This window comes from Rhinopithecus roxellana, chromosome 17, assembly GCF_007565055.1.
Source record: "Rhinopithecus roxellana isolate Shanxi Qingling chromosome 17, ASM756505v1, whole genome shotgun sequence".
Taxonomy (NCBI): Eukaryota; Metazoa; Chordata; class Mammalia; order Primates; family Cercopithecidae; genus Rhinopithecus; species Rhinopithecus roxellana.
This window is the reverse complement of record NC_044565.1, coordinates 39,101,728-39,162,675: the sequence shown is the minus strand read 5'-3', so window position 1 is coordinate 39,162,675 and position 60,948 is coordinate 39,101,728. Positions and strand designations below refer to the sequence as shown.

At 43.7% G+C, this 60,948-nt stretch overlaps 1 non-coding gene across 1 annotated transcript; it reads left to right on the top strand.

The window, feature by feature from the left end:
• Window positions 1-24,509: 24,509 nt before the first annotated feature.
• On the top strand, window positions 24,510-24,613 carry LOC115894464. The gene has a single exon (XR_004054582.1). It is a non-coding gene; the product is annotated as a small nucleolar RNA U13 (small nucleolar RNA).
• Window positions 24,614-60,948: the final 36,335 nt, after the last annotated feature.

Below are 60,948 nucleotides of genomic sequence, written 5' to 3'. Positions count from 1 at the left end.
AGATCTTCAAAACACATGAAGCAAAAACTGATAGAATGATAAGGAGAAATAAAGAAACTTCCAATTATGGCTGGACATTTCAATACCTCTGTTGCAATTAATGGTAGAGCGTGAAAATAGAAAAATCATTAAGGATATAGAAGATTTCAACATTATCAACCAACATGGCCTAAAATAGGCCACCCAAGAACAGACCAAACGTTTTCAAGTGCGTGCCCATGGAAAGTTTACCAAGATAGATCATATTCTGAGTCATAAACCAAGTTTCAATAAACTTTACAAGATTAGAATCATGTTAAGTATTTTCTCTGGCCACAATGAAATTAAATTGGAAATCAATAATAGACCTCTGGGAAATCCTCAAATGCTTATAAACTAAATAACACACTTCTAAATAAGCCATGGGTCAAGAAGAAATCAAAGGGACATTACAAGGTCTTCTTTGAACTGAATGAAAATGAAAACACAACATATCAGAATGTCGGAGGTATCGTTAAAACAGCCATTTGGGGAGAATTTATAGCATTAAGTGTCCATGTGAGAAAAAAATGGAAGTCTCAAATCAATGGCCTCAGCTTACACCTTATAGAGAAAATGAATGAAACCAAAAGCTGGTTATTTGAGAAGATCAATAAAATTGATAAACTTACTACCAGATTTTTTTTTTAGAAAAAGAGAGAAGACTCAAATTATCAATGAGGAATGAGAGAGGTGACTTCCTTAGACATTCTGCAAATATTAGCAGGAACATAAGGAACATTATTGTGGTGTTATGATGTATATTGGTTTTCATCCACAGTTTCTGGCACATAACTCCCATAGCCCTCGTTACAGTCTTTTGTTGAGTGTATTAGGCCTCAGGGACAGGCCTCTGACCTGCTCTCTTCACCTGCTCCAAGGCAGGACTCTAATGTTCCCCTGCCTCTCTCCTTGTGGGTCTTAAGACCCTCCTATACGAACTCGCACCCTGTACTCTGGGGGAAGGAATGCTTCCATTAAAAACCGAGAGGACAGGGTTCAGGGAGCTTCCAGATAGCTGAACATGCGAAGGTTCCTGCACAGTGGCACCCAGGGAGGGCATGGAAGCTCCACACCCCTTCCCCCATACCTCACCCTATGCGTTTCTTCATCTGTATCCTGTGCCTTATGCTTTATAATAAACTGGTAAACTAAATAAGTGTTTCCCTGAGTTTTGTGGGCCACTCCAGCAAATTAGTCAAACCCAAAGAGGGGGTCACTGGAACCCTGACTTGAAGCCAGTCAGAAGTTCCAGAGGCCTGGATTTATGACTGGTGTCTGAGAGTGTGGGACTCCAGGTAGATGGTGTCAGAACTAGATTACAGGACACCTGGCTGGTGTCTGCTGCTTGGTGTGTGGAGGAAAACCCCCACACATTTGGTCACTGAAGGCTTCTGTGTTGATGACTGTCATGGTGTGAGAGCAAAAGAAAGCACGGATAGAGTTTCCCCTACACAATTGTGAACAACTTTATGCCAATGAGTTTGACAACCCAGACAAAATGGACAAATTCCTTGAAAGACACAAAGTACCAAAGTTCTCTGAAGAAGTAGATTACCTGAATAGTTCTACATCTGCTAAAGAAATTGAATGTGTAGTTAAAAACCTTCCCAGTAAGACAGATCTAGGCCCAGGTGGCTTCACTCATGAATTCTACCAAACATTTATAGAAGAAATAATACCAATTCCACATACATTATTCCATAAAATTGAAGAGAAGGGTACATTTTCCAACTCATTTTATGAAACCAGCATTATTCTAATATTAAAGTCAGATAAAGACATTATAACAAAACTACAGACCAATACTCATAATGACCAACAAATTTAAACAAAATTTTAGCAAAGTGAATTCAGTCATAAATAAAGAGGGGATTTATCCCAGTGTTGCCAGGTTGGTTCAACATTCAAAAATGAATCAATCTTCCAGAAATCTTTCTAGATTAAAAAAAAAGAATGGAACTGGGTGTGGTGGCGTGCACCTCTAGTCCTAGCTACTTGGGAGGCTGAGGTGGAAGGCTGGCTTGAGGCCAGGAGTTTTCTGGCTGCAGTGCACTGTAATCATGCCTTAGAATAGCCACTGCGCTCCGACCTGGGCAACAGAGCAAGGCCTCATGTCTGAAAAAATAAAAATAACTGAATCAATATAGTCATTTTAACAAAACAGAAAACCTAGATGATAACCTCAATCGATACAGAAAACACATTGACAAAAATCCAACATCCACTCTTTCAGCAAAGAATAACTAGAAGGCAACATCCTCAACCTGATAGGTGAAGGATGTGTATGAAAAACCCGCAGCCAAAATTATACCTAATGGTGAGAGACTGATGATTTCCTCCCATGCTTGGGAATAAGACAAGGATGTGAGATCTCACCTCTTCTAGGCAACATTGTATTGAGGTTTCCAGCTAGTGGGGTTAGGCAAGAAAAAGAAACAAAAGATAGGGGGGAGGGGGGAGGGATTGCATTGGGGAGTTATACATGATATAAATGATGAATTGATGGGTGCTGACGAGTTGATGGGTGCAGCACACCAACATGGCACAAATACACATATGTAACAAACCTGCACGTTATGCACATGTACCCTAGAACTTAAAGTATAATAAAAAAAAAATTGTATCTAAAATTAGGAAATTACATAGAACTTTCTCTAATTTGCAAGCACCATTTTTTCTTTAGGTCAAGTAGCTTTATGAATATACTACCTGTTTCAGTGTTTTATCATTAAATTTGTCTTCATGTGAAAAAAAAAAAGAAACAAAAGATAGCCATCTGATAAAAGAAAAAGTAGGCTGGGTGTGGTAGCTTATTCCTGTAATCCCAGCACTTTGGGAGGCCAAGGCGGGAGGATCAATTGAGCCCAGGAGTTTGAGATCAGCCTAGGCAACATGGTGAGAACTTGTCTTTATAAAAAATTAGAAAGTCAGGCTGGTGTTGTGTGCCTGTGGTCCAGGCTACTCAGGAAGCTGAGGCAAGAGGATCACTTGAGCCCAGGAGGTTGAGGCTGCAGTGAGCTGTGTTCACATCACTGCATTTCAGCCAGGGTGACAGAGCAAGACCTTGTCTCAAAAAAAAACAATGAAAGAAAGAAAAAGTAAAACTGTCTATTTGCAGACAATATGAGCATCTATACAGAAAGCTGACAAATCTATTAAAAGCTACTAGAACTGAGCCAGGTGCAGTGGCTCACCCCTGTAATCCCCGCACTTTGGGAGGCCGACGTGGGCAGATCACGAGGTCAGGAGGTCGAGACTAGCCTAACCAATATGGTGAAACCCCTTCTCTATTAAAAATGTAAAAATTAGCCAGGCGTGGTGGCACATACCTGTACTCCCAGCTACTCAGGAGGCTGAGGCAGGAGAATTACTTGAAGCTGGGAGGCGGAGGTTGCAGTGAGCTGAGATCGTGCCACTGTACTCAAGCCTGGGTGACAGAGCGAGACTTCGTCTCAATAAATAAATAAATAAATAAACAAACAAACAAAACAAAACACTACTAGAACTAATGAATGAGTTTAGGAACATTACAAGATACAAGACTAATATATTAAAATAAACTGGCTAGGCATGGTGGTTCACGCCTGTAATCCTAGCACTTTGGGAGGCCAAGGCGGATTGCCTGAGCTCAGGAGTTCGAGACCAGCCTGGGCAATGTGGTGAAACCCTGTCTCTACTAAAAAAAAAAAAAAAAAAAAAAAAAATTAACCAGGCATGGCAGCATGTGCCTGTAGTCCCAGCTACTCGGGAGGCTGAGGCAGGAGAATTGCTTGAACCTGGGAGGTGGAGGTTGCAGTAAGCCAAGATGGTGCCACTGCACTCCAGCCTGGCGACAGAGTGAGACTCCTTCTCAATAAAAAACAAAAACAAAAACAAAAATAAATTGCTTTTCTGGGTATGAACAATGAGCCATCGGAAATAAACAAAAATTTAAAAATATGCCACTAATAGCAACATCAAAAAAAAATACTTATGGATATATTTATCAAAAGATATAAGAAGACCTGTACATTGAAAACTACACAACACTGATGAGCAAAGTTTTATTTTATTTTATTTTTTATTTTTATTTTTTGGAGAGAGAGTCTCACTGTCATCCAGGCTGCAGTGCAGTGGCATGATCTTGGCTCACTGCAACCTCTGCCTCCCAGGTTCAAGTGCTTCTCCTGCCTCAGCCTCCTGAGTAGCTGGGATTACAGGCACCTGCCACCACACCTAGCTAATTTTTGTATTTTTGGTAGAGATGTGGTTTTACCATATTGGTCAGGCTGGTCTTAAACTCCCGACCTCAAGTGATCTGCCTGCCTTTGCCTCCCGAAGTGCTGGGATTACAGGAAAGAGCCACCGCGCCTGAACTGATGAGCCAAATTTTTTTTTTTTTTTTTTTTTTTTTTTTTGAGACGGAGTCTCGCTCTGTCGCCCAGGCTGGAGTGCAGTGGTGTGATCTCGACTCACTGCAAGCTCCGCCTCCTGGGTTCACGCCATTCGATGAGCCAAATTTTAAATGACCTAAATTAATGGAAAGATCAAATTGATCCATAGATTCAGTGCAATTATGAATCCCAGGAGGCTTTTTTGCAGACAATTACAAACTGAATCTAAAATTTACATGGAAATTCAAATGACCTAGAATAGTAAGAACCATTTTAGAAGAGAAGAACAAAGTTGAAGGACTAACACTACCCAATTTCAAGACTTATTTTTTAAAAATTTGGTATGTAATAATAAAAAGTAAAAAAAAAAAAAAAGAATGACATGAAAATATATGATCCTTGAAAAGATGAAATAAAAATACTAAATATATATTTTTAAAAATCGATATATAATAGTTGTATGTATTTAGGGGGTACACGTCATTTTGCTACATGCATACAATGTGTAGTGATCAGATGGGGCAATTGAGACATCCATCACCTCAAACATGTATCTTTTCTTTATGTTGAGAATATTCATTATTCTAGCTATCTTGAAATATACATTATTGTTAACTATAATCACCCTAGGGAACTATTGAACACTAGATCTTATTCCTTCTACCTAACTGTATTTTTGTACCCATCAATCAATCTCCCTTCATCCCTCCCTTCCCATCCTCTCAGCCTCTGGTCACCATCAGTCTACTGTCTCCATGAGATCCACTTTTTTAGCTTCCAAATATGAGTGAGAACATTCGATATTTGCCTTACTGTGCTTGGCTTACGTCACTTAACATAATGATCTCCAGTTCCATCCATGTTGCCGCAAATGACAGGATCTCATTCTTTGTTATGGCTGAATACTATTTTCAATTTTGACTTCTTATGCAACTGCAATAATCAAGACAGTGTGATACCGATGTTAAGAAAGAAAATGGATCAATGGAATAGAACAGAGAGACTGGAAATGGATTTTCAATGAAGATACAAAGGCAATTCAGTAGAGAAAGCATCATCTTTTCAACAAATGGTGCTGCAACAATTGGATATTCATAAGGCAGAAAAAATTAACTTCAACCCATACATTGCACCATGTATCAAAATTAACTCAAAATGAATCATAGACGTCAATGTAAAACCCAAGATTATGAATCAACTTCTAGAAGGAAACATAGAAGAAAACCTTTTTGACCTTGAGTTAGACAAAGATTTCTTAGAAACAGTACAAAAAGAACAATCTATAAAAGAGTAAATTGATAAACTGAATTTCATCTGTTGGGGCTCAGAAAACAATACCCCAAAGTGTAGACCTCAGCAGCAGCCTCAAAAGCAAAAGTTTTTCTCTGACCTTCTTCTTCCCTCTTATCTCTCAGTCCCACTCTCTCCCAAGGCTAGCCATAGAAACTAGAAATCTCTTCCCTAAAGCAGGTCGTAGAAACCAGAACCTCTTCTCCCCAAAGCTACTCATAAAACCTAAAAATATACTCTCATTTTCCATCCATGCTTCTGCATAAAAGCTGGTCATAAAGAAACTATCTGGCCTACCTTGTTTGACTATAGCTCATAAGACCCCCCCCCCCCCCGCCCCATCCCAGAGAGGAAGGAATGCATGCTCAGAGAGGCCAAGAAGAATGTAGACAGACAGGCGCTACTGGATTTCCCTAACTCAGCCTATTAGTATTAGATCATATTCTTTTTGTCTAATCATACTTCCTCACAGCTGTCTATACTTTGTTGAACCTAAATATTAAAATGAACATTTTCTCCTGTATCTTTGGGTCTTCATTCTGAAGGCTCCTGTGTATACATGCTAAATAAATTTGTGTGCCTTTTCTCCTATTTATCAATCAGCTTCATGTCAGTAATTTTCAATGAACCTCAGAAAACAACAAAAAGGAAACACTTTGGCTCTTTGACACGCTGTTAAAAGAACAAAGACAAGCTACAGACTGAGACACAATCTTTGCAAACCATATTTCTTTTCTTTCTTTTTTTTTTTTTTTTGAAATGGAATTTCGCTCTTGTTGCCCAGGCTGAAGTGCAATGGTGCAATCTCGGCTCACTGCAGCCTCCATCTCTTGAGCCCAAGAGATGGAGGTTGCAGTGAACTGTGATGGTGCCATTGCACTCCAGTCTGGGAGACAGAGTGAGACCCTGTCCTAAAATAAATAAATAAAAAGCCCAAAAGGAGGTATGTCCTGAGTAGCTGGGATTACAGGCATGTGCCACCACACCTGGCTAATTTTGTATTTTTAGCAGAGATGGGGTTTCTCCATGTTGGTCAGGCTGGTCTCGAACTCCTGACCTCAGGTGTTGCCTAGGCTGATCTCAAACTCCTGGTCTCAATTGATCCTCCCGCCTTGGCCTCCCAAAGTGCTGGGATTACAGGCATGAACCACCATGCCCAGCCTGCAAGCCATATTTCTAATAAAGGACTTGTATCTAGAATATATAATGAACTCTCAAAGCTCAACAACAAGAAAATAAAATACCCAAACTTAAAATGGGAAAAATTTAGCCTGTGCACGGTGGCTTATGCCTGTAATCCCAGCACTTTGGGAGGCCTAGGCGGGTGGATCACCTGAGGTCGGCAGTTCACGACCAGCCTTGCCAACATGGTGAAACCTTGTCTCTACTGAAAATACAAAAATTAGCTGGGTATGGTTGCACGCACCTGTAGTTACAGCTACTCAGGAGGCGGAGGCAGGAGAATCTCTTGAACCTGGGAGGTGGAGGTTGCAGCGAGCCAAGATCACACCACTGCACTCCAGCCTGGGAGACAGAGCGAGACTCCATCTTATAAATAAGCAAATAATGGAAAAATCTGAATAGACCCCTCACCAAACAGGATATATGGATGGCACATAAGTACAAGAAGAGATGCTCAATATTATTTGTCATTTAGCTCACTAATGAGACAACAAGCATTATGAAGAAGTCAGTTCCAAGGAGAAAAACTGAAGTATATATAGTCAGTGAAGGTATATGCATGTTATTTAGGTATGTAGAATAAATACAAACATTTGGGTGGTTGCCTCTGAGAATGGGGTTGGTTGGTAGAGAGTGATAGGGCAGGTCCCGCTGTTTTTTGTTGGAGGTCTTATAGTATTATTACTATACTTAAAAACAAAGCAAAACTATGTATATGTATTACTTCCATAAGAATAAAATTTTAATTAAAAGAGAAAAATATAGCAGGTGAATGTGAAAGTGTAGCAATATTACTATCAGATAAATAATATCAAGGCAAAAACATATAATTAACAAAGAGGGATGTTGTATATTGGTAAAAAATACTATCCATGAAGACGCTAACAAATTTCCATAAACACTTAGGTTTCTAACAACATATCTTCAAGACATATAAAGCAAAATGATAGAAATATATATTCACAAACTTACAATCACACTATGGGGAAATCAACATACAAACAAACAGGCCTGGGGAGGAATCACCGCCTGTAATCCCAGCTCTCTGGGAGGCTGAGGCAGAAGGATTGCTTGAGGTTAGGAGTTTCAGATCAGCCTGGGTAACGAAAAAGAGATCTCTGCCCTGCCCTGCCCTTCTCTACAAAAAATTGAAAAATTAGCCAGTCGTGGTGGCAAGCACCTGTTGTCCCAGCTGTTTGGGAGGCTGAGGCAGAGGGATCGCTTAAGCCCAGGAGTTGGAGCCTGCAGTGAGCTGTGACTGCAGCACTGCACTCTCCTGGGCAGCAGAGCAAGACTAATAGATTTCACAATAACAGTGTACAAAATATTCATTGTTAGGTTTCAGATTCCCCATTGCAAATAACTTTTAAGAAACTACCACTTGCACTTAGAAGTTTAGTATCAAAGAAGAATGTATACAATTATTGGAAAAGGCTTTTCTTGGTTTGCTTTTTAGAGATGAGGAGTCTTGCCAGGCAAGGTGGCTCACGCCTGAAATCCCAGCACTTTGGGAGGCCAAGGCGGGTGGATCATGAGGTCAGGAGATCGAGACCATCCTGACTAACACGGTGAAACCCCGTCTCTACTAAATATACAAAAAATTAGCCGGGCGTGGTGGCGGGCGCCTATAGTCCCAGCTACTCGGGAGGCTGAGGCAGGAGAATGGCGTGAACCCGGGAGGCAGAGCTTGCAGTGAGCCGAGACTGTGCCCTGCACTCCAGCCTGGGCAACAGAGCGAGATTCCGTCTCAAAAAAAAAAAAAAAAAAAAAAAAAAAACAGAAAGAAAGAAAGAAATCTGAATTGCTTGATTGTATCATCAAGCTATCAAGAAAACTGAAACAAATTACAAAAACAAATTACAGGGACTCCATTACACCATGATGCAATAAAGTTAAAAGAGAACAACCAGTAGAATAGCCAAAAAACAAAACAAAACAAAAAACAAAACCCACCCCTACTCTCTTAGAAAACTAAAAACACCCTTTAAATAACTTTTGGGTTAAATAGATAATCAAAACTACAGTTACAAAGTACTTAGAAAATTAATGACAATGAGAATGCTTTTTATCAAAATTGGTGGGAGGCAATTAAAGATCCATTGGAAGACAATTAGTCATTTCAAAAGCTTTTCACAAAAGGGCAAGAATTGGAAACAATTGAACAAAACAACTGAAGATGGAGAAAAAGACGACAAAAAGTCTCTAAAAAGTTATTTTGATCTCACTCCAAAATCAAACAAAAAATTTTGAGGAAAATATGTAGAAAACCCAGTCTTCTACAAAACTAGAAAATGTGCACAATCTCAAACCTCAATCATAAAGAATGCTTGGCATCTACGATGAAATCAGGATCAATTTGAAGGCTCAGCACTCACTGATTATTTGGCTATTTGGAGAAGTAAACATTTGTGGATGGAGTTAATGGGGTGGAGGTGGGGCTTAAGATTTTGAGGTCTTAGGCCCTGTGCATTTTTCTCCCCCCAAAACAGGGACTCACTCTGTCACCCAGGCTGGAGTCCAGTGGCACAATCATGGCTCACTGCTGCCTCAAACTCCTGGACTCAAGCTAACCTCCCACCTCAGCCTCCTGAGTAGCTGGGACTGTCTATAGGCATGTGACACCATGCCTGGCTAATTTTTTTATTTTTGTTTTTTTTTTTTTTTTTTTTTTTTTTGAGGCGGAGTCTCGCTCTGTCGCCCGGACTGGAGTGCAGTGGCCAGATCTCAGCTCACTGCAAGCTCCGCCTCCCGGGTTTACGCCATTCTCCTGCCTCAGCCTCCCGAGTAGCTGGGACTACAGGCTCCCGCCACCTCGCCCGGCTAGTTTTTGTATTTTTAGTAGAGACGGGGTTTCACCGTGTTAGCCAGGATGGTCTCGATCTCCTGACCTCGTGATCCGCCCGTCTCGGCCTCCCAAAGTGCTGGGATTACAGGCTTGAGCCACCGCGCCCGGCCAATTTTTTTATTTTTGTAAAGATGGGATGTTCCTGTGTTGTCCAGGCTGGTTTTAAACTGCTCTATTCAAGCGATCCATCCACCTCTGCCTCCCAAAGCATTGGGATTATAGGTGTGAGCCACCTTCGCAGACCAGGCCCTGCGCTTTAATCACACCCTGCCCGCTCTCCACTCCACGGATAATCTGTCTCAATGCGACTCAAGACCGCAGAGGGCGCATCCTCAGGCTACATTGCCCCTGGTGACTTGGGAAGGGGCTTATGGTTAGTTTGAGGTAAGTGGGGCCAGGTGTGGTGGCTCACACCTGTAATCCCAGCACTTTGGGAAGCTGAGATGGACGGATCACGAGGTCGGGAGATCGAAACCATCCTGGCAAAAATGGTCAAACCCTGTCTCTACTAAAAATACAAAAATTATCTGGGCATGGTGGTGCGTGCCTGTAGTCCCAGCTACTCAGGAGGCTGAGGCAGGAGAATCACTTGAACCCGGGAGGTGGAGGTTGCAGTGAGCCGAGATCGAGCCATTGCATTCCAGCCTGGGTGACAGAGCGAGACTCCGTCTAAAAAAAAAAAAAAAAAATCATAAGTGGAGAATGGTGGGCTGTTCCCAAACTTTATTGCCAAGAGGTTTACAGTATTTAGGAATTTAAGGAATCAAGAAACTTTGGATAATGTGTTCATCCCAGTGAAGAGATCCACTTCCGTGTGGCCCAATTCTGACCCATGAATGATGGATCCAGGTCAGCAGGTGACAGAACTTGCACTGGTCCATTTTTAATGACACTGCGTAGATAGCCACCCTCCAGGCCTGGCCAAAGAAGAGTCTTAGCCTGTTTAAAATTGGAAAGGATCTGGTCTTTTTTTTTTTTTTTTTTTGAGGCGGAGTCTTGCTCTGTCGCCCAGACTGGAGTGCAGTGGCCAGATCTCAGCTCACTGCAAGCTCCGCCTCCCGGGTTTACGCCATTCTCCTGCCTCAGCCTCCCGAGTAGCTGGGACTACAGGCGCCCGCCACCTCGCCCGGCTAGTTTTTGTATTTTTAGTAGAGACGGGGTTTCACCGTGTTAGCCAGGATGGTCTCGATCTCCTGACCTCGTGATCCGCCGGTCTCGGCCTCCCAAAGTGCTGGGATTACAGGCTTGAGCCACCGCGCCCGGCTGGTCTTAACATATCCCCTCTCATCATCTCTCTCAAAGCTGCCAGGGAAGAGCCGGGGACGGGGATGCCCCTCTTTCTGTGTCTTTTACCTCCATGTCCAGACTGTCAATGCTCACACTGCTTTCTCAGAGCAGGAGCGTTATGCAGGCATCTTGGTGTAACAACACTTTGTATGCTACATCCAACCGGTATCACAATGAGGTCACATTTTACTTCAGTAGCCAGCTAAGATGGCCTTAAGCCACCACTCGGGATGTCCCTTCAGGGGTTCTGGGAATGCCCAGGGTTTGGACTCAGATAACTCAGGAACCAGTCTGCTTGGATTCTTCCACTTAGTTTGAAAAAGCTTCCAGATATGGTGCCCCTGTGATACAAGTGAGACTATGTACAGGCGCCCCTGTTGTCCATCTCTACCAGAACTTGCATGAGTTTTCAAGCACAGAGAATTTTCAAACCATATTTAGGCAACACGCACAACCCCCACCCCCAACACCCACACACACCCAAAACAAAAATCACTGCCTAAGGAAACAAATTCTGAAGAGATTTGACTCTGCAAAGCATAGACACCCGATTACATTATATATAGAAAGCAATTTAGCTCAAACATATCCTGCTTAATATTTGCATAAAATTAATGAACCAGGCAGGTTTTTTTCCAAGTACAAAGGGAGATTGAGTCTTTGGTTTATTGCAAAACAGAAAACTGTTCCCAGCTTTGAAATGACAGCTTTTTAAATTTTTGTTTTTCTGGCTTTACCAAGCTGTGGGTAGCCTCCCCCAGCAATCTCTAAAAGGAGGCAGCTCCTTCCAAGCACTTAAAGTGTGTCTGGGAACTTAGCCTGAGGCATTGGCAGGAGAAGCTGTGTTAGCCCTCAGCACCTGCTCCAGGGATCTCTCCTGCCTTCTCTCAGGCCTGCAGGGTCTCCATTTCTCCAGAATAATTCATTAGAGGAAGTATCTTGGTGAGATTTGGGTGCTTGTGCTCAATCATAGTTTGCCAAGGTAGAAGTCATTCGTCTACTGGGTATGGCCTCTGCTGGGAACTGAGGGCTGCAAACATGAACAAGGCAGAACAGGATATTTGCATGGTGCCAACATGTCACTCCATGAGTTACTTGTTAATTGCAAAGGGAGATATCTGGTGATCAGAACTTTAACCATGCAATCAAATGTAGGTTACTAAGAGTGGGACACCTGACATGACATGGTATGCCCTAGGAAGTATAAAGCATCATCTATGAAATCATTTTACCAAAATGGCTTAACCTGAATCATCCAACCTTTATTTATTTATTTTATTTATTCATTATTATCTTTTTCAGACAAGGTCTCACTCTGTTGCCCAGGCTGGAGTGCAGTAGCACAATCACGGCACAAATGATCTTCCCAGACTCAAGCCTCCCCACCTCAGCCTCCCAATATCTTCCCCACCTCAGCCTCCCAAGTAACTGGGACTACAGGCACGAGCCACCATGCCCAGCCCCAACCTCCATTTAATAGGAAGCACAGGTGATAAAGGAACAAAGTAAATTGCATCACACACACACAAGCTGAATCAGGCTTACTTGGGTTGGAATCTTGGCTCTCCATATATTAGCTGTGAGCCCAGAGGTAAGTAACTTAGCTTCTCTGAGACTCAGTTTTCTCTTCTGTAAAATGTGTGTACTCAGATATAACAGAGCTTTCCTAGGCTGCTCAGATTTGGCCTTAATAATTAATGATGTGTTAAGAAACAAAACAAGCCGGGTGCTGTGGCTCACGCCTGTAATCCCAGCACTTTGGCTGAGGCCAAGGTGGGTAGATTACCTGAGGCCAGGAGTTCAAGACCAGCCTGGCCAACATGGTGAAACCCCATCTGTACTAAAAATTAGCCTGGTGTGATGGTGCGTGCCTATAATCCCAGCTACTAGTGAGGTTGAGGCAGGAGAATCACTTGAACCTGGGAGGCGGAGGTTGCAGTAAGCCAAGATCGTACTCCTGCACTCCAGCCTGTGTGACAGAGTGAGACTCCGTCCAAAACAAAAAAAAAAAACAAAACAAAAGGCATAAACACACACACAAACACACACAGAGACAATGTGACACTTTAGAAGGCAAATGGCTTGAATTCTTCAAAAAGTCAACATCATAAATTACAAAAATAGTTGAAGGATTGTTCTTGTAGGGGCCAAGGCAAAACTTATCCTTCACCCTCTGAAGATTCACAGAAAATCAGCTGACAAAAAGCAGATTAACAGGAGAAAGGGCATATTAAAATTTTTTTTAACATGCATAGCACCAAGGAATCACAGGAGAGAATGATTATCCAATAACCCAGTAGGGTACAGAAGCTTGTGTACCCTTCTTCATAAGTGAGTGGGGAGACAATTCTTTTGAGGGGCAGTAAATGATTTTCAGGAAAAATGAATGAGTCCAAAGACCAGTGGCCTGGGACCAAGTTTCGCTGGGCTCTGTGGGAGGTGACAGCATAGGTTATGGAAGAGGAATGTCAAGCAAAGGCTGTCTCATTATGCAGATGGAAGTATCTTAGGTCGTCTCTGATGTGGTTTAGCTCTGTGTCCCTACCCAAATCTCATCTTGAATGGTTTATCCCCATAATCCCCACATGTCGAGGGAGGAACCAGATGGGAGGTGATTGGATCATGGGGACATTTTCCCTTATGCTGTTCTCATGACAGTGAGTGAGTTCTCATGAGATCTGTTGGTTTTATAAGGTGCTTTTCCCTGCTCTTGCTGGGTCTCTCTTTCCCGCCACCATGTGAAGAAAGTCTTTGCTTCTCCTTCACCTTCTGCCATGATTATAAGCTTCCTGAGGCCTCCCGAGACATGTGGAACTGTGAGGCAATTAAACCTCTTTTCTTTATAAATTACCCAGTCTCGGGCAGTTCTTTATAGCAGTATGAAAATGGACTAATACAGTCTTGGAGCTGCCCTCAGAAAGGATAGATGATAGCCTGTGGTAGACATAATCTTTTCTAGATCTGGACAAAGGATGGGCGGAGGCACTCAGAGGAAGTATGACTGCTCATTTCACTAACCTAGATTTTTCTCTATAAATGCAAATCTCTCCTACAAAAGGCAGCTTTTCAGGGCTATTCCTTTCTGCAGGTCCTCTGAATAGCCATCTCAAAATACGTCAAAGAAGTATATTTTGGGGCCAGGCACGGTGGCTCATGCCTGTAATCCAATCACTTTGGGAGGCCGAGGCAGGCAGATCGCAAGGTCAGGAGTCACCAGGCTGTCCAACATGGTGAAACCCCGTCCTACTAAAGATACAAAAAATTAGTCAGGCATGGTGGCACACACCTGTAATCCCAGCTACTCGGGAGGCTGAGGCAGAGTCACTTGAACCTGGGAGATGGAGGTTGCAGTGAGCTGAGATTGCGCCATCACACTCCAGCCTGGGCCACAGGGCGAGACTCCGTCTCAAAAAAAAAACACACACACACACACACACACAAAAACAGAAGTATATTTTGGGGTGAAATATGGAAATATGTTTGGTTTCTTTTAGTCTCCCATTTGAAACTTTATTTTCAGGAAATTTTACCTATTAAAATAGGATTGGTAGTTATGGAGAGAAAAATCAGGTTAGTAATTGAGTGGCAAGGAATTTGCAAAGGGAGAAAATAACACAGATTAGGATGAGAATAAGCACATAGAAAAGAACAAACCTAAGCACTTTCCCCCACACGCAATTAAACCAGTCCCACGTTTCAGGGAATAGGCCAGTTCAATTAAGCAGTGGTGTATCATTGTAGAAGAGGGCGTTGCAGATGGGTTGTCAAAGCTATGCCTCTATATGATGCAGCCAAATAGGTTGTTAATAAGAGGCATTTCTGTGGAAAAAGAAGAACAAAGGTTAATGTCTGGAGTAGTCTATAAACTAGTTTTTCCAGAGTTTGGAGGGCAGTCCATCACAAAGATTAGCGGCAATCTCAAGATTTTTCTGGTTTGCAGTTTGCATACGCAACATTTGTCCAAATATAAGCTGTTGTGGTGATTTTTCTTCAAAGCCAGGCTGACTAGCTTCAGCTTGTACGCCATTAGGAAAAAGATGGTTTTAATTTCTAGTGATTCCAAGTCAGAAGGATGGGAGAACAATTGGAAACATTAGTCTGGAGAGTTGCAGCCAGATATTGGAGAAAACTAAAATTCTGGATTCAGCCCAGATAACAAAAACAACAACGACAAACTCCTCAAAAACAAATGGACAGGGCTAGAATCTAATGCACTATAGTTTTCTTCTGAAACGTAAGCTTTCTCTCGCCATTTTTTAACTTTTACCAAAGATATTTATAGCAAGATTAATTTGCTTATAAAATAAGTTTAGTGTTATTAACTTGGCCTGGTTATTTGCATAAAATGCAATAATGATAGTGATTCATCATATAGATTCTTGTTAAGTTGGCTTTGCTGAAACTTCATAAGAAATGTCAAATTAGTCTTTTAAAAGCCACTTGAGGCTTAGGAGTTACGCCAAAGACTGTAAGACCAATACAAATTGAGTAAATTTCACTCTTCCTGAGGTCCCCCAAATAACTTGAGGTTCCTAGGCCTGTCAGAAAGTGGCATTCTTTACTTACTTCAAGGTTAGGAACCTATTAGAGTACTGTGTAGACAAGGTACCAAGCCAGTCTTTCCAAGAGGCTTTTTATTGGCTCCATACAAGTCAACCTCAGTCCCTCAAAGCAGTCTAGTCATATCTCAAAATATGATATTCTAGTTAAAACCTTGGTAAAATAACCAGTTTTTCCAATTGTGTTTTGTGGCAGATGAAAACAATCTTACTGAACTTACACAAATAACTATACTGTCATAAAATAAGAATACTCATAAATAGTTTCCAAATTCTAGAGAGATTAGGTAGAGAGAGAGGTAAATGTTTTAAATCTGATATGAAAGTACACTTTACTCAATTGCTGCAAGCTGTAAATAGTCTTAAATAAGAAGAAAAAAGTTTTCTTAATTCTGGAAAACAATCAATTGCTGTAAGCTATAAATATCCTGAAATAAGAAGAAAAGAGTTTTCTTAATTCTGGAAAACAAAACATAAAAATCAGCAATATGACAAACAAAAAAAAGTCGTAAAAAATCATTTCAGTCTCCTACCAGTTCAATCCCATCTAATTAGTTCTCGTTCTGCTTGATGTTAGGTGGGCGGTTTTATGAGTCCAGGTTTTCTAGTTTTGTTTTGTTTTTTAGTGTTTTGAAACTTTTTGCCTAGTCTAATGGTATGATCTCAATGTTGTCAGAAACCTGTATTTGTCAGAGTTCTTTCCATCCTTTCCATAAACCCTTGAAGACACAACATCTAGGATTTGTAAAGAGCTTTCAGGAAAAAAAGTATCAAAGTAAAGCAATTAACTGTGGACAACAGGACTTAAAATGGCCATACTTAAATAAACAACTGATTTTTAAAACTTAGTTATTTTCTGTGGTCTACAACAATTTTACATAATCGCCATAATGATGAGTTGACAGCATGTCAGATTTTTAGGATTTGCATACAAATTTGGAGCACATTAATGACATGTTCTTACATATATAACTCAAAAAAAAAAAAGGCTGAACATCATTGTTTATTTGACACTGCTTCCCATGTAATTTAACGTACCAATAGGCCTGCTTATGACCTCTCTTTCGGATGCTTCAGGGGTCCCTTTGAACATCCCAAAGTTAGTTTGAGGTTGAAAACACTTAATTTCAAATATAAAGTTTGATTTGAGGAAGGCTGTGAAATATGTAAAAGGTTGAAAACACTTGATCAAAATAAGAAAGGTTTAAAAGGTTTAAAACACGTAATCACAATAGGATCACAGGTCACTGTAAAACAATAGTCATTTAGCCAGTTATAATTTATTTATAAAAGATTTTAAAAAACAAAAATCTTTACTTTTTGATGGAGAGGAGACAAATATTCAAATAATTAAAAGATCTAATAAAGTACACAGAGTCTGTTTCTCTCCTTCCTTTTTTTTTTTCTTTTTTTTTTTTTTTTTGAGATGGAGTCTTACTCTATTGCCCAGGCTGGAGTGCAGTGGTGCAATCTCGGCTCACTGCAAGCTCTGCCTCCTAGGATCAAGCAATTCTCCTGCCTCAGCCTCCCAAGTAGCTGGGATTATAGGCACTTGCCACTGCGCCCAGCTCATTTTTGCATTTTTAGTAGAGACAGGGTTTTTGTTGGCTAGGCTGGTCTTGAACTCCTGACCTCAGGTGATCCATCTGCTTTGGCCTCCTAAAGTGCAGGGATTACAGGCATGAGACACCGTGCCCGGCTTACTATCTTTTATTAGTAGTACACAAAAATTTTGTTCAAAGAGAAAACCAAAATTTACCCATGTTTCAGTGTATTCAGCTAAATTTAGTTTCAGCTAAATTTAATAAAACTTTATAAGCTCATCTTTATGAACTTTATAAGTTCATCTATTCTTTTTTTATTTTTTTATTTTTTTATTTTTTTTATTTTTTTATTTTTTTTTGAGACGGAGTCTTGATCTGCCGCCCAGGCTGGAGTGCAGTGGCCGGCTCTCAGCTCACTGCAAGCTCCGCCTCCCGGGTTCACGCCATTCTCCTGTCTCAGCCTCCCGAGTAGCTGGGACTACAGGCGCCCGCCTCGTCGCCCAGCTAGTTTTTTGTATTTTTTAGTAGAGACGGGGTTTCACCGTATTAGCCAGGATGGTCTCGATCTCCTGACCTCATGATCCGCCCGTCTCGGCCTCCCAAAGTGCTGGGATTACAGGCTTGAGCCACCGCACCCGGCCTATTTTTTTATTTTTTATTATACTTTAAGTTCTAGGGTACATGTACATAACGTGCAGGTTTGTTACATATGTATATTTGTGCCATGTTGGTGTGCTGCACCCATCAACTCGTCAGCACCCATCAATTCATCATTTATATCATGTATAACTCCCCAATGCAATCCCTCCCCCCTCCCCCTTCCCCATGATAGGCTCCGGTGTGTGATGTTCCCCTTCCCAAGTCCAAGTGATCTCATTGTTCAGTTCCCACCTATGAGTGAGAACATGCGGTGTTTGGTTTTCTCTTCTTGTGATAGTTTGCTAAGAATGATGGTTTCCAGCTGCATCCATGTCCCTACAAAGGACGCAAACTCATCCTTTTTTATGGCTGCATAGTATTCCATGGTGTATATGTGCCACATTTTCTTAATCCAGTCTGTCACAGATGGACATTTGGGTTGATTCCAAGTCTTTGCTATTGTGAATAGTGCTGCAATAAACATACGTGTGCATGTGTCTTTGTAGTAGAATAATATATAATCCTTTGGGTATATACCCAGTAGTGGGATGGCTGGGTCATATGGTACATCTAGTTCTAGATCCTTGAGGAATTGCCATACTGTTTTCCATAATGGTTGAACTAGTTTACAATCCCACCAACAGTGTAAAAGTGTTCCTATTTCTCCACATCCTCTCCAACAACTGTTGTTTCCTGACTTTTTAATGATTGCCATTCTAACTGGTGTGAGATGGTATCTCATTGTGGTTTTGATTTGCATTTCTCTGATGGCGAGTGATGATGAGCATTTTTTCATGTGTCTGTTGGCTGTATGAATGTCTTCTTTTGAGAAATGTCTGTTCATATCCTTTGCCCACTTTTTGATGGGGTTGTTTGTTTTTTTCTTGTATATTTGTTTAATTAGCTTTGGCCACACAAGATTTCCATAAGCCTTTTATAACCTAACCTGGTATGAAATTTTTTATATTCTTTCTTTTCCCAACTTTCTATATTCACTCAATTTTATGTATATCATTAAAATTTTGAAATAGGACGGGCACGGTGGCTCACGCCTATAATCCCAGCACTTTGGGAAGCCTAGGCAGGAGGATCACTGGAGCCCAGGAGTTCAAGATCAGCCTGGGCAACATGATGATATCCTGTCTCTACAAAAAATACACATATTAGCCAGGTGTGGTGATGTGTGCCTGTAGTCCCAGCTACTTGGGAGGCCGAGGTGTGAGGATCCCTTGAGGTCGAGAGGCAGAGGTTGCAGTGAGCTGAGAATATGTCATTGGACTCTAGCCTGGGTGACAGAGTTAAGACCCTGTCTCAAAAAAAGGAAAAGAAAAATAAAGAAAGAAAGAAAGAAAGAAAGAAACAACTTTTAACCGCAAAACTAGACAAAAGTAGTTTTTAAAAACAAAAACACATGTCCTTATGCCTTTTTATAACTCTTTTCTCACCAAAAACATCTTGGGTTTTTTCATATACTTAGTATACAGGATTGCTTTCCCTTATTTCTAGCAGCTTCAATTACATATACTTAAATCAATATTATTTTTATTCACCAAAGATTACTAAAAAGTCATATGAACTCAAAAAGCATTTCGTTTTATTTACTTAATTTATGAGCATTCATTTATTTACAAGTCAACTTGGTACCATGTAGACAATATAGAAACAGATATGTACACATGTATACATAAAAACACAAACATAAAGCCTTTATAGTTTGATTTTTGTTGTTGTTGTTTTTTGGTGTGAAATGGAGCTTGTGAGACAGAGTCTTGCCTTGTCACCCAGGCTGGAGTGCAGTGGCACAATCTTGGCTCTCTGCAACCTTCACCTCCCATGTTCAAGCGATTCTGGTGCCTCAGCCTCCCAAGTAACTGGGACTACAGGTGCCCACTACCATGCCCAGCTAATTTTTGTATTTTTAGTAGAGATGGGGTTTCACCATGTTGGCCAGGCTGGTCTCGAACTCCTGACCTCAATTGGTCCTCCTCTCTTGGCCTCCCAAAGTGCCGGGATTACAGGCGTGAGCCACCACACCAGCCCTATAGCTTTGATTTTTAAAACTGTAGCCATGAGACACATAACATTCACTAGTTTAAAAGGATAGTTGGATTCAAACTGTGTCTTGTAAATAGAACATGTTAAAGCTTATCTGTCCCACATAAAGGGAGCCTTTATTGAGTTTTAGAGGAAACAGGATAGCAAATTTACATCTCAAAGCCCAGAGAGAGAATTTGAGCTTTTTCAAGGAGTTTGGATGTGTTAGAGGAAGATTAAAAATGGATGTCAAGGGCCGGGTGCGGTGGCTCAAGCCTGTAATCCCAGCACTTTGGGAGGCCGAGACGGGCGGATCACGAGGTCAGGAGATCAAGACCATCCTGGCTAACACGCTGAAACCCCGTCTCTACTAAAAAATACAAAGAACTAGCCGGGAGAGGCGCCTGTAGTTCCAGCTACTCGGGAGGCTGAGGCAGGAGAATGGCGTAAACCCGGGAGGCGGAGCTTGCAGTGAGCTGAGATCCAGCCACTGCACTCCAGCCCGGGCGACAGAGCGAGACTCCGCCTCAAAAAAACAAACAAACAAACAAACAAACAAAAAGCCAAAAAGGTATAAATCTGACTGTGAAAGGATTAAAGTATAATATATTGTATTTCTTTGAAATTGGGACACATTTTGAACTGATGGGCACTTGTAATTGGTAATTCTCTTCCTTCATACCTTTCTTCCTTCCTAAAATGTGATGTGTATTTCTTTCTTTCTTTCTTTTTTTTTTTTTTTTTAAAGAGATGAGTTTTCCAGGCTGGGGTGCCTGTTTATTCACAGGCATCATCCCACTACTGATTAGCATGGGAATTTTGACCTGCTCTGTTTCCAACCTGGGTTCACCTCTCCTTAGACACCCTGGTGGTCCTCTGCTCCTGAGAGATGACCATACTGATGCCAAACTTAATGCGGACATCCAATCAGCATAGCACACTATATGCCAGAACTCCTGGGCTTTGTGAGATCATCCTCTCTCGGCCTCCGGAGTGATGGCACTACAGGCGTGTACTACCATGACCAACAATGATGTATCTTGCCATCGATTCTATCTTACAGTCATTCACAGCTTGGATTAGATAAAATATGGCAGATTCAATGCTGAGATTTTCCTGGAGATATGGAAGAAAGAGTAAGTAATACTTCATGTACCAGAACTTTGAAAAATCCTCTCCAAAGATCCCACTGTTTCCCCAAATCCGCCTCCCCTCTGTTGTGACCATGACACCTTACCCTCCTCTTGAGCCTGCCAGTCCTTGCCAGGTTCCTCCCAGCTCCTCATCTTTGCCTTCACTTTCTCCTTACTCTCCTCTTCTACCCCTTAATCTGCCCACCTCCCCCAGCCCTTCTGGGTCTCCATCTCCTTATTCTAATTTAGCCTTCTCTCTCTATCTTCACTTTTCCACTTCCTGTCCCCAGCAGCACCCCATCAAGTAAAATAAAGAACCCTCCAAGGAATCTACCTTCTTAGAAAGTGAAGAGCAGAGAGACAATTATACGTACTTAACATTTAATATTTTTTTGTGTTTCATGGATAATAATAGCTACCTCATGAGGCTTTCGTGAGGATTAAAAGAGAGAGGGAATGTAAAACACTTGGCAAGTGGCTGGCACATGTTAAGAATTCACCAAATGTAGGCCGGGCACGGTGGCTCAAGCCTGTAATCCCAGCACTTTGGGAGGCCGAGACGGTCGGATCACGAGGTCAGGAGATCGAGACCATCCTGGCTAACGCGGTGAAACCCCGTCTCTACTAAAAAATACAAAGAACTAGCCGGGCGAGGTGGCAGGCGCCTGTAGTCCCAGCTACTCAGGAGGCTGAGGCAGGAGAATGGCGTAAACCCGGGAGGCGGAGCTTGCAGTGAGCTGAGATCCGGCCACTGCACTCCAGCCCGGGGGACAGAGCGAGACTCCGTCTCAAAAAAAAAAAAAAAGAGAATTCACCAAATGTTAGCTGACATTATTTACTATTGTTCTGTAAATGATTGTACAATCAACACTGTAACAACACAGGGAAGAGGAAAGAAGAAAAAGACCAAAGGAATAAGCATCACCTAGAGAATCAAGGCCATATATTTTTCTAGTAGTAATCATAAACATGCCATAGTGAATTTGAATTTTGTGCTTTTCCAGTGACAGAGCATTCTTATGAATCATAGCTCATAAATGAAAATATCAAAGGGTGGAAAGAAAGTCGTGTATTTTTAATGTATTTTAACACGTAGCATTTTGTGATGTTTTTAGATCGTGACAAAGAGGAAATTACTGTCATCTTCATCCTTAATCTAGTATGAAGCTCTTTTTTTTTTTTTTTTCTTTTTTTGAGACCGAGTTTTTGCTCCTGTTGCCCAGGCTGGAGTGCAATGGCACTATCTTGGCTCACTGCAACCTCTGCCTCCTGGGTTCAAGTGATTCTCCTGCCTCAGCCTCCTGAGTAGCTGGGATTATGGGCACCCGCCACCATGGCTGGCTAATGTTTTTTTTTTTTTTTGAGATGGAGTCTTGCACTGTCGCCTGGGCTGGGGTGCAGTGGCGCGATCTCGGCTCACTGCAACCTCTGCCTCCTGAGTTCAAGCAATTCTCCTGCCTCAGACTCCTGAGTAGCTGGGATTACGGGCGCCTGCCACCATGCCTGTCTAATTTTTTGTATTTTTAGTAGAGACGAGGTTTCACTATGATGGCCAGGCTGATCTTGAACCCCTGACCTCATGATCTGCCCGCCTCAGCCTCCCAAAGTGCTGGGATTACAGGCGTGAGCCACCGCACCTGGCCCACCTGCTAATTTTTTTTTGTATTTTCAGCAGAGATGGGGTTTCACCATGTTGGCCAGGCTGGTCTCGAACTCCTGACCTCAGGTGATCTGCCCGCCTTGGTCTCCCAAAGTGCTGGGATTACAGGCATAAACCACTGTGCCTGGCTTGAAGCTCTTTTTCTTTAGAAGACCATGCTGCAGAAACTTCAAAATACAAAAGAATGGTACTATCTACTATTCTGGTAAAGTATTTTAAGAGGACTGCAAAAATCTAGGGTAATAGCTTGTAAAATGCCTCCTTGTTTCTAGTAATGGAATGTAAGAGGGAAACTTTGCAGAGTTTAAATCGTAACTTGTGGTCTTGGTTGTCAATTCACATCGTGTGATTGGAAATTGAAGATACTGCCCGAAAGGCTGAGACTGGGAAACAGACCCTATGCTGTGGACTGAATTGTACCCCCTACCCCAAATTCACGTGTTGAAGCTCTAACCCCCAATACGGTAGTATTTTCTTTTGGAGATAATTAGGGCTAGATGAGCTCATGATGGTGGGGCCTTCATAATGAGACTGGCGTCTTTATAAGAAGAGACACCAGAGTTTGCTCTCCTACTACAAAGACTTCATGTGAGCCCACAGCAAGATGATGGCTGCCTGTGCGCCAAGAGAAGAGGCTTCAGACTACTTGCTGGTGAAGTGGTGGCCTGCCCCTCCACACTTGTGAGTGTTTCTCGTTAGGTGGAAACGAAAGACTTGAGAAAAGGAATAAAACACAGAGACAAAGTATAGAGAAAGAAAAGCGGGGCCCAGGGGACCGGCGCTCAGCTTACAGAGGACCCACGCCGGCACTGGCCTCTGAGTTCCCTTAGTATTTATTGAGAATTATTATTATTATTATTATTATTATTATTTTGAGACAGAGTCTCGCTCTGTCGCCCAGGCTGGAGTGCAGTGGCCGGATCTCAGCTCACTGCAAGCCCCGCCTCCCGGGTTTACGCCATTCTCCTGCCTCAGCCTCCCGAGTAGCTGGGACTACAGGCGCCTGCCACCTCGCCCAGCTAGTTTTTTGTATTTTTTTTAGTAGAGACGGGGTTTCACTGTGTTAGCCAGGATGGTCTCGATCTCCTGACCTCGTGATCCTCCCGTCTCGGCCTCCCAAAGTGCTGGGATTACAGGCTTGAGCCAACGCGCCCAGCCGAGAATTATCTTAGTCATTAAAAGGATAAGGGAGTGGCTGGACAATAGCATTATTGTAGGGAGGAAATCGGCAGTAAGACATATGAAAAAATCCTTGTAATATGAATAAGTTTAAAGGAAAATGCTGTGCCTTGAGATGTATATGCGACATCTCCATAAACCTTTTAGCAGTATTGCTCCAGCAAGCTCCACCTTATTCCTAAAGGCGGTTTCTCCTCACTCAGTAAACAAGGCACACAATGGGTATTACCCGGAGATGTTCCATTGCCCAGGGAGGGACAGGAGACAAATGTTTTTCTCTTTCTTGAGATTTAAGAGAATGGTGATGACTTTTAACCACAAGCAGCCTTTAGGCACTTGTTTAACAAAGCACATTCTGCACAGCCCAAAATCCTTTTAACCTTAAATCACCTTCGCACATGTCTCTTGCAAGGACAAAGTTGAAGGTAAGGTCACAGATTAACAGCATCTCAAATACAGAACTAAATGGAGTCTTTTATGTCTACTTCCTTCTATATAGACATGGTAACAAGCTGATATCTCGTTCTTTTCCCCACATGCTGGCACCTTGATCGTAGACTTCCAGCCTCCAGAGCTATGAGAAGTAAATTCCTGTTTAAACACTCAGCCTATAGTATTCTGTTACAACCGCCCAAATGGACTAATTACAGTCTGGTGGCCTCCGTTATCAAAGTCAGCAACAAAGTTAACAGAGCTTTCTTAGGCCAGCTTTTCCACGCAGAGGGCAATCTCCTAAAAATAGTGTGAACATTGGGACAATGTGATCCTTCTGTAGTTCATAAGCATCCTGCCTGGGTTTTCGCATTCCTGGGTGAGCTGTGCGTCCCTCAAACCTTGTTATGGCATCGGCATATTACTCATCTGACGTGAAAAAGAAGAAAAAGAGGAAGAAAAAAATAATTAAAGGGAGAAACAATGTGAGAGGGAAGGACATATGCATAATACTGTAAAACCAGTGGAAGGCTTGATGAAACTCAAAACTGGGAAGTTCTATTTTAAGAAATTGCAACGTGCAGCTTAACTGTTTCTGGATTTCTTTGCCGGCTGAAAAGTGGGGATGATGAATTGACACCCACTGCTGGGGCATTTTGCTGCCTCAGCAAGTTTCGTGCAGCTGCTTCAGTACTGAATACTGCAGTAGCTACTGACAGCGTCTCCTGAGGGTCCCCAGCTAAGAGCCCTTAGACTACTTGAGTGGACTACGACACAAATTACCTGTCTCAAAAAGGTTTGCTTTGCTTTGGGAAAACTTTGTCTTCCCTAGAGGGAAATTCTTTTTTTTTTTTTTTTTTTTTTTTTTTCTGAGACAGCCTTACTCTGTCACCCAGGCTGGAGTGCAGTGGTGTGATCTCGGATCACTGCAACCTCCACCTCCTGGGTCCAAGCAATTCTCATGCCTCAGCCACCCAAGTAGCTGGGATTACAGGTGGGTGCCACCACACCCAGCTAATTTTTGTATTTTTAGTGGAGATGGAGTTTCACCATTTTGGCCAGGCTGGTCTCAAACTCCTGACTTCAGGTGATCCGCTTGCCTTGGCCTCCCAAAGTGCTGGGGTTATAGGTGCAAGCCACTGCGTCTGGCCATGGGAAACTCTTAATCCAGTTCTTTTTGGGGCTCTGAGAGAGAGTATAAATATGGTAAATTAAAGCCAGTTTCCCAGGGAGCTATGTGACACTTAAAAAAAAAAATTCTTCTTTTCTTCCTCCATTTTGCCATATATTTGTGTTGTTGTCTCACGTGTGATGGGAGAACATTTTCCTTCTTACTAAGAGACATGTCTTACGTTGAGGGGAAATGGTTCTTAGTTTAGAAAAATACTTTGCTGGCCCCGAAGGCTGCTGACGGTGAGACTCAGCTTTGGGGCAGAATGGGTTGCAGAAAGAGGGTATTTGGATGTGAGACCTTTGGGAGATAATTGGAATTGTCCTGCCCAGTAAGGTGGGATGAATATTGAATTCCTGGAGATAGCTCTGGAAAGAGGGTCAGGGAAGAGAAGGGAGGGACTGTGGAAAGGTTTGCAGGGGTGTCCAATCTTTTGGCTTCTCTGGGCCACATTGGAAGAAGAAGAATTGCCTTGGGCCACATATAAAATACACTAACACTAATGATGCTGATGAACTTAAAAAAAATCTCAAAAAATCACATAATGTTTTAAGAAAGTTTATGTACGTTTTCATTACTGTTCAGTTCTTGAAGAAAAAGAAAAAATAAAAGAAAGTTTACGAATTTGTGTTGGGCCACATTCAAAGCCATCCTGGGCCACGGGTTGGACAAGCTTGGTTTAGAGGAAGGAAGGTAGAGGAGCTGACTTAATGTGCAGGTAGCCCAGGGTGAGGCCTGAGAAGGGAGAGCCAGCAAAACATCCAAAATGGCAGGGATGCTTCTGGATTCTAGCAGTCAATGTGAAAATGGTGGCTGTGCAGTGCTGCAAAGAACGTCTCTCCAAAGCTTTATAGAGATCTGCTGCATACAACTGCTTTGGGCAAGTTATGGCTCCAAGAAATCAAGAGGGATCTGGGGTCCAGTGGTAGGACCAAGAGAAGGGAACAGTCACAGTGCAAGGCACAGGAATTCAGTGGGAATAGGAAATGGGAATGGGAGCTCACACCAGAACAAAACCCCAGGAATGTACAGCTTGAGCTATTTAGATGCAAAGGTTAACAGAAAGGGCAACTTGCTGAGGCTGAGGATTTCCCAACTGTCAAATGAGTCAAGTGGAGGAGTAAGGGTGAGGTTATACTCTTGGGCACTGGAAGAGATCAAGTCCCATCCAAGTAGGGGATGGGGGTGGGGGTTTGGGGGGCAGTAGGGGGGGTCCAGAAGAGGGAGGACATGCCCACAGCTATCCTCAAGAGTCCTGCCCATCCTCTGGGGAAAAGTCAAACCCCAGATTTCAAAATGGCTTCAAAGCAAATTCTGATCTGCTTCATAGTCTAACTTTAGAGATGTCTGAGGGTGTGAGTGGGCAGCTGGAAGGATGAGATGGTTGTTTTTATACTTTTAACATTTCTTCTGTTTATTCCCATTCTTTCATATTTAGCAGAGTCATTTTTGAAAGCCTGCTACAACTGTGTTATGGATGTCAAATATAATTTTCAAATAGTTAAGAATGTAACATAAGTAAGCCCTTGTCAAAGATGTGTTTAGCTCACTCATGACGACACCAGCAAGATGGCAACACCAGTTCAAAGGTTATATGTAGTCGGTGAAAAGAAGAATGCAGAAAGATGGCAGAGTCAGATATAAAACAGGTCCTGACAGAGCAATAACTAACTTTTGGGCTTATCTTTTCTACCAGAGAGAAATCATTTACCTCTCCACCAGAAAAAAAAACTTTGCAAAACTTATCAATATTTTATAGATTAAATCTAGCTTTTCAGAACCTAGTCTGATCAACTGTAAATAGTAAGTCAAGAGGCCAGGCACAGTGGCTCACGCCTGTAATCCCAACACTTTGGGAGGCCAAGGTGGGCGGATCACTTGAGCCCAGGGGTCCAAGACTGCTGTGAGCTATGATTTTGCCACTGCGCTTCAGCTTCGGTAACAAAACAAGACCTTGTCTCTATTAAAAAATAATAATAATAAGTAGGTCAAATAAAGTTATATCCCTTAGAAAATCAGATAAGTCTTAGGACGGTTGTTACACAATAGTCAGTCATGTGGCTTTGAAAGGGCATGTGGTAATCTTTGTGCTGAATTTCCAATTTTTGGATGATTTTTCTTAAGGGAAAGCAAAGGACAAGATTATTGTCCTCACTTAAGTCACAGAGCTAAAGGGGAGCAGCAGAGTCTTGGAGCCACCATGATGGGGTAGAAGTAATAAAGGGAAAGGGACATGGTTGAAACTCAAGAAATAAATAGAAGACTGCCTGCTCATCCCTCCCCTCCTGGAGAGTCTTCTTTTACTTCTAAAACCAGATTTTTCTGCTACTGATCTAATAAAGGGACTACTGGTCTCATATCCATCAATACCTTCTATGTCACCAGTTGGGGACCCTTGAGTTTGCACTGGAGTCAAAACATTATAGGGAACCCAGGCACTGCCCTATCCACTAGGGGTGAGAGAGTTGAATGTTAAAATCTCTTTGGGACATTTTTGCAATATCTAGCAACATTATTTTTTTAATCGTGGTAAATTTATACATAACTTAAAATTTACAATTTTCACCATTTTAAGCATATGGTTGAATAGTATTATGCACATTCACATTGTTGTGCTATTATTACCATCATCCATCTCTAGGACTTTTTCATCTTCTCGATTTCTTCTTCCCATAACCATTGGCAGTCACGATTCTACTTTCTGTCTCTTTGAACTTAACTATTCTACTCATGTAAGTGGAAATTTACAATATTTGTCCTTTTGTATCTGGCTTATTTCACTTGGGATAATATCTTCAGTCTGTCCATGTTTGCATGTGTCTGAATTTCACTTCTTTTTAAGGCTGAATATTCCCTTTTATGTATATACCACATTTTGTTTATCCATTTGATATGGTTTGGCTGTGTCCCCACCCAAATCTCACCTTGAATTGTAGCTCCCATGATCCCCACATGTTGTGGAAGGGACCCAGTAGGAGGCAATTGAATCATGGGGGCGGGTTTTTCCCATGCTGTCCTTGTGACAGTGAATAAGTCTCACAAAATCTGATGGTTTTTTTTTTTGAGACGGAGTCTCGCTCTGTCACCCAGGCTGGAGTGCAGTGGCCGGATCTCAGCTCACTGCAAGCTCCGCCTCCCAGGTTCACGCCATTCTCCTGCCTCAGCCTCCTGGGTAGCTGGGACTACAGGCGCCGCCACCTCGCCCGGCTAGTTTTTTGTAGTTTTTAGTAGAGACGGGGTTTCACCGCGTTAGCCAGGATGGTCTCGATCTCCTGACCTCGTGATCCGCCCGTCTCGGCCTCCCAAAGTGCTGGGATTACAGGCTTGAGCCACCGCGCCCGGCCAATCTGATGGTTTTATAAAGAGCATTTCCCCTACACATGTTCTCTTGCCTGCCACCATGTAAGACGTGTCTTTGCTCCTCCTTCACCTTCTGCCATGATTGTGAGGCCTCCCCAGCCATGTTGGGAACCTCTTTTTTTTTGTTTTGTTTTTGTTTTGAGACGGAGTTGCCTTCTTGTTGCCCAGGCTGGAGTGCGATGGCTCAATCTCAGCTCACTGCAACCTTTGCCTCCCAAGTTCAAGTGATTCTCCTGCCTTAGCCTCCCGAGTAGCTGGGATTACAGGCATGCACCACCACCACGCCCAGCTAGTTTTGTATTTTTAGTAGAGAGAAGCTTTCTCCATGTTGGTCAGGCTGGTCTCCAACTCCTGACCTCAGGTGATCTGCCCACCTTGGCCTCCCAAAGTGCTGGGATTACAGGCGTGAGCCACTGTGCCCAGGCAAACCTCTTTCTCTTTATAAATTACCCAGTCCCAGGTATTTCTTCATAGCCATATGAAATACACCATTTCATACTGCTACATTCATCTAATATGTACACCTAATACACCATTCATCCATTGATGCCTATCAACATTTAAAATGAACATACTCTTTTGATCCAGCGAGTCTATTTCAAGGACTTTGTCCTATGCATATAGTTATAAATATACACAAAGATAGTATGTGTAGAAGACCCTCTTGGTTGCTACCCAACAGACATTTCATCCTTTCTTCTGGCCAACAGGACCTTGAGTTTCTTCAGGTATCAGGATGCACTGTGACCAGGAGAAGCATGTTCTTTCCCAGCTCCAGGGGATTAATCTTAACTGGTCTAAGCCAATAAGAGTAATTATTTCCCTCTTTAACAGTGATTGGTTTATGGATGGGTATGTTCTAGCTAATGATTTGTGAAGGGAAGTCTGTGGCAGGGCTTCTGGGAAAAGTTTTCCTCCCTGAGAAAAAGAGATGTGCAAGGAGAAATTGATTTCTTGCCTTTGAACAGAGCTGAACCATGATGGGATGACTGGAACAGTACATGCCATCTTACTTCCAAACCCAGGGCAAAAAATCAAACACTCTGAAGATGGCAAGAGAAATATGGAAAACACTTGGTCCCTTAATGACTGTGTTGGACCACTAAATTAACTCATCCTGGGACCACCTAGCTGTAGATCTCTTGTTATGTAAGATAATAAATCCTTATGGTTTACTTATAGTTGGGTGTTCTGTTATTTTCATTCTAAAACACTAATTGATACAGTGTTTATTGCAGCATTGTTTATAGTAGTGAACACCCTAAATGTTAATCAATAGAGGACTCATTAAATAAATTGTTACGTCTATACAGTAAAATACTATGCAGTTGTAAATAAAAAGAAGTGGATTTATATGCAGATATGGAATAAGTTCTAAGAAATAGTGAATAGGGGCCAGGCGTGGTGGCTTACGCCTGTAATCCCAGCACTTTGGGAGGCCGAGGCAGGTGGATCACGAGGTCAGGAGATCGAGACCATACTGGTTAACACGGTGAAACCCCATCTTTACTAAAAAATACAAAATATGAGCCGGGTGTAGTCCCAGCTACTCTGGAGGCTGAGGCAGGAGAATGGCGTGAACCCAGGAGGCGGAGCTTGCAGTGAGCTGAGATTGCGCCCTGCACTCCAGCCTGGGCGACAGAGCGAGACTCCATCTCAAAAAAAGAAAAAAAAGAAAAATAGTGACTAGGAATAGCAAAATACATAAACATGTCTAAGCAGGCTGCTGTATGTGTGTTAAAAAATATACACATATATATGTTTGTGTAAATACAGAACATTTATGCAAGTGTATGCAACAAATTTTTAATAAGGTGACTCTGGGGAGTGAGGCTAGGAGTACCAGGATGGAAGGGAGACTTACTTTTTATTTTATGCTTCTCTTTAAAGTTTGTATTTTTATACCAAGATAATGTATTACTCTTTCAATTTGAAAAGAAAGTTCAAAACCACTACCACCAGAGCAAAAACATTAATATCAGTTCAGGGTGTAAGCTGCCAACTTCCAGGCACTGTCTTTTGCAGTGGGCCAGCCACAGATCTGCGTAAAGCTGGTAGAGGCATGGCTTCAGAAGGCAGAGGCAGGACTTTGGAAAGAGACACATTGTAGGTGGAATCTGGTCCAAGAAAATTTATCCCCAAACATAGGGTTAACTGAGCCTCCTGTTTTGTCTTTTGTAACTACCCTAGGGCTGATATTCAACTAGGATACATTGGCATGGACATATCATTTATAACTTGGGTCCATTCTGACTGGGCTGGTCCCCTTTCAGAATATTTTGTGCCCATGAGGGACCAGCTGTTAAATATGTTGAATATCATCTCTATCCTGTTCCACTCAGTATGCCTAACTCTTCTTGTGCCTTCAACCATCTGAATATGTCCTTAACTCTTGGTTAGTAACCTTGTCTCCTGATAGTGAATATTTTGGGGGATGTATTTGGCAGCAGGTAATATAATATCAACTACAATAGCTTCAACAATATACAGTTATTGGGCTGGGCATGGTGGTTCATACCTGTAATCCCAGCACTTTTGGGAGGCTGAGGCAGGAGGATTGCTTGAGTCCAGGAGTTTGAGACCAGCCTGAGCAACAAAGTGAGACCGTGTCTCTATAAAAAATGAAAAAACTTAGCCATACATGGTGGCATGTGCCCATGGTCCCAGCTACTCAGGAGCCTGAGGCAGGAGGATTGCTTGAGCCCAGGAGGTTGAGGCTGCAGTGAGCCGTGATCACACCACAACTTGGGCAACAGAGTGAGACCATGTCTCAAAACAAACAAACAAACACACACAGTTATTTTGTATAACAAGTCTGGTTAGTAGTGGGTGGTTTTGGGGTTAATTAGGTGGCTCAATAGTGTCACTGGAGACCAAGAGCCTTCTCACTTTTGTTTCTGCCATCTTAGCATGTTGGCAAATCTCCCCGGTGGTCATCAGATGGCTGCTATAGCACTGAGTAATGCCTTCATATGACAGCACACTAACAAGATGGTTAAGGAGGAGGATATAGTGGACTTTTTCTTCTTGTGATTCTTTCTTTCTTATTTTTAACGAATGAGTAAAATCTTCCCTAACAGCCATGAATAGGTGTCCACTTGTGTTTTTTTGTTTGTTTTAGAGACAGAGTCTCGCTCTGTGGCCCAGGCCGGAGTGCAGTGGTGCGATCTTGGCTCACTGCAACCTCCACCTCCCAGGTTCAAGCAACTCTTCTGCCTCAGCCTCCTGAGTAGCTGGGACTACAGGTGCACGCCACCACGCCCTGCTCATGTTTTGTATTTTAATAGAGACAGGGTTTCGCTGTGTTGCCCAGGCTGGTTTCGAACTCCTGAGCTCAGGCAGTCTGCCTGCCTCGGCCTCCCAGAGTGCTAGGATTACAGGCGTGAGCCACCACGCCTGGCCCCACCTGTGTTTTACTAGCTGGAACTAAGTCATGTGACTACCCTTAGCCCAACCAATTACTGACAATGAGGATGAACTTTGGACTAATTATGATTAATATTTTTCAGTTGTGCATACTGACCCTGAATCAAATCAGGTTTTTGCCTATAAGAAAGAAGAAATGGCAACTAGGTAAGTAATCAGCTATGACTGGCACTCATACCCCTTGAGTCTGTGTTCTCTTTAATTTGGAATTTCATCAATAGTCTGTTGTTCAGCAGGACACGGTGGCTCACGCCTATAATCCCAGCACTTTGGGAGGCCGAGGCAGGTGGATAGCTTGAGCCCAGGAGCTTGAGACCAGCCTGGCCAACTTGGTAAAACTCTGTCTCTACAAAAATTAGCTAGGTGTGGTAGCTTGTGTCTCTAGTACCAGCTACTTCGGAGGCAGAGGTTGCAGCAGTCAGAGATGGTGCCATTGCACTCCAGCCTGTGTGACAGAGCAAGACCCTGTCTTTAAAAAAAAAAAGTAGTCTGTTGCTTCTTTTTTTCTGGTTTGAAATAATGTTCATGTGTTTCTTATTATAAAAGTAATGTATGCTCATTGCTAATTAAAGGGAATATAGAATACACGGAGAAAATAAATCAACGTGTGTGTGTGTGTGTGTGTGTGTCTGTCTGTATTAGTCAGAGTTCTCCAAAGAAACAGAACCGATATGATATATATGTTAATTAATTTATTTCTTTTTGAGATAGAATCTCACTCTGTCGCCCAGGTTGGAGTGCAGTAGCATGATCTCGGCTCACTGCAACCTCCACTTCCCAGGTTCAAGTAATTCTCCTGCCTCAGCCTCCCGAGTAGCTGGGATCACAGGCACTCACCACCATGCCCGGCTAATTTTTGTATTTTTAGTAGAAATGGGGGTTTTACCATGTTGGCCAGGCTGGTCTTGAACCCTGACCTTAAGTGATGTGCCCATCTCAGCCTCTCAAAGTGCTAGGACTACATGTGTGAGCCGCCACGCACGGCCTGAACAAATATGATATATATGGATATATAGAAAGATATATATTGTGACGGATTGGTTTGAGTGATCATGGAGGCTGAGAAGTCCCATAATCTGCCATATGTAAGCTGTAGATTGTGACATTGTGGTAAAATAAGAAATACATATTTGTTTTCTGTCCCTGGCTCCTGGTACAGAGCCCCCAATCCCTTGGAATTCCTGCGTGATGGGAGGATCTTTTGTTCTAATGAGGTAACCCTTGGTGGGCTTCTGGATGGTAGCTGGTCACCAGAAGACCAAGCCGTGATTAGAAGTTTGGAACTTTCAGCTTCAACCCCTATCCTCTGGGAAGGGGAGAAGGACTGGAGACTGAGTCAATAATCAATCATGTGATAAAGCTGCTATAAAAATCCCTGAACTATGGGATTCAGAGAGCTTCCCGGTTGCTGAACACATGGAGGTACCAGAGGGTGGCATGCTGACAAGGGCACAGAAGCTCCATGCGCCTTCCTGCATACCTCACCCTATGCATCTCTTTGGTTATTCTTCTGTATCCTTTTTAAGGTCCTTTATAATAAATAATAAATGGGTAAACGTAAGTAGTTTCCCTGAGTTTTGTAAGCCATGCTAACAAATTGATTGAACCTGAGGAGGGATTAATGAAAACTCCCAATTTATGGCTGGTTGGTTAGATGTATAGTCACAACCTGGAGAACTTGTGACTGGCATCTGAAGTGGGGGCACTATTCTGGGACTTCTTGTGAGACTGAGCCCTTAACCTGTGGTATCTGACACTAACTCCAGGTAGATAATGTCAGAATTGAGTTAAATTGTATATACCCAGTTGGTGCCTGATGGAGAATTTGCTGATGACACACATTTTGGTGACTAGAAGTGAAGTATTGTATTGAGTGGTGAGTGTGTGAGGGTAGGAAAAGCAATTTGGTTTTTCCTGTTTCAGAGACCGGGAGAGTTGGTGATATAGTTCCAGTCCAAGCCCAAAGGCCTGAGAACCAAGGAAGCCAATAGTATAAGTCCCAGTTCTAATCCAAAGACCTAAGAACAGGGTAGAGGGTGGGGTGTGGCAGATGGTATGTATCCTGGTCAGAGTCTGAAGGACTAAGAAGTGGGAGGCTGATGGTTCAAGTCCCAGTCTAAGTTTGAACGCCTAAGAACTGGAAGTATATCTTTAGTAGCAGCATGAAAATTCTGCTAATAAACACCTGTATCTCCAAACAAGCTGATAGCTTCAACTGTTATATAAAGTATACACATGCTCAGTGTTGGTGAGAGGGGTTAATCTCTGTCTTCACGAAACTTTGCTAATTCCTTCAGTGTGTCCTTGTGTTGGATTATAAGGAGCTGTGCACAGGAGTCTCTCTTGCTAAGCTGGACGTTTGGGAGCCACAGATAGGAAGCCGTTTGCCCGTAGCATAAGTTCCCTGATTATTCAATGTGTCCGCATTACACTGTCACTTCAGGAGGCCTTAATTTACAAGAAACATTGTCTGTGATGGTGCTGTGGAGTATCTGTTTTTGTTGTTTTTTATTTGTTTTTTGAGACTGAGTCTCACTCTGTTGCCCAGGCTGTAGTATAGGGGTGAAATCTCGGCTCACTGAAACCTTCTGCCAGGTTCAAGTGATTCTCCTGCCTCAGCCTCCTGAGTAGCTGGGATTACAGGTACCCACCATTGTGCCTGGCTAATTTTTGTATTTTTAGTAGAGATGGGGTTTCACCATGTTGGCCAGGCTGGTCTTGAACTGCTGACCTCAAGTGATCTGCCGACCTTGGCTTCCCAAAGTGCTGGAATTACAGGCTGTTTTTCTTAATGTGTAATTCATTAATTTTGGTTACCGAGTTGGCAGAGACAAATGCCTATTGGCAATAGGATTTAGAGGTATTATCTGAGGACAATTCCTCAAAGCTCAAAGTGAAGGAAAAAGATAAAAGCAGATCTTTTCTTGCAATTCTATTTCTTCAGGCCATGAAACTTAAATGTCATCTTTTAGGTAATGGAGAGCCATGAAAGTCTTTAACCTTAACTCTATGAAGACCTCCTTGGCAACATGTGGCAGATTATATTTTTCAAAGATGACCACAATGTCTCCCATCCCCCATGCCTTTCTGCAATGTGACCTTGTCATTCCCTCATCAAGAGGTGGATTGAATTCTCCCATTGAATCTGGCTGGCTTTAGTGACTCCCATGTGAGGTTACCAGATTTAGTAAATGAAAATGCAAGATGCCCAGTTGAATTTGAATTTCAGATGAACAACAAATTACATTTGTTATATGTCTCATTAATATAGTTTGGATGTTTGTCCCCACCCGAGTCTCATGTTGAATTGTAATCTGCAGTGCTGGAGGTGGGGCCTAGTGGGAGGTATTTTGGTCATGGGGGCAGATCCCTTATTTGTTGGTGCTGTCTTTGTGATAGTGAGTTCTCAAGAGATCTGGTCATTTAAAAGTGTGTGGCACTTCCCCCCAACTTTCTCTTGCTCCTGCTTTTACCATGTGAAGTGCCTGCTCCTGCTTCATCTTGTGCCTTCCAGAGGCCTCCCCAGAAGCAGATACCAGAACTATGATTCCTGTAAAACCTCAGAACCCTGAGCCAATCAAACCATTTTTCCTTATAAGTGACCCAGCCTCGGGTATTTCTTTATAGTAATGCAAGAATGGCCTAATACAGACAGCTGGTACTGGGAGTGGTGCATTGCTATAGAGATACCTGAAAATGTGAAAGCAGCTTTGGAGCTGGGTAACAGGAAGAGGTTGGAAGAATTTGGAGGACTTAGAAGAAGACAGGAAGATAAGGAAAAGTTTGGAACTTCTTAGAGACTGGTTAAATGGTTGTGACCAAAATGCTGATAGTGATATGGGCAGTGAAATACAGGCTGACAAGGTCTTAGATGGAAATGAGGAACTTATTGAGAATTGAAGCAAAGGTTATGCCTTAGCAAAGAGTTTGGCTGCATTCTGTTCATGCCCTAGGAATGTGTGGAAGTCTGAATTAAAGAGAGATGATTTAGGGTATCTGGCAGAGGAAATTTCTAAGGAGCAAAGCATTCAAGAGATAGCCTGGTGGCTTGTAACAGCCTATGCTACACTCCAATGTAGGAGCAAGTAAATGACTTAAAGTTGGAACCTATATTTAAAAGGGAGGCAGAACATAAAAGTTTAGAAAATTTGCAGCCTGATCATGTGGCAGAGAAAGAAAATGCTTTTTCCGGAGGGGAATTCAAGCAGGCTGTGGAGCAACCACTTGCTAGAGAGATTTGCATGACTGAAAAAGAGCCAAGTGCTAACAGCCAAGACAATGGGAAAAAGGCCTTGAAGGCATTTCAGAGGCCTTCAGGCAGCCCCTCCCATCACAGGCCCTGAGGCCTAGGAGGACTAAATGGTTTTGAGGGCCAGGCCCAGGACCCTGCTGTTCTGTGCAACCTTGGGACACTCTTCTCCACATCCTGGCTGCCTTAGTTCCAGCCTTGGCTCAAAGGGCCCCAGATACTTCTCATGCCACCACTTTGGAGAATACAAGTCTCTATAAGCCTTGGTGGCTTCCACATGGTGTTAAGCCTACGGGTGCACAGAGTGCAAGAGTGAATGAGGCTTGGCACCCTCTACCTAGATTTCAGAGGAGGTATGGAAAAGCCCGGGTGTCCAGTCAGAAGCCTACTGCAGTGGCAGAGCCCCACAGACAACATCTACTAGGGCAGTGTGGAGGGGAAATGTGGGGTTGGAGCCCCTACACAGTCTCCACTGGGGCACTGCTTAGTGGAGTTGTGAGAAGGGGGCCACTGCCTTCCAGATCCAAGAATGGTAGATCCACCAGCAGCTTGCACCTTGTACCTGAAAAAGCTGCAGGCTCTCAACAACCTGTTAGAGCAGCTTCAGGGGCTGGACCCTGTAAAGCCACAGAGGTGGAGCTGCCCAAGGCCTTGAGGGCCCAACCTTTGCACCAGTGTGCCTTGGATGCAGGACATGGAGTCAAAGGAGATTATTTTGGAGTCTTAAGATTTAATGACTGCCCTGCTAGGTTTTGGACTTGCATGGGCCCTGTAGCCCCTTTCTTTTGACTGATTTCTCCCTTTTGGAAAGGGAGCATTTACACAATACCTATGCCCCCATTGTATCTTAGAAGTAAATAACTTGTTTTTAATTTTACAGGTTCATAGATGGAAGGGACTTGCCTTTTCTCAGATGAGAATTTGGACTTTGGACTTTTGAGTTAGTGCTAGAATGAGTTAAGCCTTTGGGGAACTATTGGGAAGGCATGATTGTATTTTACAATGTGAGGACACAAGATTTGGGAGGGGCTGGGGTAGAATGATATATTTTGGATGTCTGTCCCTGCTCAAATCTCATGATGAATTGTAGTCTGCAATGCTGGAGGTAGGGCCTTACGGGAGGTATTTGGGTCATGGGGATGAATCCCTCATGGCTTGGTACTATTTTCAAGATAGTGAGTGAGCTCTTGACACATCTGATCATTTAAAAGTGTGTGGCACCTCCCCTCCCACTCTCTCTTGCTCCTGCTTTTACCATGTGAAGTGTCTGCTCCTGCTTCGTCTTCTACCATGAGTAAAAGCTTCCTAAGGCCTCCTCAGATGCTGAGCAGATACTGGCACCATGTTTCCTATAAAGCTTGCAGAACCATAAGCCAGTTAAACCTCTTTTCTTTGTATTTCTTTGTAGGAATGCAAGTACAGCCTAATATACTCATGCAATATTTGTATTTTATCTGGCAATCCTACTGGCATGTAACCAATAGAATGTGGCAGAAGGGATGCACATGACTCCAGGATGGATTACAAGAAGCCTTGAGCTTCCGCTTTGATCTGTTAGAACTCTCACTCTCCTGATGCTTCTCTTAGGACACTCTCTCTAGCAGCCATGGTATGAGAAACCGAAACCAGTCAAGGATCTCATCTCAGCTGAGTCCAGCCTTCGAGTTATGCCAGCCCAGGCGCCAGGCATTTGAGTAAGGAAACCTCCAGAGCAGGCTTTCCAAAAGAACTTTTTACAGTGATGGAAATGTTTAGTATCTGTACTGTCCAATATGGTACACACATGTGACTAGCAAGCCTTAAAATGTGATCAGTGCCACCTAGTAACTAAATTTTAAATAGTATTTAATTTTAACTCATATTTAAATAGCCACATGTGACTAGTGGCTACTGTACTGGACAATGCAGTTCTTGATGATTTCAGCACCCAGCCTTTGGATTCGCCCCTACCTGTTTGCATCTTTCTAGCTGAGGCCCCAGGCACTATGGTGCAGGGAAAAGATACCCAAGGGTGCCCTGTTCAAATGCCCAACTTGCAGAATCTGGGAGCATAATAAAATGACTGTTTTATGTTGCTAAGCTTGGGGTGGTTTATTCTGCAGTAATAGATAATCAGAACAAGGTGAAATGTGCTAAGAAGAGACTACGTAGAAGAGGGTTCCAAACTTAAAGGCCCCAGGGCCAGGAAGTGAGTTAATGAAGAGAACAGGCCTCGGGACTATAGCCAAGGCCCAGGTTGGTGGAAGATCTGAGATCTGGGCTCTACATCTTACTAGCAGGGAGATTTCAAGCTAGTTTTTCTTTCTTTCTTTCTTTCTTTTCTTTCTTTCTTTCTTTCTTTCTTTCTTTCTTTCTTTCTTTCTTTCTTTCTTTCTTTCTTTCTTTCTTTCTTTCTTTCTTTCTTTCCTTTCTTTCTTTCTTTCTTTTCTTTCTTTCTTTCTTTCTTTCTTTCTTTCTTTTTTTTTTTTTTTTTTTTTTCTGAGACGGAGTCTCGCTCTGTCACCTAGGCTGGAGTGCAGTGGCACGATCTCAGCTCACTGCAAGCTCTGCCTCCCGGGTTCACGCCATTCTCCTGTCTCAGCCTCCCAAGTAACTGGGATTACAGGCACCCGCCACCATGCCTGGCTAATTTTTTGTATTTTTAGTAGGGATGGGGTTTCACCTTGTTAACCAGGATGGTCTTGATCTCCTGACCTCATGATCTACCTGCCTCGGCCTCCCAAAGTGTTGGGATTACAGGTGTGAGCCACTATGCCTGGCCTTCAGGCTACTTTTTTTTTTTTTTTTTTTTTTTTTTTTGAGACGGAGTCTCGCTCTATCGCCCGGGCTGGAGTGCAGTGGCCGGATCTCAGCTCACTGCAAGCTCCGCCTCCCGGCTTTACGCCATTCTCCTGCCTCAGCCTCCCGAGTAGCTGGGACTACAGGCGCCCGCCACCTCGCCCGGCTAGTTGTTTGATTTTTTAGTAGAGACGGGGTTTCACCGTGTCTCGATCTCCTGACCTCGTGATCCGCCCGTCTCGGCCTCCCAAAGTGCTGGGATTACAGGCTTGAGCCACCGCGCCCGGCCCAGGCTACTTTTAACTGGGCTCTACTTCTTACTAGCAGGGAGATCTCAAGCCACTTTTAGCTTTAACTTTCAATTTCTTTTCTTTTCCTTTTCTTTCTTTTTTTTTTTTTTTGAGACGGAGGAGTTTTACTCTTGTTGCCCAGACTGGAGTGCAATGGTGTGATCTTGGCTCATTGCAACTTCTGCCTCCTAGGCTCAAGCGAGTCTCCTGCCTCAGCCTCCAAAGTGGCTGGGACTATAGGAGCACACCACTATGCCTGGCTAGTTTTGTATTTTTAGTAGAGATGGGATTTCATCATGTTGGCCAGGCTGGTCTCGAACTCTTGACCTCAGGTGATCTGCCCACCTTGGCCTCTCAAAGTGCTGGGATTACAGGCGTGAGCCACCATGCCTGGCCTAACCCTCAATTTTTTAAGCTACAAAGTAGGACTAAAATACCTACACAGGTTGGCTTAACATGTTGTTGGAAGATCAAGTGAACCTGTGATAGGAGAACACATTGTTTGTTCATCACACCAGAATCTACCTCTCTTATACTTGCTCAGTCCTCTATTCTGCAATAGCTTTGAAAACCGGCCATCACAGCTCTCATTTCACTTGCAGGAATTCTAGTCTTAGGAGCCAAATTCTTACTACACACACATTGATCTTGAATTGAGTTGCTCTGGAAGATTGTCAACTGCACCAGAAAAACCAACATTTTTTGGGCACAATTTAGATGAAAACTCACTGTTAAAAGAAATCTCATTGTTTTTCTGTGGATTCTGTGTGCTCAGTTTCTGTGACACCTTCAGCTCTGATTGTGCACTTGGCTAAAGCTGGTTTCCAATGACAGTCATCCAGGTTGTCTTGGGAGGCAAAGCTCACTTGTCTGGATGGACTTACTTCAGGGACTGGATATCTGTGTTTGGGGTCTCAATGCCCTCTTAGATGTTGGGAGCATCAAGGGAATTGTTGCTTGAAACTAAATTCTGGCTGAGAAGGAGGAGTGAGCTCACGTGTAATATCTAGGGAAAAACGTGAAATGTTTATAGTCAGTACACACTAGACTTTAGGAAGGATGATTTCAAAAAAGGTCAGGAAAAAGATAAATAGCAATAGGCATGATCCCACGTCTGAATGGAAAGAGTGGGGACTTTAGAATGAGGCAGCCTTGGATTTCAACTCTGGTTCTGCCACTTACAGCTTCAACGATCTCTGAGACAGTTTTCTTATCTGTACAAGGGGTATCATACCTACCTCCTAGGGTATTGTGAAGAGTAAATTAGGGCACAACAATACAGATATTTAATCATTTAAAATAAATATAAAAATATTCAATATACAATAAAATAAATCAGATATTCAATAAATACACAGACGTTTGGTAAATACAGATCTCCCTCCAAAGAGAAGGTGGCTCAGGAAGGCTGGGGGCTCTTGAAAATAAAGTGGGACAACACAGCAGCCAATCATCTTGGTGAGGAAGGACAAGGCAGGCAGGAAAAGCTGTCAGAAATCAAACAGGAATGTGGTTCCACTTTTCCACCTACAAAGAAGCAAAGATGAAAATGACTTAAAATGTCCAGTGATGAAGATGATTTGGGGGCTTACGTTCCCTCACTCTTCTAAGTGGGCAGGTAAATCACACATACTTCTGGGGGCCAATTTGACAATTTCTTAATATCTTAAAAATCCAGCAGTCTTCTTTCTTGAAACGTATCTTAAGGGAATAATTAGAAAAGTAAACCAAGAGGAATATTCAAGGGTGCTGTTGATTAATACCAGAAAATTAGAAACAGCCTAAACATCTAACAATGATAAATTGGCTAAATAATTGCTTTAACTATATAACAGAATAATGTAGCCATAAATGTAGATGATATAGATATGTATTTATTGACATGGGTTGATATTCAAAAAATGTGACAATGCAGGCTAACAAATAATATGAATAGTATATATCTAAAAGTACATATTTGTTTAATATGGACCTGGAAATATATCTGCTATATTTTTGAATGTATCCCCCAAAGTTCATGTGTTAGAAATTTAATCCCTAATGTAGAGGTGTCGAAGGGTGGGATCTTCAAAAGGTGTTTAGGTCATGAAGGTTCTGTCCTCATGAATGGATTTATTGCTATTACCACAGGAGTGGGTTCATTATTATTGGAGTGGGTTCCCTATAGAAGGATGAGTTCAATCCCTTTTTGTCTCTTTCTAACTCTCTCACCTTCCACTATGGGATGATGCAGCAGGAAAACTCTCACCAGATGCCAGCCCTTCAATCTTGGATTTCCCAGCCTCCAGAACTGTGAGCCGATAAATTTCTGTTCATTATAAATTACCCAGTCTGTCGTATTCTGTTATAGCAACATAAAATGAAGACAATGTCTATCTTCATATTAATTGCTTATGATTGGTCAGTGGATAGGATGTGCTTTTAGTTAATATATACCATAAACTTCACCACTTTAATGTACACAATTCAGTGGTTTTTAGTATATTCACAGAGTTGTGCAATGATCATCACTATCTCATTCCATTTTCATCATGAAAGAACATTTTCATAACCTGAAAAAGAAACCCCATATCCATTAGTAGTCACTTCTCTCCCAAGTCCTTGGAAACCACTAACCTACATGCTGTCTCTATAGATTTGCCTATTCTGGACACTTCATGTAAATGGAATCATACAATACGTGACCTTTCATGTCTGAGTTCTTTTAGCATAATGTCTTCAAGGCTCATCCACATTGTAGCATGTTAGTATTTTATTCCTTTCTATTGCCAAATAATATTACACTGCCATATTTTGTTTAGTCATTCATCAGATGATGGACATTTGAGTTGTGTGTACTTTTTGGCTATCATGAATAATGCTCCTATAAACATTTGAATACAATTTTTGTGTGAATATATATTTCAATTCTTTTGGGTTTATACTTAGGAGTGGAATTGCAGGATCATATAGTAATTCTATGTTTAATTTTTTGTCTAATCCTCAAACTGTTCTCCACAGTAGTTGTACCATTTTACATTGTACCATTTTACAAGTGTTCCATCATTGCCAACACTTGCCATTTTCTGTATTTTTATAATAGCAACCCTGTTAATGGAAGATGTAATGTGACATCTCACTGTCATTTTGATTTGCATTTCCCTCATGACTGACAATGAGCATCTTCTCATATCCTTATTGGTCATTTATCTTCTTTGGAGAAATGTCAAAATCCTTTGCCAGTTGGTCAGTTGGTAGGATTTTGATTGTTTTCCTTTTGTTTTTCTGCATTTCTATTTCTTTTTCTTTCTTTTTTTTTTTTTTTTTTTTGAGATGGAGTCTCGCTCTGTTGCCCAGGCTGGAGTGCAGTGGCCGGATCTCAGCTCACTGCAAGCTCCACCTCCCAGGTTCACGCCATTCTCCTGCCTCAGCCTCCCGAGTAGCTGGGACTACAGGCACCCGCCACCTCGTCCAGCTAGTTTTTTTTTTTTTGTATTTTTTAGTAGAGATGGGGTTTCACCGTGTTAGCCAGGATGGTCTCGATTTCCTGACCTCGTGATCCACCCATCTTGGCCTCCCAAAGTGCTGGAATTACAGGCTTGAGCCACCGTTCCCGGCCTGTTTTTCTGCATTTCTTATTTGAATGCAACAGCAAGTGTTGCTTGTGTAAGAACAAATAAAAGAACCAGGATAGAGCCAGGTATGGTGGTACATGCCTATAGTCCCAGCTACTTTGGAGGCTGAGTTGGGAGGATTGCTTGAGCCCAGTAGTTCAAGCTCAGCTTCAGCAATATAGTGAGACCTTGTTTCATTTAAATGTGTGTGTATGTATGTATGTATGTGTGCAAAAGATTTGACCAGACTTCACAAAATAAAATATATGAATACCTAAGGCCGGGTGTGGTGGCTCATGCCTGTAATCCCAGCACTTTGGGGGGCTGAGGTGGCTGGATCACCTGAGATCAGGAGTTTGAGACCAGCCTATCCAACATGGCGAAAGTCCATCTCTACTAAAAATACAAAAATTAGCCGAGCATAGTGGTGCATGCCTGTAATTCCAGCTACTCAGGAGGCTGAGGCAAGAGAATCGCTTGAGCCTGGGAGGCAGAGGTTGCAGTGAACTGAGATTGCGCAACTGAACTCCAGCCTGGGTAACGAGAGTGAAACTCCATCTCAGAAAAAAGAAAATATATCAATAAATATACTAAAAGGTGCTCAACATCATTATTTATTAGAAGAAAGCACATTAAAACCACAATACAATACCACTACCTCACCACTAGAATGACTAAAATTAAAAGATTGACAGAACCAACTGTCAATCTTGCTGGTAAGGATGTGGAACAACTGGAACCCTCATACATTGCTGGTAGAAATGCAAAATGTATAACCACTTTGGAAAATAGTTTGGCAGTTTCTCAGAAAGTTAAGTTAAATATATACTTACCATGGAACCTAGCACTTCTAGGTATTTACCCAAGAGAAATGAAACATATGCCCATGAAAAGACTTATGCATGAATGTTCATGGCCCCAATCTGAAAATGACCCAAATGTCTATCAACAGAGGAATGAATAAACAAACTATGGTATAGTCATACTGTAATTGCCTGACAAGTTCTTCCTGCCCACTGCACAGACAAAACGAATTCACTGAGACCATAGTATTGTAGTAGAGAAAGGATTTAATTAATGCAAGACCACATAGTGGAAGGACTGGTGTTATCTCTCAAATCAGTCTTCCCAAGGGCTTGGAAGTTAGGGTTTTTAAAGAATAGTTTGGTGGGTGAGGGACTAGGGAATGAGTGCTGCTGATTGGTTGAGGATGCTATCGTAGGGGTATGGAAAACAGTCCTTGTGCACTGAGTCTGCCTCTGGGTGGCAGGCAGACTGCCACAGGACCAGTTGAGTCATGAGTCACAAGCCCAGGTGGGATCAGTTGGCTTCCAGAATGGAAAAGTCTGAAAAACATCTCAAAAGACCAATCTTAGGTTCTACAATAGTGATGTTATCTATTGGAGCAAATGGAGAAGTCACAAATCTTGTGACTTCTGGCCATGTGACTCCTGAGCAGTAAGGAGTTATAGAAGCTATACCTATAACTGGGCACAATAGCTCATGCCTGTAATCCCAGCAGTCTGGGAGGCTGAGGTGGGAAGATTGCTTGAGCACAGGCATTCAAGACCAACCTGGGCAACATGATGGGATGCCACTTCTACATAAAATACAAAAATTAGCTGGGTGTGGTGGGGCACACCTGTATTCCCAACTACTTAGGATGCTGAGATAGGAGGATTGCTTGAGTCTGGGAGGTTGAGGCTGCAGTGAGTTGTCATGGCATCACTGCACTCCAGCCTGGGTGACAGAGTGACATCTGGTTTCAAAAAAGAAAGAAAGGGAAGGGAAGGGCAGTGGAAGGGAGAGGTGGAGGTGGGGAAGAGGAAGGGGAAGGGGAGGGAAGGGATTACATCTATATTTTAGCAGAGTTCATGTCTCTTCCCATAATCCTAATCTCATGGCTTTTCATTAGTTTTTGGTCCCTGAGCAAAGGGGCAGAGGTTAGTTTTAGGGAGGGACTATTATCATCTTTGTTTCCAAGTTAAACTGTAAACTAAATTCCTCCCAAGGTTAGTTTGGCCTGTGCACAGGAATGAGCAAAGATGCCAGCCTGCAAGGCTAAAAGCAAGATGGAGTCAGCTGTGTTATATTTCTCTCACTGTCATAGTCTTTGAAAAGGCGGTTTCAATACAGGGGCTACTACTCAATAATAAAAATGAACAAACTGCTGATGCATGCAGGAACATAGATACTTCTCAAAAACATCATGCTAAGCAAAGAAAGCCATACAGAAAAGAGTACATGCTGTGTGAGTCTATTGACACGAAATTGCCAGAGGCTTGGGGTGGGAGAAGGAATTGACTGCAAGGAGGCAGTCAAGGGAACTCAGTGGATGATGGAAATGTTCTCTAACTTGATTGTGATGGGGGTTCTGTGATGGAGTGAGCCTCTAAAAAGTAATAGAACCGCACAGTAAGGCCGGGCGCGGTGGCTCAAGCCTGTAATCCCAGCACTTTGGGAGGCCGAGACGGGCGGATCACGAGGTCCGGAGATCGAGACCATCCTGGCTAACACGGTGAAACCCCGTCTCTACTAAAAAATACAAAAAACTAGCCGAGCGACGTGGTGGGCGCCTGTAGTCCCAGCTACTTGGGAGGCTGAGGCAGGAGAATGGCGTAAACCCAGGAGGCGGGGCTTGCAGTGAGCTGAGATCCGGCCATTGCACTCCAGCCTGGGCGGCAGAGCGAGACTCGGTCTCAAAAAGAAAAAAAAAAAAAAAAAAAAGAACCGCACAGTAAAGAGATACATTCCATTGTATGCAAATTATACCTGAAAAAGTTAATTTAAAAAGCAATAGAAGTAGAGGAGGAAGAGGAGTAGGGATAGGAATAGCAAGAAGATGAACGGTAGAAGAGGAGGAGGAGAATGAAGAGAAGAAAATTACCATATAGAAATGATAATACACTCCGAGTCAATCCATCGCCCACGGTGTGCCTGTCACTGTTAAGTGCCAGGGACGGGGTATTCTATAAAAAGTGAAAGACCTGCCCCTTGTCTCTAGGAGTTTACAATCTACTGGAGAGGTGAAATATTCTTCAGAATCCCAAAGTGTGAGGAATGACAAATCAAATTAATCTGCTCCCCCCACTAGGGTTAGTGGGAAATCAGTCTCTGTCATTGTTTAGGATTTCCTCCCTCCTCTCCATCCACTCAGCCCAAGGCGTGCATGTGACACCCAGGTTTACACTGTCTTAGGGAAGAGCCCCCGTCTTCAGTCCAGCATTGGCTGCTTCTCCTCATGCCATTTGTCCACAGCCCTTGTGATCTCATTCATGCTCATGACTCCTCCTTTCAAACCAAGCTAGGACACTTCTTTGCAGAGGTTCTTGGGCCACTGCCTCTGGTGCCACAGTCACTGACCTTCAGGACGTGTCACTCCTGGGGTGCAGATCCCTGAGTCATGAGGCCTGCAGAGGGCCGATGGCTCACGCACCTTATCCTTCCCTCTACTTCAGTGGCTTCCCTCTCTAGCTTCCTTCCAAGCCATCCCACCAGATCTTTATTCACTTCGTAAAAATAAAGGCTTCACCTCTCTGGGCAGGGGACTTGAGGCCTGGCTATCCAATAGGAGGAGAGGGATAGTTCATTTTTTTCATTGTGAGCCTACAGCCCAGAAAACAAGGGGCAGTTACTTTTTCTTTTTTGTTGTTGTTGTTGGGCCTCACTTTGTCACCCAGGCAGTGGTGCAATCTCAGCTCACTGCAGCCTCAACTTCTGGGGCTCCAGCGGTCCTCCTACCTCAGTCCCCCAAGTAGCTGGGACTACAGGCACATATTGCCATGCCCAGCTTTGCCATGTTGACCATGCTGGTCTCGAACTCCTGAGCTCAAGCAATCTGCCCGCCTCAGTCTCCCAAAAGTGCTGGGATTACAGGTGTGAGCCAGAGCGCCCAGCCTGGGGCAGTTAGTTTCTTAGCCTGGTTGTTCTATTAGACTGCTGCACGAGTCTGATTCTAAAAGACAAAGGGTGATGGATGTCTATTGTGGATGAGATGGCTCAGAGGGTGATTAGTGCCTGTCAGTTGAGTGTGGTGACCTCATGAGGGATGGGGCTAGTGGCAGGGAGCCAGGAGCTCCTGAAACAGAGGACGCCTCAATGTCCTGGCACTGTGCCCAGTCTGTCTGGGGCCAGTCTCTCGCCAGCTAGAATGTATGTGGTTACAGGAGAAAGGGCACCACGTTGGGTGACAGAGCAGCTGGTTTTGGGAGGTGTGAGCCCAAAGGAATCCTGGCTTTGGGGAATTTGAGGGAGGTGGCAGTTTCAGAGAATCTGAAAGTCAGCCCATAATCCAAAACCAAGGAGAGAAGGCACCAAGCTCCACCCAGCCTCTGGCCACTGGCTGACTGTGAATGGGAAATGGGCCTACTGTTTAGTATGCGTAACCTGTCCATTCCCCAGGATTTTTAAGAAGTGCTTGGCCTGTATTTCTTGGTTCTCCTGAGAGCCAGATGTTTAATAATTTGAGTACATTTGAACTTGAAAATGCAAAAACATCCTTCTAGCTGCATCCTCCTTTTCCTTCCAGGGCCAGAATGACATAGTGGGAGAACTTGATTCTGAAATCAAATGGAAGGTGCTTTTGTTTCTGGAGGTTAGAAAAAAAAAACTGTCAAAGAGCCAGGGCCTCATCTCTAAAAAGAAAACGTGAAATGGGCCATGAGTCCTGCTTAATAATTCAGAGATTAAACGGAGCCAACAAGAAGCTGGAGTGAATGATCAGATATACCCACACCTTTCTCTTTTTATCAGCTTACAAATGTTCTTGTTGGCAGCTGGTTAAAGAGAAGTAGTCCTTGACAAATAAGTTAAACCATTCATTCGTTCACTTGTTCGACAAAATCTTCATGACTGCCTCTTATAGCAGACATTGCTAGTGCTGGGGATGCAATCCAGAACCAGCATGTGTCCCTCTGCCTCAGGGACCTCAGATTCTATATCATGGTTCTCAAACTTTCATGTCCATCAGACTCCCCTGGATGGCCTGTTAAAACACAGATTCCTGGGCCCTACCCCTGGAGTTTCCAATTCGATAGGTCTGGGATGGCCTGAGCATTTGTATTCCTGAACAGTTCCCAAGTGATGCTGATATTGCTGGTCCTAGGAACACCCTTTGAGAACCACTGGGCAAGGCAACCATGTCAGCCATCCATTTTCACCTCTCAACATTACATGGCTCACTGTAGGAAATTCAAAGCCCTGGATAGGTTGCTAGTGGCCTGAGCTTACCAGCCCAAGAGCTGTGGCCATCCCAGGCCCACACAGCAAAGGTAATTAATATCTTAAGGCATGCTTACCTCTAGGGAGACTGCCCAGAGGCCCTGGCACCCTCCTGAGAGAGGAGGAGGTACAACTTTAAGAGATCTTCTGTTGACTTCTCTATGGAAATGGAGGCCTCACAGCACCACCATTTCACCACCAGCCCTGTGTGAGTCTATAGCTCTGGGAGCCTGAATCTGGGCTGTAGTGCAAGGTGTGGTGCAAGGCTTCCTGCCTCCACCTAGAGCCTCTGCTGATTCCTTCCTGTCACATTCTTGACAACCCGAATAGCTCATTTCCCTTCCATGCTCACAGCTGGAGTGGGCAGGTGAGATCCCAGATGGGTCTCTGAGGCCTTTTCCACCTGAGTGGACACAGAGACATCACATATATCCACATGTAATATGGCAAATGGCAGATCATCTTATGGGTCAAAATCTGCCAAAATCATGGGTTTTTCTTCTAACAGCCTTATTGACATATAATTTACAATTCACCCATCTAAAGTACACAATTCAGTGTTTTTTAGTACAGTCACAAAGTTGCCTATTCATCTTCATAATCAATTTTAGAACATTTTCATCACTTCAAAAAGAAACCCTGTACCCTTTAGGTCACCCATCCCTCAACCATCCCCCAGCTATAGGCAACAACTCATCTACTTTTTGTCTGTATCGATTTGCCTGTTTTGGACATTTCATACACATGGAATCATGCTATATGTGGCCTTTTGTGATTGGCTTCAAAATTACTTTTAACAGGGACATGGGGCAACTTACATGTGAGTCCAAAAGATCATTGGCAGAAAGACAAGGTGGAGACAAATGGTTTGGGTTTACTTAATCTTGGAGTTCCAGTTGTCCCAGGGTGCTAATTCCCACCTCAGGAGGCTATGGTAGGGAGCATGAAGGACCAGCACAGGCCTGGTCCCTAGGTGCTCAGGTAGGTGCTCTAGTGAAGAGAAGAGGCCTAGTATAATATTGTAAAATATATATTTGGGCCGGGTGTAGTGGTTCATGCCTGTAATCCCAGCACTTTGGGAAGCTGAGACAGGTGGATCACTTGAGGCCAGGAGTTTGAGACCAGCCTGGCCAACATGGTGAACCCCACCATCCCTACTAAAAATACAAAAATTAGCCAGGCGTGGTAGTAGGTGCCTGTAGTCCCAGCTACTCGGGAGGCTGAGGCAGGAGAATCACTTGAACCCGGGATGCAGAGGGGTGCAGTGAGCTGAGATTGTGCCACTACACTCCAGCCAGGGTGACAGAGCAAGACTCCATCTAAAAAAAATTATATCTATCTATCTATCTTATCTATCTATCTATCTATCTATCTATCTATCTATCTATCTATCTATAGAGAGAGTCTTATTCCGGCCTCCTAACATACAACTCCTAAAATCCTTGGGAACTCCAAAGTCTTTTTGTTTGCTCATGAGTTGACCCACGGCTGGCAGCCCCTACCTAACTTCAGGATGGGGGCTGATCACCAAAAAGACCAAGGCAGGATTAGAGGGATGGAACTTTCAGCCCTCCCCGCAATTCCTTGCCTTATGCAAGGAATTTGGAGGAGAGAGGGGCTAAAGGTTGGGTTAGTCACCAAAGGCCAATGGCTTAATCATGCCTGTGTAATGAAGCCTCCATAATAACCCAAAAGGTTCTTGTTCCGAGAGCTTCTGGACAGCTGAGCATGAGGAGGTTCTGGGAGGGTGGTGAACACCAAGAGGGCACGGAAGCTCCACACTCCATACCTCAACTTATGTATCTCTTCATTTGTATCCTTTGTAATCAGCTTTATAAAAAACCAGTAAATGTGTTTCCTTGAGTTCTGTGAGCCACTCTAGCAAATTAATTGAACCCAAGGAGTGGGGCATGGGAACCTGGATCAACAGCCAGTTGGCAAGAAGCACAGGCAAAATAATGAATCACCTTTGCAAAGATGGTGACAATGAGAGAAATCTAACATGGTGGACTCCATCTTGCTTCTGGCCTCATAGGCTGGCTGTCTTCACTCATTCCTGGGCATAGGCTGAGCTAACCATAGGAGAAAGTTAGTTTATAGTTTAATTTGGAAGCAAGGATGATAATAGTCCCTTCCTAAAACATATCCCCTCCTTGTTTGGGGACTGAAACTGCCTTGGCAAGACTAATTAGGATTATGGGAGAGGACTGAATTCTGCTAAAATATAGCCATAGTTTCTATAATCCTTTGCTGCTCAGGAGTCATGTGGCCAGAGGTCACAAGGTTTGCAACTTCCTCAGTTGCTCTTATAGTAGAACCTAAGATTGGTCTTTTGAGATCTTTTTCAGACTTTCGCATTCTGGAAACCAACTGACCCCACTGAGACTTGTAACTCATGACTTAACTTGTAACTCATGACTCAGGGCACGAGAACCGTTTTCCACACCCCTATGATTGCATCCCCAACCAATCAGCAGCACTCATTCTCTAGTTCTCTGGCCACCAGACTATCTTTGACAAACCCTCACCTTCGAGCCCTCAGGGAGACTGATTAGAGTGATAACACCAGTTGTTTCCTGTGTCTGGCCTTGCATTAATTAAGCTATTTCTTTATTGCAGGACCATGGTCTCAGTGAATTGGTTTTGTCTGTGCAGTGGGTGGGAGGAACCTGTCAGGCGATTATAATAACGGGGCTTGTGACTGACATTGGAAGTTGGGGGGCAGTCTTGTGAGGATGAACCCTCAACCTGTGGGATCTGACACTATCTCCAGGTAAATCGTGCCAAAATTGAACAGCTGGCATCAGATGTGGAATTGCTTGCTTGCCTGCTTATTGGTGGAGAGAAATCCCCACACATCTGGTCACCCAGGTTTTCTGTGCTGATACTTGTGGTGTGAGAGCAGAGGAAAAACTGTGTTTTTCCATTCATCCCTAGTGAGAAGAAGACTAGCTCTGGAGTACTCTCAGATCAAAGCAATCTCCTTATGTATCAGTGGCATGCTCTGGCTTTCGAAAAGTTGAGGTTATGTAAGAGGTATTTTCCCTGCCTCTTATCCAGGAGGTTCTGTCTGAGTGCCAAAGTCAGCAAAGCAGTCCTCTAGGCTCTTGCCACTGAAGAGGTAGAGAAACTTTCAGTCACTTTGAAACTTCAGCTCCTGTTGCCTAATCTGGGGTCCTTTAAGGACTGCTGTCTCCTCTACATTCCCAGATTTCTCCTGGCTGTTGTCCGGGGCTCTCCAGCTTTCTCTGAAGGCCCTGAGCTGCCTGCCACCTACCAGAGTCCCTGCTACCTGGCGATTACATTTGCCAAGGCAGAAGGCTTCTTGCCTCCTCCGTGTGAGCCCCACCACAGCAGCAGCCCTACTTCAGCTCCCCGTGAGAAGTTCCACCATCAGGGACCCCCTCTTGTTTTGTTCAGACCCTGCTTGTCCCCAGCTGGTGTACTGGGGGAAGCCCAGAACCCAGGGAGGGTGGGTTGCTGAACTGACCATCTGCCCTAGCCTGTGTCTGAGGTGGAGGCTCTTTCAATGGTCACTTTTTCTGGCTCAAGCCCATGACAGGAATGCCAGGAACCCACCCAGGGGGAATGAGGTCTCCCAGGATCCTTCTCTGCCCTGTCCAGACACTCAGGCCACAGAGCTGTCACCCAGGTTCTTACCCATACCATCATGTTAGTGGTCTGGAGCTTTCCGACAATCGTGAACAGAGTTTGGGGTCTGGAGCAAGAGGAGCAGCTGTATTCCTGCTCTCTGCCATGCTGGTCCCCACTTACCAGTGAGTCCAGGTCTGGGGGTAGAGGCACCTGGGGCACAGGATTGCAAGCGAAGCATGAGAAGAGCATGGAGGAGGGAGGGCAATGAGAGCTTCCCTTCCTTGAACTGTGCCCGGTGAGGTGTGAATCCAGCAGCCCAGGGCAGGGATTGGGCGGCTGCCACAGAACAGTAACCAGAGGAGCTGGGTGATACCCGCCCTCCCTGTGGGCGTGGGAAACAGGATGGGGCAGGCTGAAGGTCAGGCAGGATGTCCCCGCTGGTGGGTGGCTGAGGAGGGTCGTCTCGTTGGCAGCACTGTCGGCCTAGATAAGCTCAGAGTGTGGGGAGGCAGCCAGGGAAACAGAAACCACAGTTCACAGCCCTGACGCAGGCCCTGGGCCCACTGGCTGGAGAGGCCTGAATTATTAACCTCGGGAGAGGCCAGCTGGCACGAAGGCCAAGGGGACCAGATCGGCTCCTCCTGGCTCCGTTCAGTCACCTAGGAGGTGAAGAATTCAGCAGGCCCTGGTTCTGGTTGCCCCAGTGTGACCAGCACTGTAAACAGGGCGCCTGGCTGGTCTGGCACAGGCTGTAGCCAGTGCTGTTCGCGCCCCACCTCCTACCAGCCCTTCCTGGATTTCTCAGGACCGTGGCTTTTTGTTTACAGGCTCCCGCCTCACCTTCCTCTCCCAGCCTGGAGCCTCTCTGCTGAGCACATTTTTAGCATTCCCTCAGAGCAGCTTTGCTTTTCCCCTTCCCACAAAAGAAGACCCTGCCGCTGCAGACGTGCTGTGGTTTCCGGAGCCTCGGCTGTCATGGGGCCAGTCACCAGGGTCCACCTGCACTCAGACGCTGTCCTGGGGGAGCTGACTGGCGAGACCCCTTCCACCCAGCTGGAGGGGTCCTGAGGAGGCCAAATCCACTCCCACATCTGCTCTGGGCTCGCTTTGGAGTTCCCCTCTGAGCAGACAGGGCTAACGTGTCCCATTCCAATGTCTGAAAAAGAGAGGCCAAGGGACCCGGCGCGGTGGCTCATGCCTGTAATCCCAGCACTTTGAGTGGCTGAGGCACGTGGATCACCTGATCAGGAGTTCAAGACCAGCTTGGCCAACATGGCAAAACCCCGTCTCTACTAAAAATACAAAAATTAGCCGGGCATGGTGGTGCACGCCTGTAATCCCAGCCACTCAGGAGGCTGAGGCAGGAGAATCTCTTGAACCCAGGAGGTGGAGGTTGTGGAGAGCCAATATCAACGCCACTGCACTCCAGCCTGGGCAACAGAGTGAGACTCTATCTCAAAAAAAAAAAAAAAGGAAAGAAAGAAAAAGGCCAAGGGACCCCCCCGAAGTCATGGTGGTTGGAATAGTGCCCACGAAACCTAGAGGGAGAGGCCAGGTCCCAGGCTGTGCCACCTGCCATGGGTCTAGAACCCTGGGGCAAGAATGAATCTGGTGGGTCTGAGGATGATCTGGGTGGTCTGTGGATCCAGACAGCCCTGTCTGGTTTTCTTTCCTGCTGTCTTTTCTATGAATGCCTATATTTTTCAAAACCACTGATGTCCTGCTAGGATGCAGACCAGCTAGCTTCCTTAGGACCACAGGACATCCCCAGGCCTCTCCCTTCTTTGATAGCTCAGCTCACTGTTTCCTCCCTGGGCATAGTTGTGGGCTTCACATTCCTGTTTCCTTTCCCCTGGGAAATAGGAATGAGAAACTTGTTAGGGAAAATTGTCCGAGACTTGAAAATGGAGCAGAGATTCCTGCAGGTCCTTTGAGTCATGTCAGCCTTGGGCATTGTCTGACAGGGCTGTCCGGGGAATTACCTGACTTTCTAGGGGTGTAGACCTTTGTCTAACTTGCTGTTTACTACTCATTAGGTTATTTTACAACTTTATGACAAAGGCATAGGAAACTGATAGGGTGTAGGCTTGTTTTATAGTGACACAAATAGAAGTATTTTAGTCAAAAGGCCAGGGAGGACACTCATTCTATTTTATGGAATGAAGTATTGCTCCATAAAAAATTGTAAAGAAAGAAAAAGGGGAAAAAAAGGCTAAGTCCAGGCACAGTGGCTCACACCTGTAATTCCAGCACTTTGGGAGGCCAAGGTGGGTGGATCACCTGAGGTCAGGAGTTTGAGACCAGCCTGGCCAACATGGTGAATCCCCCCCCATCTCTACTAAAAGTACAAAAATTAGCCGGGCATGGTGGTGGGCATCTGTAATCCCAGCTACTCAGGAGGCTGAGGTGGGAGAATCATTTGAACCTGGGAGGCAGTGGTTGCAGTGAGCGGAGATCACGCCATTGCACTCCAGCCTGGGCAAAAGAGCAAGACTCCATCTAAAAAAAAAAAAAAAGAGAGAGAGAGCGAAAGAAAGGCTAAGATTTTATACAAAGTGATTTAGCAATATTACTTTAGTATTCTTTACTTCAGTGATTGTAACTATTTTGATGTCTCCTACATTTTTTTTTAAACCAGCTCTACCATCCTGCTGGTTCTCTCACACATTAGTTAAATACTGTTTAGATACATGTTCATTCTATATTTATGTGAAAGCCATGTTTTAAAATTTTAATTTTGAAAAATTAACATCTAGCAAAATTGAGGGTTTTTTTTTTTCATTTACAGTTCTATGAATTCTAACCCATATATAGTTGCATACCTGCTACCTCAATTAGGATACAAAGCAGGTTCATCATCCCCCTAAAAAACTCTCGGGTCATCCCTTAGAACCATGTTTTTGACTTTTTGAAAATGCCTTTTTCACAGGATGCAGAGGGCTGTCAGTGACTAGGGAGTTGTGGGTACGCCCGTCTTATCAATCCCCACAGCCCTGCCTGTGGAGATGCCCTATCTGTCCCCCTCTGTCAAGCCCAGGGAAAGGCGTGGGGTCTAAGGATTTGGCTCTGTCACATCACTCACTGCCTGCCCTCCCTCCCCGTGCTTCCAAGATCTGGTTGAATTAAATATGAGAACGAAGAGAGGAAAACGCCTTCACCTGCGGTGTGCTCTGGGGACATCTCCAGGTGTGGGTGGTCGGGTCAGTCACAGGACGTAAATAACCGAAGGGAACATGGGCACCCAAGCCAGATGTCCTCTTAGCTCCTTCCCTCAGGAGAACCTGCCTTTTCCTCACCAGGGAGCTGGTGACACCCAGGCTTCCCTGCAAGGACAAGAGGGACATCGAGGGGCCAGATAGCCAAGGGAGCAGAGGAGGAAGGGGCTCTTGGAGTAAACTTGTTGGGAATTAAGATGTGCTGCTCTCATCGCCTGGGTGTTACTTCAGTTGGAGAAAAAAGAGGCTTCACCATTTGTCTTTATGCAGGTTATCCTCAGCAAAGAGGACTGGGAATGTGGTACATGGGAGGAGGGAGCCAGGGATGCGAGTGGCCAGCCACACCAAGCGAGGGGGAGCGAGGCACAGGGATGTCCCCAGACAAAACCCCTAAATCACGTGGAATCAGATACAAATGTTCGCTCTCTCTTTTTTACATTCTCTCTATCTCTCTCTCTCACTGAGGTATTTTTCACTCAGTGTTCAGAACCTGTGGTATATGTGGATAGCAAGTAGGGCTTCAGGTCTTCATAGGTCTAAAGCCCATAACGCTGTCTCTAGTGCCCTCCCTTTAAAATGTATTTTATAGCCTTTTGTTTGTCTTTACCAACAAATGGAAAAGCAATGAAGGCAGACTTTTTTGGGATTTGCTGCATCTAACCAGTGCCCTTGCCCTCTCCAGAAGCCTCCCTTTCCCTGCTGTGAGAGGCGTGTGCAGGGCCTGGTAAGAAAAGGAGCCTTAGACACTGGCTTCAGGGGTCCCTAGCCAGCCTTGTGGACTTTGTGACAATCCTAACACTTAATGGTGTGTTTTACTCTGACTTCCAAGTTCTCTCTTCATAAGAATGTGTCTTATCTCTAGGGTAATCATGTAACTTTTAGCCTCCAAACAATGACATTCTTAAGAATGAAAGGAGGTGGGAATAATAATTACTCTGGGACAATGTGTGTAAACTGAGACTATGGCAGGCAAGCAGCAAAGTATTGTCACTCTTATCTTTCAGAGTAGATTGGGAACTTTTTCTATGGAGGGCCAAGTCTATCCATCTATGATAAGATATACTTGGCCTTTGTCCCCCAAGAGATGAGTGTCATTTGTATGCCAATGAGAGGTCTGGTGGCTGGGGGTCCCTAGATAGCTTCAGGATGGGGGTTGCTCTCCAGAAAGACCAAGGCAGGAGTAGAGGGTTGGAACTTTCAACCCTATCCTGGACCTCCTGGGAGGAGAGAGGGGCTGGAGATTGAGTCAGTCACCAATAGCTAATGATTTAATCAATCAGGCCTAGGTAATGGGATCTCCATTAAAAACTCTGAACAGTGAGGTTCAGAGAGCTTCTGAGTTGCTGAATACATTAAGGTCCTGCGAGGGTGGCATTCCAGAGAGAGCGTGGAAGCTCTACACCGCCCCCTAGGACCTTGTCCTTTGCATCTCTTCCATTTGCCTGTTTCTAACTTGTATCCAATCTGATAAACTGGTAAGAGTAAGTAAAGTACTTTCCTGAGTTCTGTGAGTCCTTCTAGCAAATTATCCAACCTGAGGAGGGGGCTGTGGAAACTCTTGATTTATAGCTGATTGATCAGAAGTACTGGGGACAACCTGCGACTTTTGATTGGCATCCAAAGTGGGGGCAGTCTCATGGGACTGAACCCTAAACCTGTGGTGTCTGCACTTACTCCAGGTCCAATTCAACATATAAATTAATCCTACATATTAATCAGGATGGAATGGAATTGTAGGATGCTATTCCTATGGCGAGTTGGAGACCTTCTTGGAGTCCTCTTCTGCATCTAAGAGCTTTGTTAGGAGATGCTTAGTTAACACTGACTGATGGCTGCTTCTTTAAGGTGCTCTCTTCCTAAGAAATTTAACCCAGTACAAGTTTAGAGGGAGAAACTTCTTGGTTCAGTTTCAAACACCCTGTTATAGGTTGGGCTGACTTTGGTTGTTAAATATCAACTGTTGTGAATGAACACTAAGAGACAACAGGTGACTTGTGATGGAAGGAGACTCTTTCAGAGAAGCCAGCCAAGGTCAGGCTGCTGCAGGCAGCGTTTGTCTAATAAGTCACAATTGTGTGGCAGAGGCTCCTGCGACCCCAGTTGTGCTGGAGGCAAGAGCTAAGCATTCGTATGCCCAAATGGGATTTCAGGTATCCATTTTGTGTGGAAACCCACTAGGACTCCTTGAAGAAATGAAGGTAATTTTAAGGACAGACTACAGGATTCAAAGAGAGCAGGTTTATGTGTCTAGGGGAAAAAAAAAAGACAAAGGTGACTTTAACGCCTGAAGAATATGCTTGGATAGGCAAAAAATATCACTCCATGGTAGAAGGCTGTGGTTTGAGATTCACTGGGGGGAGTCTCTTGCACATATCCCTGGGTGGTTGATGGTGGTTGATGGTTGATGACTTCTGACCCAGCCCTGGGAAGAATCTAGGAGGCCCTAAGAAAATGAAAAGAGTAAGAGTGGTCCTTTTGGAGCCTTATAAACAAGCCATGAAACCTGATCAGGAGAGATATCTCTTCCATCTCAAAGGGTTAGAAACTGGGCAGGCTGTGCTCTACCACATCCCAGGAAGCCCATACACATAATGGACACCAAAGAGAAATCTTTCCAGCAAATGGCAGCCAAGTGTTGCATCCTAAAATCAGAATATCATGATGGTTTTCTGTTAGAGGAAGTCCAACGTCTTAAGGAAGGGCACTCTTTGGTCTAATTAGCACAGGGGCAATGGGGTAGTGTCAGTCCCAACATGGGGTAGTGGCAGCCATGGTCAGAGTACACGGTAATGTCCTCACTGGGGAGTGACAGTGACTACACTGTATTGCTAGTGGCCAACACTAGCAGTGATGTATGGAGTTGGCAACATCACTGCTGGCCTTGATGATGGCCAGGCTGGTGCTCCTGCAAAACCTGCTGCCAGTCCCACTGAAGCACAGTGGAGAATAGCCCAGAGAGAAGTCCAGGAAGGCTTTGTCAGTGGAGGCAGTGTTGATGAGATACTCGGGCCCTGCCAGGAGGAGGAGGAGGGGACCATGGGGAAGGGACCTGGGGTAAAAAATATTTCTATTCACACTGCAGTTGTGACTCAGTCCCTTAGGATGCTGTGACTGGGAAACACACATTACATTGTGTATACACACACATTACACCGTAACCTCCACTTCCTGGGTTCAAGTGATTCTCTTGCCTCAGCCTCCTGAGTAGCTGGGGTTACAGGTGTACGCCACAACACCCGGCTAAATTTTTTTGTATTATTTTTAGTAGAGATGGGGTTTTGCCTTGTTGGCCAGGCTGGTCTCGAACTCCTGACCTCAAGTGATCCCCCTGCCTCTGCCTCCCCAAGTGCTGGGATTACAGAGGTGAGCCACTGCGCCCGGCCCTGTGTGATTTTTCGTGTGCAACTCACATCCAAAATTACTGCTTGGCTTCTTTGGTGCAGAACCGCCCTTCTCTGCCAGGGCCTCTCACTGGGTCTCGGTGGTAGACACTCTGGAGGATGCCTGCCTCACTCTCTGAAGTGATTTATTTTGGGTATCACCTTGATCCAAAATAAGGTCAGATAATCCCAACATGCTCTAAACATTTGTTCAAATCTATTCGACTATTTTCATGTAGTATAATAAAATTTTATTAATATCTCTTGGTTTAATTCATGAACATTTTACATGTGGTGAAATTGAGCCCAAGCTCTACCAACTCTGTCTTCGTTTTTTCTTCCAATTTTTAATTTTGGGGGTACATAGTAGGTATACATCCCTCATCATTGTGAAATTAAAATGTGTCTTTAGCCTGAGCGCAGTGGCTCACACTTGTAATCCCAGCACTTTGAGAGGGTGAGGTGAGAGGATTGCTTGAGCCCAGGAGTTTGAGGCCAGCCTGGGCAATATAGAGAAACCTTGTCCCTATGAAAAAAAAAGTTAAAAATTAAAAAACAAATATGTTGCCGGGCACGGTGGCTCATGCCTGTAATCCCAGCACTTTGGGAGGCCGAGGTGGGCAGATCACAAGGTCAGGAGATCGAGGCTACGGTGAAACCCCATCTCTACTAAAAATACAAAATATTAGCCGGGTGCGGTGGCAGGTGCCTGTAGTCCCAGCTACTCAGGAGGCTGAGGCACGAGAATGGCGTGAACCCAGGAGGCGGAGCTTGCAGCGAGCCGAGATCGCGCCACTGCACTCCAGCCTGGGCGACAGAGCGAGACTTTGTCTCAAAAAACAAAACAAAACAAAAAAAACAAATATGTCTCTTAGTGATTTTTCTTTTCTTAATTACATATTCACTGTAACAAAAAAGTTTGAAGATAGAGGTTGGCAAAAAGAAGAAAATAAAAAACACCCCTAGTCCCATTCTCAGAATTAGGTATCACTTACCACTTGATGTATTTCCTTCCAATCTTTTTCTGTGTATGTACGTGTGAATGTTTGTGTGTAAAAAAACCACACACACACCTATAAAACATAAATGAGATGTCCAGCTACCTCAATGACTGCATTATTCGTTTCTAATACATATACTTTGTCATGTAGTTGCCTATTTTTATTTAATAACCATCTGTTCTTATTTGTGATGGCTATTCTTTCATTTAGTTCCCTGAAGTTGTATGTATACATTTTAAAACCCCCTTCAAGATTGTCTATTATCTCTAGTTCCTTAAGTATAAATTTTCTTGTTTGGGGGGGTCTGAAAACTGCCTTTAGTGTTGTTGATCTTCCTTATAGAGTGTGTAATTCTTGTCTATGAGCTTGTCTTTCATGGGAGCCATCTTTCTTGGGACTTCTCCACTGTGTGGTCTGGGTTGTTGAGGAAGGATTCCAGTGAGGAGGTTTCTGTTGCCCTGTGGAATAGAGCACTGACTTTAAACCAAGTCTATGGCTAGTGGACCAGGACTGTTGACTGTTTCCACTGGGCAGATGGCTTGTGTCCAGCTACAACCTTGGGTAGCCCACTTCCTGGAGGGGCAGCATGGTCCTGCCTCCTAGACTCATGGCTTCCTGCTGTATGGAGGGCTTGTGACTCATTGAAATCACAACCACAGCTCATCCAGTCTGAGTCCCCTGTGGGCTTTAGCTCCCATTTACAGGCATGCTTTATTTTATTATACTTTGCTTTATTACACTTTGCAGATATTGCATTTTTTACAAATTGAAGGTTTGTGGCAACCCTGCGTGGAGCAAGTCTATCGGTGCCATTTTTCCAACAGCACATGCTTACTTCATTAGCATTTTTTTAGCAATATTATCTTTTAATTAGGGTATGTACATTGTTTAGACATATGCTACTGCACACTTAATAAACCACAATATAGGGTAAACATACTTTTATATACACTGGGAAACCAAAAAATTTGTGTGACTTGCTTTATCATAATATTTACTTCGTGGTGGTCTGGAACTAAACTGGCACTATGTCTGAGGGATGCCTGTATGATTTTGTTCCTACTCTGTCCCTGAAGATTTCCCTTTCTTGCTTGGAGCTTGGACATATCAATCTAAAATATATTTTTATATTTTATGAAGTTTTTCTATGCATTTGCAATAGGAGATGACAGCAGTACGGGGGAGTTCACCCTGTGCTCAACATGTTGACCTGAAATTCAATACCAATTATCCTTATGTTGATTTGTGTTTGTCCTCCAAACATCCAACATCTTCTTAACTACTTTAATTGCTTTGTCATTTTCTTCCATGTTCACTAGAATTATCTCAAGATTTTCCTGAGCTGGGAAAATTTCAAGCTTCCTTGATGTTTCAAACTTACCTAATAGCTCTACAAAGCTCTTGTTTTCATCCTGAATTTTTTTCCTTAGCTCTGAATTTCCTTTGCATTTCACTTGGTGGACTTACCAAGTCACCTTTGGGTTCTTGTTTTA